The sequence below is a fragment of the Lactuca sativa genome, chromosome 5 (assembly GCF_002870075.4).
Source record: "Lactuca sativa cultivar Salinas chromosome 5, Lsat_Salinas_v11, whole genome shotgun sequence".
NCBI lineage: Eukaryota > Viridiplantae > Streptophyta > Magnoliopsida > Asterales > Asteraceae > Lactuca > Lactuca sativa.
In genome coordinates, this window is record NC_056627.2 from 167,429,938 (window position 1) to 167,502,026 (window position 72,089).

At 38.3% G+C, this 72,089-nt stretch overlaps 1 protein-coding gene and 1 pseudogene across 1 annotated transcript; both read right to left on the reverse strand.

The window, feature by feature from the left end:
• Positions 1-19,901: 19,901 nt before the first annotated feature.
• On the reverse strand, positions 19,902-21,003 carry LOC111919434 (polyubiquitin-like). Its single transcript, XM_023914994.3, has one exon. The coding sequence runs from the start codon at positions 20,869-20,871 to the stop codon at positions 20,053-20,055; it is 819 nt and encodes a 272-aa protein (XP_023770762.1). The 5' UTR covers positions 20,872-21,003; the 3' UTR covers positions 19,902-20,052.
• An 18,687-nt stretch (positions 21,004-39,690) lies between these two features.
• On the reverse strand, positions 39,691-41,207 carry LOC122194443 (uncharacterized; annotated as a pseudogene).
• Between the last annotated feature and the right edge of the window lie 30,882 nt (positions 41,208-72,089).

Below are 72,089 nucleotides of genomic sequence, written 5' to 3' on the forward strand. Positions count from 1 at the left end.
ACAATGTCAGAGTATAAATCCCAAGAATCTCATATGCGAAAATCGCGTGTGTGTGATGTGCTGCTACCGTATCGGCTCCTTTCCCTTCGGAGAAGAAGGACTTGAAACAAAAACTGAAACTGTAAGCACAAAGCTTACCGAGTTACCCCCATCATACCACATACCATACAATAAACATATTGTCAGGCATATTTGGGTGCCCGGCCTACCCTGCTGAGAATATATGGGTGCTCAACCTAATCTTGTGAGACATATCGGGGTGCCCGACCTACCCATTGACAATCATATATGGGTGCTCGACCTACCCTGCCAAGCATATCTAGGTACCCGAACTACCCTCTGGTTTATTTCAACCGGCTACAAGGACTATATCACCCCTACCACTACCACATAATAACATAGAATATCATACTATCAGACATATCTGGGTGCCCGACCTACCCTGCCGGTATATCTCAATCGGGTCCAGGGAGTAGTCTCCTATCTACCACTATCACATAATCACATAGCATACTAGCACATAAAGCATAACAGATAGTGACAATCATCTCAACTATAATCACCTACTAGTGGCCCGCCTTGGTGCCTCATACCCACTTCTATTGGAAGGTAACTCACCTCAATGTCGTGAAGTAGCTGAACTGTCCTCGGCTCTGGGATCAACTCTCCTCAAACTCCTAGACATAACATATCTTGTAATTACTCTTTCATACTCATAACCCCTTTAAGGGTCAACTTTGGTCAATGGTCAAGTCAAAAGGTCAACACTCTGGTCAAAGTCAACTTTCGGGTCCAAGTCAAAATTCTGGTTGACTCAACTCGTCGAGTTGGTCCATCAACTCGTCCAGTTCCCAGGTCCATAAAACTTTGGAGTCTCGATCCTACTCGTCGTGTTCTTCCATGAACTCGTCGAGTTCCCCTTCATATAAGTCAGGGCATTTCAAACACAACTCGCCGATTTCATCCTTGAACTCGTCGAGTTCCTCTCCATATCAGTCGGGACATTTGCTCTAAACTCACCAAGTTCATCCTTGAACTCATTGAGTTCTTTGATCTTCAAGTCCATAGACACGTCCAACTCGCTGAGTCCTCTTCTAGACTCAACGAGTTTGCTCAAACCACGACCCAACTCGCCGAGTCGTATGAACAACTTGTCGCATCCCCTAAAGTCCAAATCTATCCAGTCATTTCCAGTCGGGCTTAATTCATTCAAAACATAGATCTGGCCTCATAGGGTCAATATAAAATGTAAAATTACAAACTTTACATTCATGCATGGGTTATTTAGCTCAAAAAGCCCTACAAATGGTTCATATGATGCATGGGACTCCCATGGCCATAAAGTTGGCACATTTATGCCATGAAGTCTCTCAAGGACTCTGGATCTGAAGTTATTACCCCAAAACATGCTTACATCCATGAATGGTTCCATAATATGCTCCAAAGGACCTAAACTATCCCATGAAGAGATCTAGTAAAAGAACAGTCAAGGTATAGACTTTATACCTCAAATGAGTCAGAAATGCATCACAAACTCTGGATCTACTTGCTTCCTCTAGAACCCCAAGCTTCCTCTTCCTTCTCGAGCTTCAAAATCACCAAGAACACACAACAATTGCTCAAGAAAACTCAAAATGGGCTAGGGTTTCGTGACTAAGGTTTGGAGGTGATGGAGGCTGAATTGAGGCCGGTTAAAGTTTTTAAATAGGGTGCAAGCCCTGAAAATTAGGGCTTCACTTTGGCAGCCCTACTTGTCGAGTTGAGGCTCTCGACTCATCAAGTAGGCTTCAATTCCCCCATCCAATCATTTGTTCCTACTCGACAAGTCTGGGGCCTCCGACTTGTCGAGTCCCTTTGCAAAATGAATGTTTTAATTAAAAAAATACATACCGGGATCCGGGAATTACATTTGATCTCATAAATTAAGCAACTTTATGAATCTCCATGTCTAAGTGACCTTGTAGAGTCTTGGATCTGGCCTATAGTCGAGTTCTGATGCAATGCATGGAGAGTAGGTCATAAATCCCCATTTTCGATCTATTTTGGGTTCAAGACATGCATTGGACATACATGTCTCTAATGCAATGACCTTTGGGATGGTTTTGGTGCTAGAATCTTGTATGGAAAGGACGGGTTTCTGATTTCAAGAATTTAGTGCTTCTTGGTTTAGCCTTTAAACCTTCAACCCTTGTGGTGGGGTTTTGGGACCCTTGGAGTAGTTCCAAAGGATAAAGTTGGAAAATTTCTCCCTTTTGATATCATTTGGGTCCAGATCTAAGCCTTGGAGTCCCTGGAATCGAATAAAACAGCTGAATGTATCAAGCTGTTGGAACTTAGGCAAACAAAAAGTGTTTGCAAAGCCAACATGGCGTGTTAGCTGGAGTTTTCTCGATCATCTGGATGCTATCGAAATACAGCGTGGTTGCTAGTAAACACGGCGTGTTGGGTCAACATGGACTGTTGATCTTGACCGTTGACTTTGACTTCGACCAAGTTTGAATTTGACGGTATTTTGGGTATTGCTGAGATTTTGATGGGATTGGTCATTTATTGGTTGTAGGCATTTGAGTTGAAAGCTGAGATTCGAAGTTGGACCTTATTAGTTCTATGTCGCTTGTGAGGTGAGTTTCCTTCACTATACTTTTGGGTCGAAGGCACTAAGGCCGACCCATTGGTTTGATAACTAGATATTGTTGATATACTCAGTATAGGATAGATATGCATGCTAGTTTTGATATGCTAGTATGGTAGTTATGTATGACTACATATGATTCTGTCCGCACGGTTATTTGTATATGTTTGTTATTTGTCGGTATATTGTGTTGGGTTAAGGTTGTACTGCTTCATGCTGTAGTCAAAAAAACCTAGAGCAATCTAGATATGGCTGAGGGATGGATAGGGCATAAGGGGTCTCATACTGAGGGATCAGTAGCATTCTAGATACGAGTTGAGGACCCAGTGATATGCCAGACTTGTATTGAGGGATTTTGAGGGTATTGGAGCAATCCAGATATGATATGAGGGTCGGGTAGGGCATGCCAGACTTATATTGAGGGCTCAGTAGCATTCTAGATACGAGTTGAGGACCAGTGGGTATGCCAGACTCATACTGACAGTTGAACATTATATACCAGTCTAATGACTGATTGGGCTAGGGAGCAAGCCAGACATAACTTGTGGGCCCCAGGGCAAGCCAGACTTATGATGTGGGCTAATGAGCAAGCCAGATATGAGTTATGGGCCTAATAAGCAAGGCAGACTCATACTATGGGCTCAGAGGTAACCCAATATTTTGGTTGTGGACCCAATACATGCTGTTATTTTGAATATGTTATTTATTCGTATGTTGATATTTTGGGGGACCTCACTAAGCTTCATGCTTACAGTTTTGGTTTATGATTTCAGGTACTTTAGTGGACCATGGCAAGGCGAAGGCGTGGCCGTACACATCCTTGGTTTACAACTAATTGGATCTTGGAAGACTCTATTTTACTTAATGTTTTGGAATTAATAGTTTGTAAACAATTTTATTAATAAATGGGTTGGTTTTAAAAGGTTTAAATTTGTGAAAATTTTGGGATGTTACACATTTGACCGTTGAGTTTTGACTTGATTTGACTTTGAGTCAAACTCCTAGTTTTGGAAGGAGGGCTAAGGATTTACCTTGTGTGACTATATAAGTGGTGTATAACATCTGTATTTATGGCAGTGAGAGTAGTAGCGGTTGATTATCATATGGGAGGTGAGTCGCTTCATTATACTCGTGGGTCGAAGGCACCAATGTTGGCCTACTGGATTATGTTTGTAGGATGATAGCTGTCTTGATGACACTTGTTGATATGCTTGTATGTGCTTGCTATCATTATGACTCTTGTTGATATGTCAGTATGTTTTATGTATGTGGGATGAAATAGACCCGGGGGTAAAATAGACCCATTCGGTTGAAAAATACTGACTGAGTTGAAATAGACTTGGGGTGAAATAGACCTGAGGGTGAAATAGACCCGTTCGGTTAAAAAACAATGATTGAGTTGAAATAGACTCATTATAGATTCAAGTTGATATATATATATATATATATATATATATATATATATATATATATATATATATGGTATGCGGTAGGGAACTCACTAAGCCTTGTGCTTACGGTTTCATGTTTATTGTTTCAGGTACTTCTAGTTCCAAAGGGAAGAGCTCAACATGATTGCATCATATCCATAATGTTCCACATTCTATGATTTGTTTTGTACTCTGATAAATATATGACATGTTTTAATACTTTGTTTGGGTTTCGGAATGAATGAATGGTTGTTTTGGGTTAACTTAAAGAAATATTTTCACTTAGTTTTTTTGAGACGTTGCATATAGGTTATGGTTACTTAGTCCTAAAGCAACTCCTAACCCATGTGGGATAAGCCTAGAGTTCATCCACTTCCACATCCTTTAGGGTTTCTAGAATATTCCAATCAAATAACTTTTAATTAGTTAATATTGAACCCCTTGCATGAATTAATTCTCTATTAACTCAAAAACAGTTTCTAATTAATTTATCAAGCCATGAAAAATTAATAACTAATTTTCTCCTAAGTTCCATTTTCTTTAAATTTCTCAAATGGGTCATAAGGGAACCTAAAAGGATCTTGTTATTATTAGAAATACTACTAATAGTTCATGACCTTTGACACTTCTTTCAACAATCTCCCACTTGGACAAGTCATTAACTATATAAGGTCTAATACTTCTCCAATAGTCAAAAAAGAGTATGTCATCCAATGCAACTACTCTTATTTAATCAAGATTAGATAAGTGATCAACTATTCCTTTGTTCTACAAGATATCTGTATGAACCTGATACATGAATAAAGGTTAGTATTAGTGTTCAAGAATATGTCTCACGATAAAGATTTCTGGTGACTATAAGACTACTAAGTTGATCATATCAATTGTAATAAGGGCTTCGCCAAGCACTTTAGATGTCAACACTAAATCATCGAGGGGCCTATAGATATCGCTTCTCATGTCAAGACAGAAAAGAACAAATAAACTTCGACTACATGTTTTTTGTCTACTCTTCATATCATACATGGACATACCCTTTATTATTGCCTATTGTGAACAACGTTGGAGAAGACCAATGCCTAATAAACTTGTAAAGAAAAACCCCTCATGTTTTAATTTGAAGAATAGAAGATGTTATCATCTTATAATTACTTGTGACTTAATCCATTAAGTAATCTCTAACTATGGGTTTTTCCAATACTTAAATCTCCATTAAGTACCCGTGAGTGTTAGTCGCAATCTATATGTTGTGTCCAATCACCATAGACAATCTACTAATACTCCCTTACAGTCTTAGATTACTACTTACTTCCAAGAGTATGACCGACTGTGGAGATTTGGGTAACTTAATAATCGAGAAGTGGGTTCCAAACATGAAAATGAGAACATACTGATAAACAAATTAAAATGATTGATCTCCATCATTTATTAAGATTTCCACTTAATAATTTCCAAATCAAATTAAGACGTATACTGCTTAAGTTCTCATATTTAAAAGAAACTAAACTAAATAGACTCAAGCAATTTCATTTGCAAATATAATGCCTATGGACCATGTTTGACTATCAAACTTCATCACTGACATTAGCTCAGATAATGGAACTCAAAAATTTTCTTCCGATATGACTATATGGAAAATGAGTTCTTCAAATTCAACTCACTATTGAATGTGATGGTACTTACTAAGTATACGTCATCTGATCTTGTGTGACTTGGAATCCTTACACAAGGTAAGTTCACCCTTATAGTCGCAAGAAAAATTAGAAGGACCATCAATGATTGAATTTCAGCACTGATATCACTAATGAATCTCTTTTTGACACATAGTTTTCCTTTGCAGTCTAAATAGTTGCAATATACTTTAAGTTCGTTGTTAAATCCAATATGGTGTATTACTTAGTACTCTTCCAAGCTAATACTACACCACTACACACACACACACACACACATATATATATATATATATATATATATATATATCTGTGTGTGTGTGTTTTGGTTGAAAAGTGAACAAAGGAATATAAACAAAATTGTATGAGAGGCTGTGGTGTTGCAATCAACATTAATGTGAAAACGAAATGAAAGTGACATAAGTGATCTTACAAGGAAAGCCCTTGATCCTTGTTAGGATCTTCGACATAAAATCTTGGGAGGTGATAATGATCACCTGCCAAGTTTAATCTTATTAATCACAATGTAAATTAAAGAAACGTGTTTGAAAGTACATGTACAAATGATTTGGTAGCTCTAAGTGTCTGTTGTGTGTTTCATACATGTGTATTTATAGCCTAGTTTAATTAACTGGATGTCCAATATTCTCGGGATCCTGTTCAACAAGACCTTGCATGTTCCTTTGACTTGGTGAATCTGAATTTTAAGCTTTGATGGGAGAGATTCTTCAGTGTATATGCGATTTGTGTTGACTATTTCTACCCATGTCACTAACAAACAAGAAAATATATTCGTTAATCTCGTTAGGAAATAATATTGGTGATGGTAAGTATCCAGCCTCGTTAATATATACTTTTAGGATCTTGACTTTACTTTAAGATTCGAGATCCTAGATATGTTAAGGATCTTGATCCCTAACAATTGCCCTAAAATTATACCTGTAGAATATTAAAATTAATTTCGAATATTTAAAAAGTATAATTTTAATTAAATTAAGATAAAAAAAATTGAAATTTAAACTCTAACAGATAGAATTCTATCCATTTACCTAGGCATGTTTATCTGTCAAATAACTTCTCTCTCTTTTGTGACCCCGAATAAATAGGGCAAGGGGTTCCTTGTAACGCCCGTAGATCCGGGCTAGTCAATTTACAGATAATAAGGGTCAAAAACGACTTTTCGACAAAAGATTAGTTAGAATAAATAATCTTAACCAAGTTGTAGTACATGTTACAAGGTTTCCGTACATATAAAGAACGCCGAAATCCGAGTTATAACGAAGAAGTTATGACCCGTCGAAGTTTCACGATGGAACCTGCACGATACTGGGAAGCATAAATAGTGAATTTACGATGGAGCGATATTCAGCCATAGAGATCTAAATGAAAGTCGTATAATATGTTAAACCGAGAGCTTCCATGAAAAGAACGCCCAAATCTGATCTTGTATGAGGAAGTTATATTTCTTCGAAGTTTCGGCTTAGCAGTGTACAGCCCGAAATTCGAATATTAGATCAAGCGGTTTTTAGCCGACACAACCTAAATGAGAATCGAAGATCTCGTTATTTTTAGCGTAACAATAAAAATACAGATGAAAACGGACGTCGGATGAAGAAGTTATGAATTTTTAACGGACCAATCCTGTCCCGGCCTGTAAATAATATAACTTTTCAAATAAATTCAAAATTAGCCGACGGAGTCTAAATGAAAGTTGTAGAGTACGTTCCCGCCTTCGTGTGGATAAAAAGAACGTTGAAAATGGAGCTTGAATGCGAGAGTTATGATTTTTAGAAGTCGGAAAGGGAATTTGCGAAATCTGATGCGAGATCGATGACGTGGCTGAATTCCAGCTGTTCAATGATGATCAGGACTCGCTTCGGATGATGACACGTCGTCCTTCGCATATGCCCAGCGTCCACAGCTCGGTACGCCCAGCGTTCCGGTCATTTGCACGGTTCCGAGACAAGCCACGCTCCACCACCGAAACCTCACCACGTGCAGTACGATGCGAACTACGCCATGCGTCCGAGGACCTGTACGCCCAGCATACGTCCGAGGACCAGGCTATAAAAGGAGGCCAAGGGCTGCCCGCATTTTCACATCAAAATCACTTCTCTCTCTAGTTTCTTTCTCTTTCTAGGATCCCAAACCCCCCCCCCCTAAACCCTCTAGCACCTGAGGGAAGCCCCAAAGCTCCCGGAGTCCTGATAAAAAGGGTCTTTCGGTTTCGAAATGCTGCTCCAAGCGAAGCCCGGTTTTCGATAAAACCCGTTGTTTTGTCGAGGGAAAATGTTTTAAGATTAACGAAGTGTTGTCCGAGTACCGAGTCACCACCGTATCAATTGACTGCATAGTTACTTTCATCTTACACATAAATATGATGTATTTTATATAAATTACGTGCTATGTATGCTTATTATCTGAATACTTGCTGTCTATGTTGGATGAACCATGTTATACATGTTTTAAATGATTTAAACTGTATATTTTATATCTACGATAATGTTTGGGTAAAACATGGGTAGACGTAATAGATGGAGTATGAGTTGGATGATGAGTTGAGAGGTGAAATAGACCGTGAGGTGAGGTGAGAGGTGGACGATGTGAGAAGCCTTTTTCCCAAATGATGGCCCCGTTATTCAGCAGAGTATGGATGACAACCACAGACTATTCTAGACAGTCTAGTGGAACACTAGCAGGCTCGCAACCTGTGGTGTTGTGAACGATGTGTTCACCTGGTGTACTCTAAACCTTGGTGACCATGCAGACTTGGTGCCTAAACCCTGGTGATCATGCACACTTGATGCCTAAACCTTGGTGATCATGCAAACTTGATGCCTAAGCCCTGGCGACTATGCAGACTTAGTGCCCGTTGTGTAAACTGTGGCAACGATGGACCTCGTGCGAATTCCTTAGGATGATCCTTAGGAATGAATGAACGATGAATAGCTGATTCTTAGGATAGATCCTTAAGAGTAAAGAAGATAATGGGGATTGGTAATTAGGTTGATTGTTTGATGTTTAAACATAATAATTATATTATTGTGGGTTGAAAACCCTATGTACTCACCAAGTTTCCCAACCTGACCCACTCAGTTTATTTATATCATAGGTGTTGATATGAGGTCACATTACACTAAGAGATTAAGGAGATATAAATCACTAGTGATAATGAATGTAAGTTCTATTTGTGTTTATGTTTCTGTATTGACAATGACATTCCAAATGTTTTAAATAAATAAAAATACTTCTCTTCGTAAATGCTTTGAAAACGTATTTATCATGTTTCACTGGGAACAAATTTTGCAACCTTTTTATTAAAAGAGATACTCTGATTTTTATAAAGCATAAAAAAAATCGGTCTTTTCTGGCCATGAAAATGGGGATGTCACAGTTGGTATTAGAGCATTAGTTTAAGCGAACTAGGAATATGAATTTATTTGTAGACTTAAACTTAGAATGCTAAGAAATGATTGTGAGGAGTGTGTCTAATAGATTTAGGTAATACACCTGAATAGACCCAAGCACTAGCTTATTTTAGGAATTATGCCTAAAATGCTTTTATATGCTAAATGCTTTGTGCCTTATATGTTGTTGTTTATTCGGATCTATGGTCTGTTGCCGACCGGATCTGGAAACCTTATGTGTTTAGGATTTTGAACGTACGACTACTATATTAGAACTATCATGTATAGGTTTCGGAGTGATAAGGATGATTTAAATGTCTATCCTAAATAAAGATCTAGATTCACCTTATTCGGTGTATAAATCAAGATGGAAAGGACCCGTAGCGGAAACGTAAACGCAAATGGAAATAGGAACCAACCCCCTCAACCTCCAGTGATACAACAGATACCTGTTGTCGAAGAGGTGGCACCTGAGCCAATAACGATGGACGGAGTGCAAGCGGTGATCCAGATGATGTTCGATCACCAAATGGAGGAAACATGGTGTTTACTTCAACAGAACCGAGAAGAACTTACGATACCAATTGAACAGCCCGAGCTGAATGATGGGCAGTCAGAAGGAGGAAACTACAGTGGGACTGTTAGTGAAGCCAACCCACCGATAGTTAGGTGAAAGCACCAAGATGGAGGAAATGATCGACGTGGATGCAAATACAAGGATTTCATGGCATTCAATCCACCGAGTCTATCTGGAAGCCCGACGCCAGCGGTAGTCATGAACTAGATCTCCGAGATGGAGACGATGTTTGAGAGTTGTGAGTGTAGCAACACGCAAAAGACCGCTCTCGCGGTTCCTCTATTGAAATCTGGAGTACTAAGCTGGTGGAAGCTACTAGCTGATTCGATGTTCAAACGAGAAGCAAGCAAGATGTCATGGGAAGATTTTCTGGTACAATTAAAGATGCAGTACTGCTCTGAGCAAGTTCTTCTGGAGATCAACAATGAGTTCCAGAATCTAAAGTAGGGAAGGATGAGTGTCATCGAATATGCTGCAAGTTTTACCGAGAAAATGAAGCTTGTTCCTTACCTAGTCCCAACCGAACTCTCCAAGGTTAACAAGTTTGCCCATGGATTACTAGCAGACTTTGGTCCAATGGTCAAGCAAGCAACCACTTTGAAAGCTGCCATCTGGGCAGCCAGGAATTTTGAGACCCAGATTAGGGAAAAGGGTCTGGAGAGAGATGAAGTTGGCGAGAAAAGGAAGCATGAAGGATTTTCAAAATCCAACAAAAAAAGGAAATTCTCAAAGACTGAAGAAGGAGGAGGAGGTGAAGCCAAGTGGTGCGAGAAGTGTAAAAAGAAGCACTTCGGGAAATGTAGCGAGGAGGTGACTTGCTACAAATGTGGAAAGACAGGGCATTACGCCAGCCAGTGTGCGTCCAACAAGAAGGTGTGCTATGGATGTAACAAAGAAGGGCATATTTCTAAGGAGTTCCCAAAGAAAAACGAGGCAGCACTGCCAAACACGCCAACAAGGCCAAGGGCATTTCACATGATCCTTGACGAAGCATAAAACCACGTGAGGAATCAAGGATGAGGAATTCATACCCAAAGATCAAATTATGAAGTAACCAAGGGGATAGAATCGTATGATATAGCCTATTTGAGGCATAGTCTAGGGTGAACTTGAACACCTATGTAATAGTTTCAAGAAATAATGAAGCCTACGTTTTGTTATCTGGTGTGTCAAACTGTTATGTGGTTTTCTTGTATGGTGACTTGGGGACTGCGAGACAATACTTGGGACGAGTATGAGTAGGTGTGAAAGGTAGTAGATGCATATACTACCAGAAGCACAAGATGACGCTTGGATCAGGGAAAGTCACAAGGTTACCAAGAAGCCAATAATTGATTTCGTTTTATTCAAATATGTTGTTACTATCATTTCAGTGATGTCTAAGAAGATTGTTGTTATTCCGACCCTAGTGGTCATAACGAATTGAGTCCGACTACGATGAGTATGTTACGTGGTTCAAAGAACCAAGTTCGACGTAGCATCTAACCTAAGCCAGAAGATTGAAGTAAAAGATAATTGAAGCGATCAATAGAAGTATTGTGCTCGTTTTTAAAGGAATTGAAAGCTAAAAGTGATACATGTTGAGATGTGCTTATAACACATTAGAACATGAAGGAAGGTATATTCCATTCTGGAATTTGACTCTAAGAGACTTGAGTCTAAACGTGCATCACATGATGATAGGTCATAATTTGGAGTCTAACCTGAGATAAAGAGCAGGCGCACGATTAAGTACTGCTTACAGTCAAGAAGTCTAAGAAATAGACTCGAAGGAATATAGAAGTTATAATTATTACATAGGATGAAGATATGACGTATGGAGTCATTATACGATCCCTGTTTCGTTGATGATTCTGGGACATAATCATCCTAAGGGGGGAATAATTGTAACGCCCGTAGATCCGGGCTAGTCAATTTAGAGATAATAAGGGTTGAAAATGACTTTTTGACAAAAGATTATTTAGAATAAATAATCTTAACCAAGTTGTAGTACATGTTACAAGGTTTCCGTACATATAAAGAACGCCGAAATCCAAGTTATAACGAAGAAGTTATGATCCGTCGAAGTTTCACGACGGAACCGGCACGACATTGGGAAGCATGAATAGTGAATTTACGATGGAGTGATATTCAGCCATAGCGATCTAAACAAAATTCATAGAATACGTTAAACCGAGAGCGTCCATGAAAAGAACGCCCAAATCTGACTTCGTATGAGGAAGTTATGATTTTTTCGAAGTTTCGGCTTAGTAGTGTACAGCCCGAAATCCGAATATTAGATCGAGCGATTTTTAGCCGACACAGCCTAAATGAGAATCGAAGATCTCGTTATTTGTAGCATAACGATAAAAATACAGACAAAAACGGACGTCGGAGGAAGAAGTTATGAATTTTTAACGGACCAATCCTGTCCCGCCCTATAAATAATATAACTTTTAAAATAAAGTCAAAATTAGCCGACGGAGTCTAGATAAAAGTTGTAGAGTACGTTCCCGACTTCACGTGGATATAAAGAACGTCGAAAACAGAGCTCGTATGCGAGAGTTGTGATTTTTAGGAGACGGAAAGGGAATTTGCAAAATTTGATGCGAGATCGATGACGTGGCTGAATTCCATCCGTTTGATGATGATCAGGACTCGCTTCGGATGATGACACGTTGTCCTTCGCATACGCCAAGTGTCCACAGCTCAGTACGCCCAGCGTTCTGGTCATTTGCGTGGTTCCGAGACAAGCCACGCTCCACCACCGAAACCTCGCCACGTGCTGTACGATGCGAACTATGCCCCGCGTCCGAGGACCTGTACGCCCAGCGTACGTCCGAGGACCAAGCTATAAAAGGAGGCCGAGGGCTGCCCGCATTTTCACACCAAAATCAGTTCTCTCTCTATTTTCTTTCCTTCTCTAGGATCCCAACCCCCCCCCCCTAAACCCCCTAAACCCTAGCTAAATCCCTAGCACACGAGCGAAGCTCGGTTTTCGATAAAACCCGCTGTTTTGTCGAGGCAAAATGTTTTAAGAGTAACGAAATGATGTCCGAGTACTGAGTCACCACCGTATCAAGTGACCGCATAGTTACTTTCATCTTGAACATAAATATGAAGTATTTTATATAAATTACATGCTATGTGTGCTTATTATCTGAATACTTGCTGTCTATGTTGGATGAACGATTTTATACATGTTTTAAATGATTTAAACTTTATACGTATTTTATATCTACGATAATGTTAGGGTAAAACATGGGTAGATGTAATAGATGGAGTATGAGTTGGATGATGAGTTGAGAGGTGAAATAGACCGTGAGGTGAGGGTGAGAGGTGGACGATGTGAGAAGCCTTTTTCCCAAACGATGGCCCCGTTATTCAGCAGTGTATGGATGACAACCATAGACTATTCTAGACAGTCTACTGGAACACTAGTAGGCTCGCAACCCGTAGGTGTTGTGAACGATGTGTTCACCCGGTGTACTCTAAACCTGGTGAGTATGCAGACTTCGTGCCTAAACCCTGGTGATCGTGCAGACTTGATGCCTAAACCTTGGTGATCATGCAAACTTGATGCCTAAGCCCTGGCGACTATGCAGACTTAGTGCACGTTGTGTAAACTGTGGCAATGATGGACCTCGTGCCGATTCCTTAGGATGATCCTTAGGAATGAATGAACGATGAATAGCTAATTCTTAGGGTAGATCCTTAAGAGTAAAGAAGATAATGGGGATGGGTAATTAGGTTGATTGTTTGATGTTTAAACATAATAATTATATTATTGTGGGTTGAAAACCCTATGTACTCACCAGGTTTCCCAACCTGACCCACTCAGTTTATTTATATCACATGTGTTGATATGAAGTCACATTACACTAAGAGATTAAGGAGATATAAATCACTAGTGATAATGAATGTAAGTTCTGTTTGTGCTTATGTTTCTGTATTGACAATGACATCCCAAATGTTTTAAAATAAATAAAAATACTTTTCTTCAGAAATGCTTTGAAAACGTATTTATCATGTTTCACTGGGAACAAATTCTGCAACCTTTTTATTAAAAGAGATACTCTGATTTTTATAAAGCATAAACAAAATCGGTTTTTTCTGACCGTGAAAATGGGGATGTCACATTCCTCATCATTCTTTATTTATTCTAGCTATCTCTCAAGTGTTATCATGCATCTCCGTGGTAAATCTTCTTCCTCATTCTCTTTTATTTTTCTTGTTTCCTTTCACTGATCATGAGTAGGAAGATACTCAGCTCTCCCGCAAGTATCCTCGCTCCCTCTGAGGAGGAGTTTATCGATCAAAAAATCTTGGCTTACAAGGGAACTTGTTCCTTTAATGATGATGACATCGAATCCTTGAAAGCTATCAACATTATCAAATATCATCTAGGTAATAGAATCCAATCAAATTTCATCATAAATTGCAATATCCATAATTTGGGTTTTATAGGGTTCATGAGAGTTTTCACCAAAATCCTCAAATCCACTATGGAATGGTTGGTTTGAGGATGGGATCATCAAAACCACTCCATGGATATTAGAAACCATTACCCCAATCATTGTATCCCATCAAATTCGACATTGGAGTTTTACCCACTTCACCAAAATGATTTCTAGGCAAAATGGTGAGGAGATTTTTACCTTGCAAGATTTCATTCATGTCCTTTGCTTGGTACCTTAATTCATCACTTGAAACAAACCATATATGGAATGGAGGAGTAAAATCGCCATTAAGGAGTCACTAGGACTAAGAATACATCTGGAAGAGAGAATAAAGAGAGTTTGCATTTTATTTCCTCTCTTTTTTATATTTGGTCCCTATATTTTAAGCATTTATTCCAATTTCTACGTTTTCTTATTTATTTTCATATTTTCTGAAAATATTTACATAATAAATACTCCACTATCCATTGTACAACTTTGGTAGTCCCTTCCACTAACTGAGTCAACCCTTTAGTAAATTCATTTTGCCAATTTGATACTTTTGGCCATTTAACTTTTAAAATGTTATTATTTTTACTTTTAAATTTCAAAACTTCATATCAGCTTATGATATGATTATTCCATAATGAGTTATTTCATATAAATCATCCTTTATTTTTTACATTATTAATTTAATAACATAGTCTTAAGTTTAGGATGTTACATGTAGTGCCATAATTAGTTTGTATTTCAAACTCCGACATCCTTGATGCTAACGTGGGATGCCCAAAATTTAGTTGATGAAATTAATTCATTGCATTATGAAACATTTTTGAAGTGTCTATCCATTAAACTCTACTTAACTTAATGTATAGTAGATACCCTAAACTTAGTGGACGAAATGAAAGATTATATGGAAAGAAGTATTGTTTTGAGCTATGGATTTCGTAACAAGTCGAATATTAAGACAAGAAGTTATATGGACCACCATTTGAGCCTACAAAATCTAGGCAGTAGTTGTTATCATAAATTTGTAAGCAATGAATAATTAGAACTTTTTATTTTAAAAAGAATATGATTAGCAAACCCTAATAGCTGATGAACAACAAACTAGAAAAAAACCATTCATATATACAAGTGGTGGATGGAGAAAATCACTCCAACATTCTTACATAATGATGGAATTTTGAAATAAAACACCATCACCAAATAGAACCATTTTAACATATTAAACGTCGTAGCAATGTCAATATGACCTATCTTTAACTTGAAGGTCAAACTCCAACAAATAAGGGAAATGAAAAATAAAAATCGGTGAAGCTCGTGATTAGTTACATTGTCATGCTCCGTGATTGGGGAAATATAACTATGCTTGACAATTACACCGAAAACATAGATGAAATCAGGTAAATAGAGTATTTATGAATTTCATGCGAGATTAAATTGTTGTGGTAAGTTAAAATCAATAATTTGTCAAAGAAAGTCCAAGAGATGGAAATTGGAATGCAAAGTAATAATAATGAGATTATGAAACTGAATATATAGACGTTAATTTCTATATGTTGTCTTGCTCCAAAAGCTTGTCTACAAAGGGCCTCTAACCCTCCACCAAATTGTGATTATTATGTTAAAATAAGGGAAATATATATAAAAGACACTAAGTTTTTTTAAAAAACTCGATTTAATTCACATTGTGTTTTCTTCAGTTAAGTCACTATTTTTATTTTATTTTCCTATTTTGACACCCGGAAAGTGATGTCACCAAAAAGTATCACGTCATCATGTTATGTCCGCACCAGATCAATAAAGACTAACATGTCATCATATCACGTCAATTGGCAACTAGGTTAACCAATCAAATCGTAAACATTGAAACAAATTGAAAATTTTAGTATCATAAATTACTCTTTTGAAAACTTAATGCCTTATATATATATATATATATATATATATATATATATATATATATATATATATATATATATATATGTGTGTGTGTGTGTGTGTGTGTGTGTGTGAGTGTGTGTTCAAATGTAGATTGACATCTACTGTGTGGACGTATGGACAATGCCATTCTGTGAAATGACAAAGAAAATATGTTGTTTAATAATATAAACATGTTCAATCTTACATAACTATTGTCATTCTTACTAATTAAATCGTCTATAAGGTTATTATAGATTTTTTATTATTATTCTCATTCTGTCAGAATGTTATGAGTATGTATATTAAGTCGTATTCTGTAAGAATGGATGTAACACCCCGAGATTCAGGTGCATATCTTTCATCCTTGTTCTTTATTGAATTTTCATGTTTAGTCCTTGAGTGGAGGATGTGTAGCAAGTGAGTAAGTTGGGCGTACCAGAGGGGTACGCTGCGCGTACTCACGCGCTTAATTTGGACGCGGAGTCATCAACTTTATGGATTAAGAGGCTTAGAAGGGGTCAGATCTAAAATATGGACGTAGGTCTTAACTGTTTAAGACCTCAAGAGCAAAAAGGACTGAAGCAGGGGAGTACGCTGAGCGTAATTCCTAGTACGCGCCGCGTACTGGGAGGCGCTCCCCGATTCTGAGGTGCAGCCAGGTACGCTCAGCGTACACATCTGGTACGCGCAGCATAACCCGGAGAGTTGACTTTTGGTTGACTTTTAGGGTATGGTCTATTGTGGGGCCTTTGAGCTATGAGAGGGGTAAAATGGTCTTTTACCTTTCTGAGAGTGTCATAAGAGAGCATAGTCTAGCCTTTGAGAGTTATATTAAATAGAGTGTTATTTTTATATGATTAGGCGGAGGCTAGGCCAGCATTTACCGAGTCAGAGATTTACCGAGATACCCGAGGTGAGTCTTCTCATTATACTTTACCTAGTGTGGTAACAGAGTTAAGAGACAGAGTATTATAGAGTTATATGCCAGTGTGATTGCATGTTATTATGTGTTGTGATTTATTGTGATATGTGATGTGCATGATTCAGAATTACAGAGTTGGGACTTTCGGGTCCCTAGAGTTAGAGCCAGAGGGCCGACAGAGAGTTGGGGCTGGAGGGCCCCACTGAGACACATTGACCAGAGAGTCAACAGAGTTACAGCCTCGAGTGGCTATTATGTGATTATTGTGGTATTTTGGGAAACTCACTAAGCTTATGCTTACAATGTTTAGTGTTATGTGTTTCAGGTACCAGCGATGACCGCGGGAAGGCGCCGGCTTGATTCGTACACACATATGGGATTGGATGTATTTTGATCTTGGGAGACATTTGTGAAACAAAAATATGATGCTATGACATTTTATGAATGAATGGTTTTAATTAAAATGTGTTTTTCAAATGTGAAAAATTGTTTCAATTCTTAAGGTGTTACAATGGAAATGAGAGAAAACGAATAAAAATTACTGAGAATGCATGAAAATAACGATAGTTGTATAAGATTGAACGTAGTCAAATTAGTAAACAACCTAATCTCTTAGTAGTTCTCATAGAATAACATTGTCCATACGTACACACAATAGTTGTCTATCTACATTATAACCTATATATATATATATATATATATATATATATATATATATATATATATATATATATGGGAAAAGTGAATATGTGACTGTTATGTACCTAACCTTATATATATATATATATATATATATATATATATATATATATATATATATATATATATATATATATATATATATATATATATAGAACCTTTTAATGGACATAGTTTTAAACAAAACAAATCTAATTTCATTTTCTCTTAGTTTTGTTTTAATATATATTTTTGTTGCAAATAAGTATTGAAGTTTATAAAGAAAATAAAAAATCAATATTTTTTAACGAATATAACTCAAACATTTTGTCTTTCAATTGCAAAATTATATCCATTGATTTTGTTAAAAATTTGATTGAGTTATGATATGTTTTTTTATCTTTTATTTTATTACTTTTCATTTAGAATTTAGAAGGGTTGATTAAATGGTCACGACCTTTAATGCTTTAAGTTCGACACAATGTAAAAAAAAGAACATAAATTTGATGTTGTAGTAAGTTACATGCTTAAGGAATAATAGTAAAAGAGATATCATAATTAATTTGGATATAAATTGATCAAAACTACATTGTTTGGAGAGTTCTATATATAAACTTATGTACATGACAACCACATATTCCCTAAGCTATATATATATATATATATATATATATATATATATATATATATATATATATATATATATATATATATATATATATATATATATATATATATATATATATATATATATATATATAAAAGATCGTGTCTTTATGGTTTGTAAAAATTACAATTTTGATCACTAGTCCATAAAATGATTAGTTTACCTTTTATAGTGTTTTTTAAATTAATTTTTAACTTTTAATAATATAAAAATCAAAAGGAAAAAATCGTCTTTACTATTCTGAGATAATTTTCCTAAACGGCCCATTGTTAATTCTTGCCATTCCAAAGAGAATACTAAACCCGTATTACAAGACTTCCGTGTTAGCACTAATAATCACACAAAATAATTCTAAACGATGAGGGATAAGTTTAACAGGTACAACGATGGACAGGAAAAGGAAAAAAGGATAGTTGGTAATGGAGTGCTTTGTTAGTGCTTATGTCATAGTTAGAGGAGATATATGGATTAAATTGAAAGAGAATACATCATAGCTTTTTGTATAGTTGGAAGAGCAACTTCTCAGTTTAAGATTGTGTATTTAACTCATTATAGTAGAAAACAACAGCAGCCATGGCATGGATATGAAAGAAGTTTGGGATACCAGTTGCTCCATTTTCAGGCTAATATTTCATCCTCGAGATTTGGTACTATATTTGAATTCGTGGGAAACAAATAAGCATAGTTTTTTATTTATCTAAGAATTCGATGGCAATGCAAGTGCATGGTTTTCCCATCTTTGGGCTATGTCAATGAATTCTCAAAATCTCAGGTCCACATGAAATATAAATAAGGATAGCCAATATTTAAAAGTTAGGGTTCAAATCTTGTTGGAGACTAAACTAGTAGTATAAGAGTAGTGTAGAGATTGTGTGTGTTTGCCATTTTAAAAACAATGATGTTAGAAAGTAAAATTTGTGCAACTGTTGAATGATGAAGTATCAACATAAAGAAAAACAGAAGAACCAAAACTGTGGAGGTGTATGATTAACTAAACATATATATTAATTATTGTCCTTCTAATCCCATATGGCCATATGAAGTTATGAACACAATAATGAGGCTAAATTAGAGATATTTATAGACATACAAATGGCGAGTTAATACGTTACAATTACAAATGTAAGATTGCCCACATGTTCTTTACAAAATTAGGAAAGATGCACACTTCACGTCAAAAATTCAATTAGAACAAAAAGTCTTTGGGGACGACAAATCCTACTTCAAAAAAAAAAAAAAAAAAAAAAAAAAAAAAAAAAAAAAAAAAAAAACACCAACGACTTATTTGTGCAACAAAAAGTCTTTCACTCTTTTTTATCATCTAGAGATGTCATATTCAGTCCATTTTCGAGGTCAAAACTGAAGCAACTCTTTCGTAACAAAGAACAAATTCCTCTTGTTAATCATTTACACAATTAGGCAAACACATTTACATGTCCTTAATCAAAAAGTTAATAAAGTCAAACTTATCCCCATATTAAAATAGTTCATGTTAGCAGTAAAATTTTAATAAAAGAACGTTAACTTCCTTGCTTAAGTTACTCGTGATAGTTGACATTTCTACTTGCAAAAAATTTGTCTGGATAAACTAAGAATTACTTAATATGAGATAAACCCAAAACACAACCATCATTTTTCACTTAGAACGATATTTTCAGCTGCTATCCATAACTAGATTACGCAACAGCAGCAACCAGATTACAAAAATACTAAAAAGTTTCCAGTTTACCTACGCAAGCGGCAGACAAGGTGCACAGTAGACCCCTCCTGAATATTATAATCATCCAAAGTCCACTCATCTTCTAATTGCTTCCCAGCAAATAAAAACCTTTGTTTATCAACCGGAATACCTTCTTTGTCACGAATCATTGACTTCATATCATTAATGGTGTCCGAGCTTTTCATATCCAGCGTAATGGTCTTCCCTGTAACACATTTAACAAAAAACCGGATGACCCCTCCAGACTTTAGAACCAGATCCAGCGTAGATTCTTGTTCGATGTTATAACTGCCCACAGTTCTATCATCCTCAAGCTGCTTGTCGTTAAAGGTCAAAATCTGCTGATTCAGTGGAATGCTTTTGTCCTGAACCCTAGCCTTCACTTTATCAACCGTATCGGAGCCTTCAACTTCCAAAGGGATTGTCGTACCGGTTAACGTTTTGACAAAGATCTGCATCCCGCCGTGACGACGGAGGACGATATTCAGCGTCGATTCCTTATGGTCTATCTTAGCCATGACATTGTGAATCCCATCAGAGCTTTCAACCTCCAGAGTGAAAGTTTTTCCAGTTAAGGTCTTGACGGAAATCTGCATCCCACCTCGGAGACGAAGGACGAGGTGAACAGTGGATTCCTTTTGAATATTGTAGTCCGACAGGGTTTTGCCTTCTTCCAACTGCTTTCCGGCGAAAATAAGCCTTTGCTGATCAGGAGGAATACCTTCCTTGTCGTGAATCTTGGCCTTGACTTTGTCGATGGTATCTGGACTCTGGACCTCCAACGTAATGGTCTTGCCGGTGAGGGTTTTGATGAAGATCTGCATACCGCCGCGATGTACGTTTGGGGCTGAATAATGACAGTTTTGGTCGATGAGTTTCGGTTTTCATCTATGGAACAAAAATGAGGAAACAAAGTCACTGATCTATAGTGGCCCCTATTATTAAGCTAGGGGCTACGCTGTGGAAGATGGAAGTTAATTGGTTGGATATATAGAGGATATCTAAAACAAAATACTCTTATACTTTATTTATCGTGTTTTGATATTTTTTTATTTTGTTTAAATAATCGATTGTGTCTCTGTGTTCAAAGTATAAAAAAATGTTGTTTCCCATAAAAAAAAATTCCTTGTAAATAGCGATAAATTCACCAAATAATTGAAATTTTCATTTTGATATTTTACTTTTTATTTCTTTTCAATTAAGTCATTATATTTATAATTTAGTTACAATATCATCCAAATGAACGGTGAACGGTTTTTTTCCTTTTGTATTCTTTCGATAATCATTTTTTCCAAATTGCAATAAAGTCATTAAGTTTATCAGACTTTCGATTTTGGTATTGTGTTTTGTTTTTTTTTTAACTGCCATTATATTTATAATTTTGTTGTAATGTCAAACATTGATAGGTGACCATTGATCTAATGCGAACGTACGTGTGCACAATCAATCCTTGCTATTCTTATCATCCAATGGGGTACCTGAAAACATTTAATATCAATTGGTTAACCATGAATTTTAGTGACCACTCTTTAGCTTAAAGTTGGCCCGGCCTCTCTTTGCCTTCAGCATATAGTCGGTCTGTTTCTTGGCCTTTAGCATAATGTTAGTCCGCCCAAGCCTATTAGTCTTCGAGGCTAGTCCGCCCTCAACTCCCCACATAATATATATCAACAATATAATGGATAACATTCCAACATAACAGGCAACTAACTAAGCTAGTCTAATTGTATAATTGGATACTACATGACAACTATATCCTAACATACAGATGACACATACTGGAACACATAATATAGTAAGAAACCTGGATAGTTACTCAAACGATTGATAGTTATTTGGGTGATCCTATTGGTGATCCAACTAGTTGGTAAAGCGCCTAACAAGTATTAACCTATAATGTTATAACTTATTAATTATTATGGCAATATGGTAATGAAAGCTACATCTTTCACTAATCCTAGTGAATATTAAGAGTTTTATTAGATAAGAATCAGTAACGCGGGAAAGTTGGGAGGCAGGCCCACTTCAACATATAGCTTTTCTGAAATCCAATAACTAAGTCAACGTGACCATTCTAGGCATCTCTCCCGTAAGTAGAACAATCAGTATTATGATTGGAATTACTGATAAATATTATTTACATATTTATAACAAATACTATAAATATAAATATGAGTTACACTTAAAGCGTAGAAAGTGTAGCCGAACATACAAAGAGTTTCTAGAGAAAACCCAAAAGTCACGGACAGGACCCCATAACACTTCTTTCTTCCCGACTATCTGCTATTTCAGAGCTTCGCTAAAATGAGATTTTGTCGAACCCCAAAAACCCCTAAAAATCGGGTCTAGAAAGAGGGAATGGTGAGAGATGATTGTGTAAGAAATAAAAGGGGTTAAACACCAATTTATAGGCATGGGAAAGAGGTATGTAACGCAGGCTATCTGGGCGTGCCTCACGCTTGGTCGATAGGGTTGACGTGGCTCTAGCAGGTGTGTGACACGTAGCGGGATTTTGGTGGAGTGCCGGTCCGCACCGTGCGCTTTGTCGACGCGAGCGGATTTTCAATTTCTTCAAAAATTCATATCTTCTTCATAGGAGCTCCGTTTTCGACGTTCTTTATATCTGTGCGTAGCTATCGACAAGATCTATGACTTTCATTTAGACTTCATCGGCTAATTCTCACTTTACTTTTAAAGCTATATTTTTAACAGTCTTAGGGGCTGTTTGGCAGGATCTGAAGTTTTAAGATTTGAATTATTAAGAGGTCTGAATTTCTAAGAGGGTCTGAATTTTTAAGATCTCAATTTTTAACATGTTGTTTGGTTGGAACCTCTGAATTTCTGTACTGTATTATAAAAATGACTATTTTACCCTCTATATTATTTTTTACCAAATTCAATGTTTATTTTTATAAAATAACTGAATCAATTCCTTCGATAATTAAAAAATATATAAACATCGTACAAGTTCAAAATTAAACATACAAAATTAAACAAAAATCTAAATAGAAACATTTTGGATGACATTGTTAAAACTATATAGATTTTTTAAATACAATGCTCTAATTGGAAGAGATAAAAATATGATGCTATAGAGAAATCAATAAAAGTACATTTCTGTTTTCTCATTTACACATCATGACAAGTACAATACCATTATCTAATGATCATGTGTGTTCCAAATCACTAATATATGGAAGCTCATCGAATACATCCCTACAAAATTAAACAATACCCTTGTCACACCCCAAAACCGAGGACGGCGGAAACGTTCCGGGGTGGAGGACTTCATATAATGTATCACAACAATGTAAAGTAGTAAACAAGCGACAACAACATCCATTGCATTAATAGTATAATTTTTTTATTACAAGTGTGTTCTTTCATAACATAAACAACATAATGAATACTCAAAATAAAAGACAAGTCTTGACTGCTCCGTCTTCTCTAAACCTTGCATCGGTAACTGTCTAATTGTGACATGAATACAAGTTATTTTGAAAGCGAGTATCGGCAATAAAGCTGGTGAATTCATAAGTATTTTTAGTGTCAATTCTCGTGAAAAGTTGTTATGAAAGATTCGTAAAATTTTGAGAAAAGCAGCTTTGTATAAGTGTGAAAACCCTAGAAAATCTCATATTGCCTACTAGTATAAAAAGTAGTCTTCTACCAAGACTCATGTGTTTTAAAAGTATGAACCTCTACGTAAGAGAAAGTTTTACCTTGTACGTTTATTTTTATTCCAATCTAATCTACCTCATCGATTATGCGAACGTGACGCAAAGTAAAGGTACTAAGGAAAATAATATAATAACAGATAGTGTATCCTTTTGCACTAGGATAATCACGGCGTGGAAACTCACCGAACAGTACAACCGTAGCCATCTGCCGATGCACATTTTCCCTACTGTGGTTGACAGCCTTGGGTGTGGAATGGTAAGTCCCGTAGTGTATACAATAGTGTTTACTCATACAATATGTAATAGTATCTAAGCATATTGTATCTATGTACAAGTATCCATGTAATAGTATCTCTACAAACAACATGTATTCGTATAGACTCATGAATGAACTAACTCTGGTGTGATTCCTTGTACTAGGAATGGCAAGTAGTATCTCTTAACTATACCTATTATAGTTACTAGTAATGTATGAGTATAATCGGAAGTATACCTTTGCTACCCAAAGGTACTGAATTGACTGATGGAACTTTTATGACTATATATGTATACATGATATATAACTGATATTTAGATGACCTTCGGACGGATAACCGATACCCATCAGACCACATCCCAACGAGGAAAAGGAAACAAGGCGAGCTAGCCATTCTAAGTCCTTTAAACATTACTTATATAACTATACATATGTAGGCATGTATTTAACAAAATAAAAGTATAAAAGAAGTTTTGTAAAACCTTTGAGAAGTTTAATAACAAAGAAAAGATGATTTGATGTCAGTTTATAAAACGATTTTGAAAACGGTTTGATAAGACAGTTTTAGTGAAGAAAACCTTTTGTAATGTAAATGATACATAAACTATACTTATTATAGTTTATTATATGTGATCGAAGTAAATGAAAAATTTTATCATGAATGACTAAATGTCAGTTTATGTGATAAACTAACAAAAATTTACATTCAATATTTAGAACTTATCGTTATACACTTTGCTCAACATAATACAAAGTGTTATGAAAGTTATAAGTTGTTAAGTAGTTTTTAAGCTTTCTAAGTTGTTTTAGAAAAATCATACGAAGTCGAAAACTATATTCGTAATTTCTGAGAGTTCATAAAATGTGTCTAGTTTATTCACAATTTTTATTATGATTTTTAAAAGTCTTTAACTTGTGTTAAAATGTTCATATTCACAGACTGGTCCGGATTTGTTTCTAAAATGATAGACAGTTTTGTAAAAATCACCATAAATTGTAGAAAAATCGTATGATGATGTGCAAGTAGTCATTTTATAGGTATGAATCTGAACTATTTTCACCTAATACAGTTTTGAAAACATAAATGTTTAAGTTGACCAAAACAGTCCGTGAATGTAGTTGAACTTTTCTGATGAAGGCTGTTAAATGAGTTTAGTTGTGTTCTTGGTGTTTTACTTGTATTCCCCCCCCCCCCCCCTTAAAACTTAAGAAAAACATGAAAATATAGTGTTATGAACTCACCTTGAGTGATTTCAATAGTTGGATGATGGAGAAAAGAAGTGTTCAACTCAAGAACACTTAGAAGATGCTTGGTGATTCGAAGATCTAACAACAAATATGACGATATTTGTGTAAGGAACTCATGATTTGAGTGGAGAAGTGTAAGGAAATCAAGTGGGGGAAGAGATTTAATTACCAAGAGCGGAAGAAAGCTTGATGATTAGCCTTGGAAGTCTCGAAATTGAGAGAGAAGAGTTGAGAGAAAAGTGTTTGATCTTTTGGTGGAAATGAGAGAAAATGAGTGAAGTGAGGAGAGAGGGTGTGCTTTCCAGCACTTAGAACGTGGGGAAGGCTGGAAAACGATGGAAAAGTACATTGACATGACTTAGGTATGGTGGAAGGAGTGTGGCTGGTCATGGAGTGGGTATGGGTGGTTGCTTGTGTCATAAACTAAAGAAAAGTCAACACTCCACCTCTTGTACTTCACCCACTCTTCTTGGATAAGATTTATCCCCAAAAACATGATTAATTAATAAATATGGGGCCTTATATGTTAAAATAAAGTTTTGGGTGAAAATCCCGCGTTAAAATAATTAAAAACAGGCCTAAAATGCAAAAGATATTGAAAACCAGGTGAAAACTGTCAAGATCCGAAGTTCTGGCTGAAGGTTCGGTTGCTGGAGAGGAATCCGGGAGAAGGGGAAGAGGAACCAAAGCTGCAAAGGGGGAGCAGAAGGCGAAGCTTGGTCATGGTGGTCATCTGCGAGGTTCGGTCTTGGCTGCGCAGGCTCACTCCTCGGACAGAAGATCAAGTCCTCTCGGACCGAACACGGAGTCTCCTCGGACCGAAGGTGAGAAGGGGAGCCGAAAGTCAGTTTCGGTTTAGCAAGGTCAGGTCTCAGTTCAGCATGATCAGGGGACCGAAATAGACAGAGCACTCGGTCCATTTCGGTTGAAAGGGTCTCCGCTCCTAAGAGGTTTCGGTTCCTAAGAGGAGTTTCGGCTCCTTAAGACCGTTTTTCGCGTAGACTTCCGTTTTTGGGTTGTTTTCGCCAAATTCGAGGGTCGGGATGTGACAACCCGTAATTTATTCCGTCACTTTAACTCGGTTCCGTTAATAAAGCCATTACGTCCTAATTTTTCCATTAGCTTTGCTTTAAATTAATTTAATCGCGACTTTTATTTCAGTTCCATAAGTGTCGGGATGTGTTATAAACATTAAAATGTTTTCCATATTTATTTGGAAAATTATTAGTTACATCCAAGTTGATTGACGGCAAAATTTATCGGGTACGACCAAAAGCCGCGTCTAACGTCAGTATCGGGTAGAATTCCTCCAGGCCACAAACTCAACCCCTATATAAGGGATTGAGTGACATCATTTTGAGGCTTTTACTCTCTCTCTAAAAACTTTCTCTCACTACATTCTCTCTCTAGAACTCAAAATTGGCCCAAAAACCTCATTTCAAGCATCATTTGGTAAGGAATCCATCCTAAACTTGTTGTTTAACTTGTATAGTATGCAAATTCATGTTGGAATCACCCAAAACACATATGAACATGTGTTTACGGTTTGGGGACCCTCCCAAAACCGTGAACACCTCTTATGAGGGTTTTGGAGCCCAAAAACCCCTCCAAACCACTTATAGTGCATAGATTCGACTTAGAAACTTGCATGCATGAGCTTAGGACCCCAAAATCGTATCATTTGATGTATGGACATAAGTTTACGGACCAAGCATGTTCTTGGACCGTAAACCCTCATTCATGGACCATAAACTCATGTTAAAGTGTCAAAATGCCCTTAAACACCTCCAATGAAGTTCTATGAGTACATAGAACCTTGTAAACCTTCAAGAAATGCACCAAAACATGCACAAATGGAGCAAACTAGAGTTTACGGTCCAAGAACATTCTTAGACTGTAAACTCATCTCCTTAGACCGTAAACTCATTCTATGGGTGTTAAAGTGCCCTTAACACCTTATATGGCTTAGAAATGGGTCTAGAACTTAGTATGCTTGACTTTCAACCACCAAACCCATGAATCTTGGTCAAACATGAGTTTATGGTTGTAAACTCATGTATTTAAGGTAGTAAACTCCCAAGAACATCTTCATAGACCGTAAACTACTTTTCCAAGGTCAAAGCAAGTCCCAAACACTTCCTAAGCCATGGAATCAACCCTAGAACCTTCCTATGAGCATGGTAATGACCTAAAATCACCAAAAGCATCAAAGGATTGAGTATGGGGGAGTTTACGGCCATAAAATCCTAGTTTACTACCGTAAACTCCATTAAATGGTCCATATGTGAGTTTAATCCATTCCAATGCCCTAGATTTGATCCTAGCTAATTTTCCCAAGTGATATAAGGCCATTTAGCATAATAGAACACCCCACCATGAGTTTACGGTCGTAAACTCATGGGGAAAGGGTCATTAGGACCGTAAACCCTCTTGTGAGTTTACTCTTGAGGAGTAAACTCCATATCTAAGCCCTATATGTCCTTAGATGTCCCCCGGGTCACTCCAAACACTTGATTTGAAGTGTTTTCGCGTCTTGGAGTATATAATCATATCTAATTAGTGATTCAAAGTCTAATTAGATACATTTGTATATCATTTCATATTACATAGGAACCTCACACGTTATCAAGCCCCGAACCGACACTTAGCATCCAATCCGACACGTTCCTCAACTGGTGAGTTCATACCCCTACCTTTTTCAATGTTTTTCAATGTTTTCAGGGGGAATACAAGCAAAAGTACAAGAATATCTTGTACTTAAATTCATTATTTCATTTGAATGGTTTCATAATTCATACACTTTTAAGAATTGAAAACATATTAACAAACTGTTTAACTGTAGAGTTGTTCTTCAAACCGATTTCAATTCTTATTATATAGTGTTATACTTTATACTTCACAATTGATTGTTCACACTTTTACTTATAGAAATCATAGAACATTTGTATTGTCCTTAATAAAACACCCCTTAAATACGAGTGTGAAGGACAGGTATCATTAGAACTTAGTCAGTCATAGATAGTACTCCCCCTAGATACGAGAGTAAAGAGTAATCTTAAGATTGGAGACACGTCCTTTGTAACACTTCCCCTTGACACGAGAGTGGAGGACTATCCCTGTAACCATAATCTCCAGAAGGGAGAGCGTGACTTGAGTGTATAAATCTATACAGGACTGACTATCCCGCACCTGGCTGCTAGCTACAGCCGAACCGAAAGGTTCAAGGGTGACAAAAGTCATAAAAAGATATTGGCCCCGACCCGAGTCATATCTAGTCTGAAGTATGGTTAAGGAACTCGCAATCAAGATTATGAAAGCTTTACACTTAATTATTAGTTTTATATACATGTTAAAACTAATTTACATTTAAAGGTAACCAAACTTTCGAGAAACTTCTCACACACACTTTAAGTATGGTAGATACTTGTACACTTCACAAACATTTTAGGAAAATAAGGGTTTTTCCTGGGTTAACTAAACTTGTTTCTTAATCAGAGTGTGTAGAAATCAGATAACAAACTGTTCTTAATCAAACTGGGTAACAAACGGGTAACTAAACTTTACTTTTAGGAAAATATGAGATTTTCCTGGGATAACAGTTGTTCATAATCAGAATCATGTAACAAAACAAATGACTAAACTTTACATATAAGAAAATATGGGATATTCTTGGATACAAAAATTTTTCAGAAACCGAAAGGAAACTTGTACATTTTCAGAAAATCAAACATTTTATGAACTCACCAGCTTTATGCTGATTTTCAAACTGCTTGTATTCTCAGGTCCACATTAGACAGGTACCCAGCGATCCTTTTGACGAAGGCGAAGTATGTAGAAGACACATCTTTACTTTGGTTCATATGTTATGTATATGTATAACGCATGTAACCCTTTGTTTTCAGACAATGTAAATAAATCTATGTAATGTAAAGTTTTGTGTTTACTATGCTTACTATGTACATTGGTTGCGATATTCATTACGTCCTCCGCCCCGGATCGTTTCCGCCTTTGGTTTCGGGGTGTGACAGATTGGTATCAGAGCCCTTGTTTATAGTGAACTAGTATACCAAACCTGAAATGGTATAAGATTATAAACACTAAGGGGCCTAAGTGCTCTGAACTAAAAGTATACTGTAAAATATAAGTATTTTCAAAAGTATACAAGTATACCTAACCGTCGAAATCCGTAACTACAAGTAGAACAAAACATAAGTAAATGGGTGTTGTACGCCGCTGTTAAACCTGGGCAATTATGTAGTAGTGTCTAGGATCAATATAGTCTGGCCAACTATATTCATTCGAGACACGGCCAACATGTGCTTGGGAGTGACTGTGGTATGCGGCATGCCTAAAACTTACCCAATACCCAAACAACGAGCCGTTGCTGCAGCGAATCATGAAATACTATGGGAGTATTTCTCAAGCCAAATCCGTTATAGGAATTCTCATTTCAGCGTTGTTCCTCAATCATTCCCTTAGCGATAGTTTATCTGATTTGATAACTCTTTCCTGCTTTATCGCTTAATAGAATACCATATATCTGTTCTAATGAGATATCCCCTGTTCCATATCTCTTGATTCAATTCAGAGGACTTATGATCCTCTCTTTCCTGATCTTTTTAGATCAAGATGCCTCCAAGAGAGAGACCCAACTCAAAGAACAACAACAATCCTCCTCCGCCACCACCTCCTCCCCAATTTGATCCTTTAATGTTCCAGGTAGCTGTTGTTGCCGCGATGGCAGCTGCCATGTCTCAAAGGAACCCCGGTGGTTCAGAAGATGGTCCCCAACCCCAAAACCAAGAAGGCAGTCAGAGACACCGAAAAGAGGGTTCTTATAAAGATTTCATGAATGCAAAATCCACGTCCTTTGATGGCACTGGAGGTGTCATTTCCCTCTCCCAATGGTTCGAGAAAATCGAATCTGTCTTTGAAATTTGTGCCTGTTCAGAATCTGATAAGGTGAAGTTCGCTGCCTGCACCTTCATCAACAAAGCCCTGACTTGGTGGAATGGCCGAGTCAAATCCCTAACTTTACCTGTAGCCAACGCCATGGGTTGGGAAGCCATGAAGGAACTTCTGTTGGCTGAGTACTTCCCTCGGGGAGAAATGCAGAAATTAGAGCACGAACTCTGGAACCTAGAGATGAAGGGTTCTGATATTGTCGCTTACACATCCCGGTTCGATGACTTGGTGCTACTCTGCCCGGGAATGGTTACCCCGGAGAGTAAGAAGATAGAGAGATTCATCTGGGGGCTGACCCAGCCAACAAAAGGAAACGTCTTAGCTGCGAGGCCGGATATATACGACAGCGCCAAATACTTAGCACGAACCTTAATCGACCATAGTGATGACCTTGAGGAAACAGCTACCACTCCTGAGCCGATAGAGAGGAGTGGCGAGAAAAGAAAAATTGGGAAGAAGAAAAGTCAGACATCACAGGAGTCTTCGAAGAGGCAACAAACTGTGGCAGTTCACGCTGCTACTACCCCTGCAATTGTTTCTATTGTTGGATCCTCAGCTCGAAAACCTACCAGTAGGTATGCTGGAAACCTCCCTAGTTGTGACAAGTGCAAATATCATCACCTCACTTCCAGCCCATGTCTAGAGGTGTTTTGCAACAGTTGTGGCATAAAGGGTCGCACTGCGAAAAACTGCAAGACACCAACTCAATCAACTAACCAAGCTTCCGGAGCGGGCATTGGTCAGGCCTGCTATGGTTGCGGAGAAGTCAGGCATCTTAAGCGAAACTGCCCTAAGGCAGCAACAACTAGCAACACCGGAAGAGTTCTAGCAATAGGACGAGAGGAGACAGCCACTGATCCCACCGTCGCCCCAGGTATATTCCTCCTCAACAACTCTTACGCCTGCAATCCTTTTCGATCCTTATGATAAAAGAAAACTTTATTGATACATCCATAGGTTGTACCCTTACTCTGAACGACCATCCTTCATCCATTGATCTTATGTCAGTTTCCATAAATAGTTTTGATGTTATCTGTGACTTGGACTGGTTGAGTCCCAATCGTGCTGATACCCTTACATTGAAAAATCCATCCGTCCCAATCTTTTCTCTGATCAGACCCTAATGATCTACGACAATAAATCTGGTTCCAACCTTCGTATCAGTTCGTGCATCAAAACTCAAGAGTTTTCCCCGAAAGGAGTGTCATGCATTCCTAGCCTATGTAATCCGCAAGAAAAAGAAAGTTAGAGACCTCGAGAACGTCCCTGAAGTCTGTGACTTTCCTGATGTATTCCCTATATAGCTTTCGAGAATTCTTTCCGAACATCAAGTTGAATTTCGCATCGACCTAATTCCTGGAACTACCTCAGTAGCCAAATCTCCGTATCACTTAACTCTAGCAGAAATTCAGGAGTTATCTAGTCAGCTTGATGAGTTGACCATCAAAACCGATATCCTCTTTCCTCGAATAGATGACCTTTTCGATCCACTTCAAAGAGCCAGCCACTTCTCAAAGATAAACTTTAGGTCAAGGTACCATCAGCTACAAATCCACGAGAGTGATGTTCCGTAGACAGTATGCCAGACTCGATATGATCACTATAAGCTCGTAGTGATGCCCATCGGTCAAGCCATTTTCCTTGGTCATGTAGTAGTACATTATACTTTTCGAAATCCTCATTAGGATCGATCCCGTAGCCAACAAACTTCGACTACCCTCAGAACTTAGCAGCATCCATCCAGTATTTCACGTCTCTGTCCTTAAGAAGTGCCTACCCGATGAAACCATAGTAATCCCTTTAATAAGACCGAAATCAGTGAAAGTCTGAGCTTCATGGTAGAACCAATCGAAATCATAGATCAAAAGGTTAAACGTATGAAACAAGCCATATCCAGATAAGTGAAAGGTTCCCCGAAATGCCATGCGAGAATCCGAATTCACTTGGAAGCATGATGATCCAATAGAACAGATGTATCCGTATTCTCCTTCCAAATTCGCGAGTCTCATCTAAATTTTGAATTTCTGGACGAAATTCCTTCTAACGGGGGGATAATGTGACAACCCGTAATTTATTCTGTCACTTTAACTCGGTTCAGTTAATAAAGCCGTTACGTCCCAATTTTTCCGTTAGCTTTGCTTTAAATTAATTTAATCGCGACTTTTAATTCAGTTCCATAAGTGTCGGGATGTGTTATAAACATTAAAATGTTTTCCATATTTATTTGGAAAATTATTAGTTACATCCAAGTTGAGTGACGGCAAAATTTATCGGGTACGACCAAAAGCCACGTCTAACGTCAGTATCGGGTAGAATTCCTCCGGGCCACAAACTCAACCCCTATATAAGGGATTGAGTGACATCATTTTGAGGCTTTTACTCTCTCTCTAAAAACTTTCTCTCACTACATTCTCTCTCTAGAACTGGAAATTGGCCCAAAAACCTCATTTCAAGCATCATTTGGTAAGGAATCCATCCTAAACTTGTTGTTTAACTTGTATAGTATGCAAATTCATGTTGGAATCACCCAAAACACATATGAACATGTGTTTATGGTTTGGGGACCCTCCCAAAACCGTGAACACCTCTTATGAGGGTTTTGGAGCCCAAAAACCCCTCCAAACCACTTATAGTGCATAGATTCGACTTAGAAACTTGCATGCATGAGCTTAGGACCCCAAAATCGTATCATTTGATGTATGGACATAAGTTTACGGCCCAAGCATGTTCTTGGACCGTAAACCCTCATTCATGGACCATAAACTCATGTTAAAGTGTCAAAATGCCCTTAAACACCTCCAATGAAGTTCTATGAGTACATAGAACCTTGTAAACGTTCAAGAAATGCACCAAAACATGCACAAATGGAGCAAACTAGAGTTTACGGTCCAAGAACATTCTTAGACTGTAAACTCATCTCCTTAGACCGTAAACTCATTCTATGGGTGTTAAAGTGCCCTTAACACCTTATATGGCTTAGAAATGGGTCTAGAACTTAGTATGCTTGACTTTCAACCACTAAACCCATGAATCTTGGTCAAACATGAGTTTACGGTTGTAAACTCATGTATTTAAGGTAGTAAACTCCCAAGAACATCTTCATAGACCGTAAACTACTTTTCCAAGGTCAAAGCAAGTCCCAAACACTTCCTAAGCCATGGAATCAACCCTAGAACCTTCCTATGAGCATGGTAATGACCTAAAACCACCAAAAACATCAAAGGATTGAGTATGGAGGAGTTTACGGCCATAAACTCCTATTTTACTGCCGTAAACTCCATTAAATGGTCCATATGTGAGTTTAATCCATTCCAATGCCCTAGATTTGATCCTAGCTAATTTTCCCAAGTGATATAAGGCCATTTAGCATAATAGAACACCCCACCATGAGTTTACGACCGTAAACTCATGGGGAAAGGGTCATTAGGACCGTAAACCCTCTTGTGAGTTTACTCTTGAGGAGTAAACTCCATATCCAAGCCCTATACGTCCTTAGATGTCACGCGGGTCACTCCAAATACTTGATTTGAAGTGTTTTCGCGTCTTGGAGTATATAATCATATCTAATTAGTGATTCAAAGTCTAATTAGATACATTTGTATATTATTTCATATTACATAGGAACCTCACGCGTTATCAAGCCGTGAACCGACACTTAGCATCCAATCCGACACGTTCCTCGACTGGTGAGTTCATACCCCTACCCTTTTTCAATGTTTTTCAATGTTTTCAGAGGGGGAATACAAGCAAAAGTACAAGAATATCTTGTACTTAAATTCATTATTTCATTTGAATGGTTTCATAATTCATACACTTTTAAGAATTGAAAACATATTAACAAACTGTTTAACTGTAGAGTTGTTCTTCAAACCGATTTCAATTCTTATTATATAGTGTTATACTTTATACTTCACAATTGATTGTTCACACTTTTACTTATAGAAATCATAGAACATTTGTATTGTCCTTAATAAAACATCCCTTAGATACAAGTGTAAAGGACAGGTATCATTAGAACTTAGTTAGTCATAGATAGTACTCCCCTTAGATACGAGAGTAAAGAGTAATCTTAAGATTGGAGACACGTCCTTTGTAACACTTCCCCTTGACACGAGAGTGGAGGACTATCCGTGTAACCAAAATCTCCAGAAGGGAGAGCGTGACTTGAGTGTATACATCTATACGGGACTGACTATCTCGCACCTGGCTGTTAGCTACAACCGAACCGAAAGGTTCAAGGGTGACAAAAATCATAAAAAGATATTGGCCCCGACCCGAGTCATATCTAGTCTGAAGTATGGTTAATAAGGAACTCGCAATCAAGATTATGAAAGCTTTACACTTAATTATTAGTTTTATATACGTGTTAAAACTAATGTACATTTAAAGGTAACCAAACTTTCGAGAAACTTCTCACACACACTTTAAGTATGGTAGATACTTGTACACTTCACAAACATTTTAGAAAAATAAGGGTTTTTCCTGGGTTAACTAAACTTGTTTCTTAATCAGAGTGTGTAGAAATCAGATAACAAACTGTTCTTAATCAAACTGGGTAACAAACGGGTAACTAAACTTTACTTTTAGGAAAATATGGAATTTTCCTAGGATAACAGTTGTTCATAATCAGAATCGTGTAACAAAACAAATAACTAAACTTTACATATAAGAAAATATGGGATTTTCTTGGATACAAAACTTTTTCAGACACCGAAAGGAAACTTGTACATTTTCAGAAAAACAAACATCTTATGAACTCACCAGCTTTATGTTGATTTTCAAACTGCTTGTATTCTCAGGTCCACATTAGACAGGTACCCAGCGATCCTTTTGACGAAGGCGAAGTATGTAGAAGACACGTCTTTACTTTGGTTCATATGTTATGTATATGTATAACGCATGTAACCCTTTGTTTTCAGAAAATGTAAATAAATCTATGTAATGTAAAGTTTTGTGTTTACTATGCTTACTATGTACATTGGTTGCGATATTCATGACGTCCTCCGCCCCGGAACGTTTCCGCCTTTGGTTTCGGGGTGTGACACGAGATGCCCCGAGTGACTATAAGAAGTTGAGTGAGATTTGGGAGAGATTTTTCATACTTGGAAAGATTAGGCATTCTTAGAGAGATTTGGGAGAGATTTCACATACTTGGAGAGATTTCTCATTCAGGGAGATATTTAGGAGAGATTTCACATACTTGGAGAGATTTCTCATTCAGAGAGATATTTGGGAGATATTTCACATACTTGGAGATATTTTTCATTCAGAGAGATATTTAGGAGAGATTTTCACATACTTGGAGAGATTTGGGAGAGATTTAACATTCTTGGAGAGATTTCTCATACATAGAGAGATTTAGGAAAGATTTCACATAGTTGGAGAGATTTCTCATTCAGAGAGATATTTGGGAGAGATTTTCACATACTTGGAGAGATTTGGGAGAGATTTGACATTCTTGGAGAGATTTCTCATACAGAGAGAGATTTGGGAGATATTTCACATAGTTGGAGAGATTTGGGAGAGATTTTACATTCTTGGAGAGATTTCTCATACAAAGAGGGATTTGGGAGAGATTTTACATTCTTGGAGAGATTTATCTTACTTAGAGAGTTTTGGGAGAGTTAGAGTGAAAGAGATTTGGAGAGATTTCTTTTGTGACCTTTTTGAGTGTTTGGCTTCGCAACGTAAGGTTCTTACACTCTGTTAAGCCTTGTTATGAATGTTATATGCTCTTGAGGGGTATGGAATAATTTTTTATCGAGTAGAGTCATCACTTACTCTGATTAGGGTTTAGAATTTCCAAATACGTGAAAACGCTAAGTGATAATTTGTATGAGGATTGAGAGTTGTACAATAAGAAACATAATGGAAACCCTAATGTACAAGGGTTAGATAAGTTGACCGATTTGACTTGTTGACTTTAGTTGACTTTGACTTGGCCAAAAATTGACGGTTGTCACAACCCTTCACAAAGCTTCTTTCTTCCATGTAAAACAATGGGTAAAATATTCATTCACCAAGAACTAAAAACAAGGCACCAAACATCATTGACAATGGACTATTTATTCGGACTTATATCACCATAAACCAATTGTAACTTTTTCATAAGAAAATTTAACTTGTAGCTACAATGAAAACAGGCTTCTAAAAAGCATGTGCATAATAATAGAGTAGAACAAGCAAGCAATCAGAATGGTGATACGACTGTTAAGCAACATTGCTCTTGTTCATATTTTTCTGAAAGAAAATAATGGTAGTGATCAGTAGTTAGGTAAAGCTACTTCCGGTGGCAATAAACATCAACATGGAGATTTAGAGCATTTATAGTGGAATTGGTTAAAAGGGGAGCTTGTAATAGTTTGTAATGTTCTTGAAACTACTTGGGTTGAGTTGGGAACCCATTGTTATGGGGAAATCGATTTTCAATTCACAAAACCGATTGCAGAAAATTTGCGATTTCAGAAAATTCAATTTAAAAAACTAAATTTCAGAAAAGTTCAACAATATCAGCAAAAAAAAGAGAGTAACGACAGAAACAGATGCGAGAAAGAATAAATACAAACATGTGGTGGAAACGCCCGAAGATAGCGATGGGGAGGGTGGCGATGGCCGGAGATGGCGATGGGGATCTGTTCTCTAGCTATTGATGGTAAGGGTAAAGAGCTATAGAAACAGATGCAAGAAAGAACGGGGCTGGTGGGAGGTGCAGGCAGCGGCGATGGAGGAGGTGGAGGTTTTGGTGGAGGCGGTGACCGGTCGGTGGCTAGAGTGGTGGAGGGTTGCAGGTCGTCGAAGATGATTGGGAGGGGAAGTCGTGTCCTGATATAGAAAATATAGGAGGGTATATATCTTGGGCAAAAAAGGAACACGCCTTTACTTTTTTTTTTTTTTTTCAGATACAAGCTTATGTCTGAGAAATTAAGAGGCATTTTGAAATTAAGAGGCATTTTGAGATTAAGAGGCAAAAAAATAAGACACAACCAAACACTCTAAGGGCCCGTTTGTTTACCTCTTATTGCCTCTTAATAAGAGGCAGATCTGAATCTTTACAACTTAGAGCGTTTGTTTGGCTCTTATTTTCACATCTTAATCTTAAAAATACATCTGACCGAATAAGTGTTAGGAGGAAGTCTGAAAAGAAAAAATTACACGCTTGTCCTCTATTCTCCTAATACCCTTCCATCGCTTGCTCTCCTCCATCGACGCCTCCAGCATCGATGCCTCCCACAACCATCGATTCCTTCCACGATCATCGACCCCTCCACCATCGACACCTGTGACCTCCATAATCCTCCCTGCCTTCGACGATCTCCTCCCTGCCTCCGACGATTTCCACTATTGTCCTCTGCTACGCTCCTCCTTCCCCGCAACCGGTGTAGCCCTCCTCCTTCCACGCAACCAACAACGCTTCCCTAGAAACGAAATTACTCCCTTCAGCCACTCAAGAAGCTCAAGATTGAAGCCCTAGATTGATCACCTCACAATTCAGCAGAAACAAGTTAGGCTGATAGTCGTCTTTCTCATACGATTAGCTTCATGTGTATCTTTATGTATCTATATTTTGATTGAACGAAAATCTCATCATGTATCTTAATTGTGATATGTTTCTATAAACTTGATAATTATTTAAAAGCAATTTGAATCATGTTTTGATTATTCAAAAGCAACTTGTATTTATATTTTGATTGAATGAAAAGTTCATCAGGTAAAAGCCTTGTTGGGTCATTAAATTACCGTTAATAGTTAGATATCATAGGATGAATCCTTTGTTTGGTTGATATAGGTGTCTGATAATAACCGAGGTCTACAAAGGGAAGATGATAATGGACAGGAATAGTACCAGGTCTACAAAGGGGTCTACAAAGGGAGGGTGTCGGAGAGTTATGGACAATGATTGTTTTTTTCAGCTTCATGATCATGATATTAAAGGTAAAGAATGTTTAGTTCATGTCTCACAAATGGATACAACTACAAGAAGAATCCTGACTGCAAAAGATGTTGTCAAAAGAGATCAAGAGGTTTTTGTGAAACTAATTTCAATATCAGGTAAAAATGGAACACATATGTAATAGTTTGATAGCAAAAATGGAACACATTTATTAGTTTTGATGTTGTTTTGGTTAATATTGGTGTTGTTCTTATGAATCTTGATGTTTTTATAAGTTTTGATGCTATTTTGGTGAGATTGATGGTGTTGAAAAAAATAGTTAAAAAGTAAAATAGTCATTTTTGTTTTTATAGCATTGTACTTCCTATTTCTACCCAATTAGAATGATAGAATTGGTTATAATTTTTAAAATACAATGTTTTAATAGGGAATGCTTGGAAGTACTATTTTATAATTGAAAGAAATGATAGCGAAGGGTAAAATGGTCATTTTTATTATTCAGCACAACAATTCAGAGGTTCCAACCAAACAACATGTTAAAATTCAGATCTTAAAGATTCAGATTCTCTTAGAAATTCAGACCTCTTAAAAATTCAGATCCTGCCAAACAGCCCCTAAATCTAAACTTTTAAGAGGTTACCTCTTAAATTTTCAATTAAGAGGCTACCAAACAGCCCCTTAGACTGTTAAAGTTCATATAAAAAACATAATTTTCTCCTACGATATCCATTCTCGGCTCTCTTTATATCGACGGATAGATATTGACAATATCTTCAACTTTCGTTTAGATTGTTATTCCTAACAATCAACCATTCTAAATTTTGATTTCTATGTCGCATACTGCGCTGAAATTTGAAAAATCATAACTTCATTTTACGAAGTCAGATTTGGATATTCTTTATATGCGCGATCTCACTTTTATGATTTTCTATGACTTTCGTCAAAGATTATTTATCGTGAATAGTCTTTTATCAAGAACATCTATTTAACTGTTTTACGAAAATATGTTTGTTATATAAAATTAAAACTTGAATTTAATGCATTCATGTACACATTGTTTATTTTTTTTTTCTTGTGGATCCGACCAGATCATCAGCTTTCTTTTTGGGCCAAAAGTTGCAATGAAATATAATGCAACAATTCGTTAGACAAATAAAGCCAACCTGAAAAACTAGTTTTGCACAATATAAAACACATCAATTTCTACAATTCGCCATTGCTTCAAATTCTTTACTATCAAATAAAATCTCATTGGTTAAAAAAATAAGGTTAACGTTTCAGATATTTTTTAATAGAGAAAAATTACACCTCAATTTTTGTTTCCTTGGAAAAAGCAAAAATTTATAACATTGTAAAGTTCATCAACAATAAATTTCTATTTATCACACCGCGCTTTCAAAAACGATGATTGTTTACGATTCGGAAAAAGTTCTTAGGATAAACTAGGATATATTTGGTTTTTGATTTCAGTTATAAACCCTATAAACAGAAAATCAGTTCAAACTATCACCAATCTACATGATTATAAAGAAGAATGCGTAATCACCCAATTGCAAGTAGCAAACAGAATGAGATTGTCTAATGTAATCCAAATTCTAGCCCATACCAAATCCCATTTCTTACACATTTTCATACCAAATTTGATATTACACCATCTCTTTACACCCAAACTTCTATAATTCCATCATTCTAGGCTGAGTTTAATAATTGTATAGTTATGTTTTGAATGTATTGAACAAAGTGTTAGCACCGAAATCAAAAACAGTATTGAAAAAGGTCTCTCCGATCTCCACGACGATGTTTTCTAAAAGGCCAATTGTTGATTCTCTTCTCACCTATCCAAAGAAAATACTAAACCCATATCACAAAACTTCCAAGTTAGCAGCAGTAATGAACGAAAACTCACTCTGAGAGTTCAAAATGAGGATGTGAAGTGAAGAGCGTTACAGATACGATGATGGATAGGAAAAGGGGAAAAAAAAAGTTGTCATAAAAGAGTACTAACCAAAATGATATAGATACAGGAGCTATAGATAAGTTTGAGAGAGGAAACACCGTAGTTTTTCATACAGTTAGAAGAGCCAATAAGTTTCAATTAATACTTAGGTTATGTAAACCATTAAGCCAGAACACTGAAACAAAGAAGTTTTGGATACCACCTGCTCCTTTAACCTCGAAAACGCAGGATAAGGTGCAGAGTGGAGTCCTTTTGAATATTGTAATCAGCCAAAGTCCGCCCATCTGCAAGCTCCTTCCCAGCATATATAAGCTTCTGCTGATGAGGCGGGTTCCCCTCTTTGTCCTGAATCTTTGCCTTCACATTACCAATAGTGTCGTTTCTCTTGACATTCAGAGTGAATGAGGGTCTTCCCCGTCAAATTCCTGACAAAGATCTGCATATTCCCATCCAACTTCACAACCAGATTCAATGTAGATTCTTGTTGGATGTTATAATCCGCTAGAGTTCTACCATCCTCAAGCTGCCTGCCATTAAAGATCAAACACTGCTCATCCAGTGGAATGCTTTTGTCCTGAACCCTAGCCATCAAGTTATCAACCGTATCCGAGCCATCAACTTCCAAAGCGACGGTGTTGCCGATTGGCGTGTTGACAGAGATTTGGATCCTTTCTAGAAGACGGAGGCCGATATTTAGCGTGGATTCATTATCCTCTATCTTAGCCATGACATTGTCAATCCCATCAGAGCTTTCAACCTCCAGAGTGAAAGTTTTCCCAGTTAAGGTCTTGATGGAAATCTGCATTCCACCACGGAGACGGAGGACGAGATGAAGGGTGGATTCCTTCTGGATATTGTAGTCCGCCAGGGTTCTTCCATCCTCCAATTGCTTGCCAGAGAAAATGAGCCTCTGCTGATCAGGGGGAATACCTTATTTTTCCTGAATCTTCGTTTTCACGTTGTCGATTGTGTCAGAAGTCTCGACCTCCAACGTAATGGTCTTGCCGGTGAGGGTTTTCACAAAGATCTGCATACCGCCGCGAAGATTGGGGCTGAAACGAGGTTTTTGAGTTCCAAATTTTGAATCAAGTCTAGTTTTATCAATGCAGAGGATTTTTTTTTTTTTAAACCCACTCAACCCGTTGTAGCTCCACAGATAACTTTTTCCTTTTTCTCTTTCTCAGCTTGCTCATTATTTTTTATTAATTTAAATTAAAAGATATAAAATAAAATAAAGATATCATTTTGGAAAAAAAAAAATAAACTTTTGTTAATTTAAAACAAAAGAAATTTTAAAATAATATTAAAAATAATATTTAATTAAAATAAATATTATTTAATCAAGTATTAAACAAACATAAATTATTAAAAATATTTGAAGTGTATAGATATTTAAAGTATTTGCTTTAAACAAAAATAAGATAGAAAATAAATAAACGTGTTTTAATAACATTTATAAACTATAGGGATTAAAATGGAATTTTCACATAAACTATAATTTATATAATCTTTTGAAGGTTATAACTTAAATCTACATCTTTCATTTTTTTCACCGCCTTCTTCTGACCATTCGACTATAACTTTCCATTAAAGCAAGTTTTGGATTTTCAAATGCAACTCCAATTACATGCATGCATTCAATAAAAGTTCACGCATTCACCAATATGTTGCAAACAAATTTCGCTTAAACCCGTTGATTCAACTCATCGACGGTACCGCCGATAACGCTCAAAACTGATCTTCCCACAGCCGACTCCGTCCTCCCTTATAACCATGTCCGTATATGAAATGTTATTTTGGGATGTTGTTATAGGCACCCGATTTTAGATATCAAATATGACGCTCGTTTTTGTTTAATGATTTCTACATAAAGTTAATAAACAACAACAACAATCAAGACTTCATGCGCCTGAATCTGAGGCTAAGCCACTGATAGTTAATAATATGTGTGTTGAATGCTCTGCTCATCAATCTCCCTATCCTCCTCCAAACTTTGGATCCTTCTAGATATGTAACATCCATAAAATTCATGAAAATTTTAAACTTTTATAACAACTCAAAAATCATCATTGTTTACAAATAGTTTTCCAAAAACATGTCAATATCAGAGTAATCCCAAAATCATGAAACAAAAACATGAGGAGGTGCACGATCACGTCTTCGGCTTCCCGCGATCATCTGAGGTAACTGAAACATAATCCAAAACTATAAGTCCACAGCTTAGTGAGTTCCCACAAATATAATACCAACATGCACTGGGTCCATAGCTAACAGACTGGATTACCCCTGAGCCCACAATATAAGTCTGGCTTGCCCCCTGGTCCCATAGCTTATGTCTGGCTTGCTCCCCGATCTGATTAATCCTCGTACTGAATACCACTAAGCCCTCAGTATGATTCTGACATGCCCTTCCCTGCCCCCAGCTCGTATCTTGAATGCTCATGAGCCCTCAATATAAGTCTGACATGCCCTCCATGGCCCTTAGCTCATAACTGGTATGCTTCGGGGTTTGTTGGCTACAACACATAGCAGTACAACCTCAACCCAACCCACACAATATGTCGACATATAACATATAATATTATATACAAATAAATAGACAGTATCACAGGTAGTCCTATAGATCTACCATACTAGCATAGCAAAACTAGCATGCATATCTATCCCATACTCAACCTATCAACAATATTATGTTATCAAACCAATAGGCCGGCCTTGGTGCCTTCGGCCCGAAAGTATAGTGAGGAAAACTCACCTCACAAACAACACATAACTGATAAGGCCCAACTATGAAATCTCAGCTCTCAACTCAAATGCTAACAACCACCAAGTGACTAATTCCATTAAAACACAATAATACCCAAAATACCCTTAAAAGTCAAACTTTGTCAAACTCAAAGTCAACTGGTCATAATTTGTAAACCTACTGAGTCAACCCAACCGAGTTAACTCGAAAATGCTTGAACCATGCGAGTATGTGGGGTGTACTCCGGAGGTACGCTCAGTGTACGCAAGCCTCACATTGACTGCCTTACGAGGACGTTGACTGAGTACGCTAGGCGTACTCTCATCTACGCAGGGCGTACCCTCGTAGAGCCCAAAACTTCAATAAGTGCTTAATGGCTTAAGCACAAACTTTAGATCCATAGTCCAAATGCACCTTAGAGTCATAAGGTCTCCAACTTTATGACTTTAGACGTCCAAAAAGTCCTTAATACATGGTCTTAATCCATTAAGACCTTCTACAATAAGCATGGAGCCAAACTAGCTAAAGGGACCTCATTTTTATGGCGTAGAACCCTTCCTAGGGTCTGAAAGGACAACCTAAAATGTCCAAAACTAAACATGCATAACAATGGGACTTTTGGGACAAGAAGAACATCATAAATCAACCAAAATGGATCCAAGCAAACAAAGCATAAAGGTAGCTACTTTTTACCTTCTGGAGCTTCCCAAGAAGGTGATGATCCAAGATCCACAAGCTTGTTTCAACTTCTAATCTCCTTGATGCAACTCCTTCCTTCTTAAGCACACAAAGAACACACTTTTAGCTCAACACATTCTCTTATGGGGTTAGGATTTGCCAAAAACGACTCAAGGGCTTGGAGGCTGAAGGGATGATGCTAAATGATCCATAAAGGTGTTTAAATACCCCTTAAACTCTAAAAATTAGGGTTTCACTTGGACATAAGTACGCCCAGCGTACTAGGGCACGCCTTAGTATGCAACGTACTCACATATACGCTCAGCTTACAACCCTAGCTCCCGAAATTACCATTTTGCCACAAGGGCTTCTTAGGGGTACTTTTTTACAATCCAAGGACCAAAATGACATAACTTTAAAACCAAAGGAAGGATTTGAAAATACCTGAAACTCGGGATGTTACAACTCTCCCCCACTTGAACTAAACTCCATCCTCAAAGTCTGTTGCATCAAACAACTCTGGGTAATGCTCCTGCATCTCAACCTCCAGCTCCCAGGTCCACTTGGAGCCCCTCTGATGCTGCCATCGTACCTTTGCCAAAGGTACTTCCTTGCTACGCAAAACCTTTACTTTCCTCTCCAGAATATCCACTGGTCTCTCAACATAGTTCGAGGGCTCATCAACCTGAATATCATCTAAAGACACTACTACATCCTCATCCAATACACACTTTTGCAGGTGTGAAATATGGAAAGTGCTATGAATATGACATAGCTCCTTAAGAAGATCCAATATGTTGGTGGTGAGGAGATTCACTACTCATCTCCGACGATGGTTAGCGAATGGAAGAAGGAAAAAACAAGGGTTTTGATGAGAAGCACGATGTCACAGGTGGTTTGGTGGTGATTGCTTCGACGGGAGAAGAAGAGATGTACGAGAGGTGAGGCACTGTTTTGATGGCTCACCGAAGCACCATCACAGTCGGTGGTTCATGACAGAGGACGAAGAAAATGTGATGTTGCCCCGATTGTTTCTTTACTCCTTTTTTTCCAATCCGAAATGTTGAAGAAAAAGGGGACGTTTTTGGTTTGATGTTTGAAAGAAAAAAGGGAGAAGGAAGAATGAAGGGGGTGTTTTTGATCTTCCAGTTTACTGGAAAACACAAACACAAGTGGTCTTAGTTGGAAACAAAGAATAAGAGGGAAGAAGAACTCTGAAGTGGTTTTCCATTTCTTTAGCGTGTAGTTTTGTAGAAAAATGATTTTCTACACATGTAGTTACATCAAGATATGGGAGGCATGGGTATGATTTTGGGAAGATTTTGGGGTTTTTTAATATTTGTTCTTCAAGATTTGAGCTGATAACATAAATGATTTTAGGTTAACTTGTATAAATCATTTTGGTTAAACTTGTAGATATCATTTTGGCCAAGTATACACTCCTTGAATTGTACTAGTTATACGCACATGTATGGGTATTTTTTTATAATAAGTTGCATATCATACATGTGTTCGTGTATGTATTAGGTTAATTATTTATGTATTTGTTAGATTTGGTTTGTATTATTGGTTGTTTTCCTCTTGTATACACATGTATGTAGACTTAAGATTTTTACAAACCATTTCTTAATAATTATAATCTATTTTCTTTTGTCATGAGTTTGTTACATAATTTGGGTAATGCATATATATCATTTAAACTCATACGTTAGGAAATGTTAAATTGTGAATTTGTTAAAACTTGGTTTATTAAATTTAAAATTGACAATTATATATTGTATATTTATGAAAATTTAACCAACCACATGTAATTAATCATGACACATGTCACATACCCGTGTGTGTGTGTGTGTATATATATATATATATATATATATATATATATATATATATATATATATATATAGTCGTTCATGAATTTATGAGTGTCGGGCTATTTCCATCGTTAAAATCCACATCGACCAGCTTGGATTCTTATATTTTTCCGGAATACATTACCAATAATATAAATCTTGTCGAAATCATTAGTTTAATGTTTCGTGATTAATAAATTTGAAAACATTTGATTTTTCAACTTTTATAAATATTTTTACTAAAAATATTTGAAGTATGAAATTAAATATTAGACTATGAGTTGAGTTCAAAAGTGTTCTCGGAAATTCCATATGAGGTGTGCAAGTCCGTCAACGGGTAGAAATGTGACATCCGGGTTCCCAGGTATATTATTTATTCTTTATTTTTGGAGTTTGTGAGGGGACTCGGCGAGTTGGTGCTTAGACTCGCCGAGTAGGATCGCGGATTCTTATCCGGGTTCATGGCTGGACTCGGCGAGTCCACACTGTTTAATGAAACCCTAATTTCTCGGGTTTGCGCCATATTTAAAGGCCCTTATAGCCGTCATTTGTGGCCACCATTCCATTGAGAGAAACCCTAGAGTGCTGGAGCATTTTGAGGGAGAAAGGAAGCCATTCTTGACCTTTGTGGTGTTGTTTAGCAAGAAGAAGGAGGTTCTAGCCAAGGGAAAGCAAAGGAGGTTGCTAATCTGAGGATTTGAAGCTAAGGACCATTTCATTTGAGGTATTACTTCGACTCTTCTTCTGTTTTGGGAAAGATTTATAGTTTTAGGGTTTCTTGTGCTTTTGTCTAAGTCGATTGGAGGCCCATATAGTCCCTTCTAGTGATGAGACTTTAGATCTGGATCCATAGAGGTCCAGAGAGCCTTATTCTTCAAGCTTTATGAAGAACAATGGAGGTCATGACCTTGGGATAAGGAATTTGGGGCTTAATCATCATATATGGACATATGGTTATTGCATGTGCATCAAGATTGAGACTTTACGTGATTATAGTGCTTGGGAGGGCCAGATCTATGGATTAGAGGAACATATCTGACCTCAGAAAGTCGTTTGAGCGAGTGCATGGCATGTACTCGCCGAGTCCATGGGTGGACTCGACGAGTTGAGTCGGGTTGCCCCTCGACTCGCAATCTGTGCCGACTCGTGGAATGTAGGGTTGACTCAGTGAGTCAAGGGAGAACCAGGGGCGAAGAGGACAGGTGTGTAGTCGTCGAGTCACCTTAGTCCACTCGGCGAGTAAGGTCAGCTGAGATTGTTGACTTTCGTTGACTTTTAGGATTTCGGTCAAGTGTTGGACTTTTGAGTTAAGGAGGGGTAAAATGGTCTTTTACCCTTCTGAAGGATCATAGAAGGGGGTTTAATCTAGCCTTTGAGAGCCATTACTTATTGAGGATATTTTGTATGTGATTAGGCGGGGGCTAGACCAGTAGATTCGTGTGCGAGATCATCCGAGATACCCGAGGTGAGTCTTCTCACTATACTGTACCTAGAGGGGTACCTATGTGTGACCAGAAGGTCTGGTATGCTATAAGATATATGCATTGTATGTTATAAGTTGCCTATTGTATGCGATATGTATGTTATGCTTGATTTGGGCCGGAAGGCATTATGTTATGGGCCGGAAGGCATTATGATGTAGACCAGAAGGTCAGGGAGTTACGGACCGGAAGGTTTACCGGGTCGGGACGGAAGTCCCCTGAGACACATGGATTGGAAGGTCGTGGCCTGGAAGGGCGTATGTGTGTAAGGGGTATATTGGGGGAAGTCACTAAGCATTTATGCTTACAATTATTGTGTTATGTGTTTCAGGTACTAGTGAGGACCGAGGGAAGGCGTCGACATTACTCGTACACACACACATGCAGTCGGATTTGAATTTATTTGATCTTCAGATTTGACATGTTTTGTATTATGATTATGATACATGGGATTTTATGGTTGGATTTGAATGAAAATATGTTTTAAAGAAATGAAAAATTGTTTTGAAAAAAATTACGTTGTTACAAGTTGGTATCAGAGCCTTGGTTTGAGGGACTCGGATGCACCTTTGGGCGTATCTGAACTCAAACCGAGGATTTGAGAAATTTTCAACAATAAAAACTAAATTTTCTAAAAGAGCAAAGAGTTTTGAAACAAATGGAACAGAGAAGTGTGTACGGTCAGCCAATGCCCGCACGGTGAATCCCCACAATACCTTTACAATATTTGTTATGAGATATGCTATGTTATGTTATGCATGCTAGGGTAGGCTAGGTATTCATATTAGGACTAGAGTGGCCTGATTTTTGATGCCTTAGCCTAGGAGAATCCTGCTGCTATGTGATGCTTGAGAGCGAGTAGGTAGCAGTGAGGGGCTGATAAGAGGTCTACCGAAGGGTAGCCTACGCCGGTGAGATGTAGAGTACTTGTGATCTGGGATCCAAGGAGGAGGACTTAGGGTGAATACTGGTGCGGTGTAGGCGGTAGTATAAGGGCCCGTACTACCGAAGACACCGGAGCAGTGCTCACTCTAAGTAAGAATCCTTTGGGTACTAAGGAACAAGTAGGGTCGAGTTATCGAGTGTGAGCATGATCAAATGAGTCTTTGATATTATTATGTTATATTTCAGGGACATCATGGTTGGGACACGCCATAGACCTGAGGCGAGCGGTGTGAGTGATGAGGAGCTTCGTCAGATGATCCACAATGAGGTGGCTGCGGCGATCAGGGCCGTGATTCTGGAGATGTTTGGGTCTATCAAGACCACTCTGATTGAGACTTTCGATGAGCGGTACGCTGCGGTGACTGAGGCTGCAGCCGCTGCAGCTACAACAGCTGTGGCTGCTGCCAGGCCTCAGGGAGGTAACTCGTTGTTGTTCCGGGAGTGCAACAACACGAAGCCACCCGAGTTTGATGGGACACAGGATCCGATCGCTGCGATGAGATGGATTGCTGATATTGAGGGATGCTTCTACACGTTTTCGTGTCCGGAGCATCTGAGGGTATGGTTCGCTTTGAACCAGCTTCGCTTGGGAGCGAAGGATTGGTGGAAGTTTGTGACGGCGAGCTTCACTCTTGCAGAGATTTCAGAGGTGACCTGGGAGAGGTTCACCGCCATGTTCAGAGACGAGTATGTTTCCCCGGTGGAGAGGGAACGTTTGGTTCAAGAGTTTTTGACCCTCGAGCAGGGTAATGATTCAGTTACTGTGGTGACCCGAAAGTTTCATGAGAGGGCGATGTTTTGCCCTGAGCAGGTGTCTACAGAGCAGGCATGGATGAGTCGGTATATGAGCATTCTGAGGAGGGACATTCGGGAGTTCGTGTCGAACTCGATGTACCGGACATTTGATGAGCTCCAGGAAAATGCCCGGAAGAGGGAGATTGAGTTGGAGACTCAGGCCAGGGAGGAGGCCGAGTCTCAGAGGATGGATCGGCGACCGACTCAGTCTTAGCCGGCAGAAGGGCCGCACTTGCGGGAAGTGCGGCAAGGGACATGGGGGGGGGGGCTGTCGATCGGGTGCTTGCTACAAATGTGGCAAGGAGGGGCATATTGCCAAGGATTGCCCCAAGGGATTTATGGTTTGCTTTCATTTGCAACCAGACTGGCCATCGGAAGGCCGAGTGTCCTCAATTGCATCAGGGGTCAGCACAGGGATCTGCACCTGCTGCTAGGGTTATCGAGGTTTGACCGGTGAAGGCCGAGGCTTCGAAGGCTCGTGGGAGAGCTTTCCAGTTGACTACGGAGGAGGTCCATACAGTGCCTGATGTCGTGGCTGGTATGTATTCTGTATTATCATTTTTTGAGATATTGTACTTATATTATGTTATGCGTAGGTACTTTTCTTGTGAATTTTGTGCCTGCCTTAGTGTTATTTGACTCGGGAGCAAGTCGGTCTTTTGTGTCGTTAGCCTTCAGTCGCCATATCAATATTTGTCGAGAGGCCATGAGTCGACCTCTGTGAGTTTCTATAGCTAATGAGCGAGCAGTATATGCCACGTATGTGATTCGAGGATATATCCTTGAGATCTTCGGTGTGGAGTTCCCGATAGATCTGGTCCCGATTGCAATGGGGGACGTGTGTGTTATAGTGGGCATGGATTGGTTGAGCCGATTTGGAGCTGTTATAGATTGCGAGCGTCAGTTGGTGACGATACGAGACCCTAGTGGGGGAGTACTTACAGTGTACGGTGAGGGTACCCGTCCCGAGTCAACATTTTGTTCGGCTGCTAGGGCGAGGCAGGGTTTACAGCAGGGCTGTATGGGATTTGTGGCTTACGTGATGGACACACGATCGGCCGCTGGGAGGCCATGTTCGACTGATGAGGTCCCGATTGTGCGGGAATTCCCTGACGTTTTCCCCGAGGATTTGCCGGGTGTGCCTCCCGAGAGGCAGGTGGAGTTTCGTATCTACTTGGTGCCTGGGGTGGCACCTATTGCCAAGGCACCCTATCGCCTTGCGCCATCCGAGATGCAGGAGTTATCCTCGCAGCTTCAGGAGCTGTTGAGAAAGGGGTTTATTAGATCGAGTAGCTCACCTTGGGGAGCGCCGATCCTTTTTTTCAAGAAGAAGGATGGTTCACACCGGATGTGTATTGATTACCGGGAGTTGAACAAGCTAACGGTCAAGAACCGTTATTCGTTACCGAGGATCGACGATTTGTTCGATTAGTTGCAGGGAGCGTCTTCGTTCTCCAAGATTGAGTTGAGGTCGGGTTATCATCAGATGAAGGTTCGGGATGAAGATATCCAGAAGACAGCGTTCAGAACTCGTTATGGGCATTACGAGTTCGTGGTGATGCCTTTTGGGCTCACCAATGCACCAACCGCGTTCATGGATCTCATGAACAGAGTGTGCAGACCGATGTTGGATCGATCAGTGATTGTTTTCATCGATGATATATTGGTATATTCAAAATCCAGAGAGCAGCATGAGGAGCATTTGAGGGAAATCCTCGGAGTTCTGAGACCGGAGAGGCTTTACGCCAAATTCTCCAAGTGTGATTTTTGGTTACGGGAGGTCCAGTTCCTAGGGCATCTCGTTAACCAGCAGGGGATATTGGTCAATCCGGCCAAGATTGAGGCGGTGATGAGTAGGGAAGTGCCGAGGTCACCTTCTAAGATCATGAATTTCTTAGGGTTGGCAGGCTATTATCGGAGATTTATTAGGGATTTCTCCAAGATCGCCGTGCCACTCACCAAGTTGACCCGGAAGGGTGTTGCATTTTCTTAGGGTCCGGAGCAGCAGACCTCGTTCGAGACACTTCGCCAGAAATTATGCGAAGCCCCGGTGTTGGCCCTTCCGGAAGGGATGGAGGATTTCGTGGTATATTGTGATGCATCGATATCCGGATTGGGAGCGGTGCTGATGCATAGGGGGCATGTGATAGCATATGCATCGAGGCAGCTTAAGCCTCATGAGTCGAGGTATCCCACTCATGATTTGGAATTGGGAGCGGTGGTGTTCGCCCTCAAGATCTGGCGTCACTATTTGTATGGGGTTCGGTGTACGATATACACGAACCATAAGATCTTGAAGTATTTGATGGATCATCCCAACCTGAATATGCGCCAGAGGAGATGGTTGGATGTAGTAAAGGATTATGATTGTGAGATCCTGTACCACCCGAGCAAGGCTAATGTGGTAGCCGATGCCCTAAGCCGTAGGGCGGAGGGCGCCCCGATTCGAGATATTTGCATGAGATTAACAGTGATGACTCCGGTATGGGACGCCATCCGAGGGGCCCAGGTGGAGGCCGTAAGACCGGAGAACTGCAATAGAGAGCGAGTGATCGGGCAGGTATTGGAGTTTGTTACTGATAGTCGAGGACTTATGACCTTCCAGGGTCGGGTTTGGGTACCGTTTGTGGGCGGATCACGTACCGTCTTGATGGAGGAGGCGCATAAATCGAAGTTCTCGATCCACCCCGGGGCCACTAAGATGTATTTGGACCTGAAGAAGGAGTATTCGTGGCCCTGTATGAAGACGGATGTTGCATGGTTCGTGAAGAGGTGCTTGACCTGTCGCAAGGTTAAGGCCGAGCACCAACGTCCGCATGGTAAGTTGTAGTTGTTAGAGATTCCCGAGTGGATGTGGGAATAGATCACCATGGATTTTATCACCAAATTTCCGAGGGCTGCTAGGGGTGTCAATGCGATTTGGGTGATCGTGGACCGGTTGATGAAGAGCGCTCACTTTCTTGCTATCAGTGAGAGCTCCTCTACTGAAAAGTTAGCAGAGTTATACGTGAGGGAGGTGGTATCGCGGCATGGAGTTCCGATCTTGATTGTTTCAGACCGAGATGTGCGTTTTACTTCTAGATTTTGGAAGAAGTTCCACGAGGAGTTGGGTACGAGGCTACATTTCAGTACCGCATACCACCCACAGACCGACGGGCAGAGCGAGCGGACGATTCAGACGCTCAAGGACATGCTTCGGGCATGTGTGTTGGATTTCGTCAGAAGTTGGGACAAGTATTTGCCGTTGGCGAAGTTTTCCTATAACAACAGCCATCACTCGAGCATTGGTATGCCACCTTTTGAGCTGTTGTATGGAAGGAGGTGTCGTACCCCCATTTGCTGGGGCGAGGTAGGGCAGCGTGTGATGGGTAGTATAGATATCGCGCTTCAGACGACAGAGCAAATACAATAGGTCAGACAGAGGTTGTTGACCGCTCAGAGTCATCAGAAGAGTTATGCGGACAGGCGCCGGTCCGAGCTCGAATTTCAGGTCGGCGACTTCGTGCTCCTGAAGGTCTCTCCTTGGAAAGGAGTGATCCGATTCAGGAAGAGGGGCAAGTTGGGGCCCCGATATATTGGTCCTTTCAGGGTGATCGCGAGAGTAGGATGGGTAGCCTACCGGTTGGAACTACCTGCAGAGCTGGGTCGGATTCATGATACCTTCCACATGTCGCAGTTGAGGAAGTGTATCGTCGATGAGTCGGCAGTGGTGCCATTAGAGGATATTCAGGTGGATGCGAACCTGAACTATGTTGAGAGACCGGTGGCGATCAGGGATCGGAAGATCAAGGTTCTGAGGAACAAGGAGGTGCCTCTGGTGCAGGTCCAGTGGCAGCATCGGAAAGGGTCAGAGTTGACTTGGGAGTCGGAGCGAGAGATGCGGGAGCAGCATCCCGAGTTATTTGTAGAGTAATACTTCGAGGGCGAAGTCTGATTCTAGTGGGGAAGAATTGTAACATCCGGATTCCCAGGTATATTATTTATTCTTTATTTTTGGAGGTTGTGAGGGGACTCGGCGAGTTGGTGCTTAGACTCGCCGAGTAGGATCGCGGATTCTTATCCGGGTTCATGGCTGGACTCGGCGAGTTCATGAGGTGGACTCAGCGAGTCCACGCTGTTTAATGAAAACCTAATTTCTCGGGTTTGCACCCTATTTAAAGGCCCTTATGTTCGTCATTTGTGGCCACCAGTCCATTGAGAGAAACCCTAGAGTGCTGGAGCGTTTTGAGGGAGAAAGGAAGCCATTGTTGACCTTTGTGGTGTTGTTTAGCAAGAAGAAGGAGGTTCTAGCCAAGGGAAAGCAAAGGAGGTTGCTAATCTAAGGAATTGAAGCTAATACCATTTCATTTGAGGTATTACTTCGACTCTTCTTCTGTTTTGGGAAGGATTTATGGTTTTAGGGTTTCTTGTGCTTTTGTCAAAGTCGATTGGAGGCCCAAATAGTCCCTTCTGGTGATAAGACTTTAGATTTGGATCCATAGAGGTCCAAAGAGCCTTATTCTTCAAGCTTTATGTAGAACAATGGAGGTCATGACCTTGGGTTAAGGAATTTGGGGGCTAAATCATCATATATGGACATATGGTTGTTGCATGTGCATCAAGATTAAGACTTTATGTGATTATAGTGCTTGGAAGGGCTAGAACTATGGATTAGAGGAAAAGATCTGACCTTAGAAGGTCGTTTGAGCGAGTGCATGGCATGTACTCGCCGAGTCCATGGGAGGACTTGACGAGTTAAGTCGGGTTGCCCCGCAACTCGCAATCTGTGCCGACTCGTGGAATGTAGGGTTGACTCAGTGAGTCACGGGAGAACCAGGGGCGAAGAGGACATGCATGTACTCGCCGAGTCACCTTAGTCCACTTGGCGAGTAGGGTCAGCTGAGATCGTTGACTTTTAGGATTTCGGTCAACAGTTGGACTTTTGAGTCAAGGAGGGGTAAAATGGTCTTTTACCCTTCTGAAGGATCATAAAAGGGGGTTTAATCTAGCCTTTGAGAGCCATTACTTATTGAGGATATTTTGTATGTGATTAGGCAGGGGCTAGACCAGTAGATTCGTGTGCGAGATCATTCGAGATACCCGAGGTGAGTCTTCTCACTATACTGTACCTGGAAGGGTACCTATGTGTGACCGGAAGGTCTGGTATGCTATAAGAGATATGCGTTGTATGTTATAAGTTGCCTGTTTGTATGTGATATGTATGTTATGCTTGATTTGGGCCGGAAGGCATTATGATGTAGACCGGAAGGTCAGGGAGTTATGGACCGGAAGGGCAACAAGGGTGGGACCGGAAGGTTTACCGGGTTGGGACGAAAGTCCCCTGAGACACATGGACCGGAAGGTCATGGCCTGGAAGGGCGTATGTGTGTAAGTGGTATATTGGGGAACTCACTAAGCATTTATGCTTACAGTTGTTGTGTTATGTGTTTCAGGTACTAGTGAGGACCGTGGGAAGGTGCCGACATGACTCGTACACACACATGCAGTCGGATTTGGATTTATTTGATCTTGGGATTTGACATGTTTTGTATTGTGATTATGATACATGGGATTTTATGTTTGGATTTGAATGAAAATATGTTTTAAAGAAATGAAAAATTGTTTTGAAAAAAATTACGTTGTTACAAGAAACAATTTTGACAGTTTAAAAAAACAATATTATATTGGTTTTGGATTCTTAAAATGATCATATATTTTTTTATACAAACTCCGTTTTGTGCGTTCTTTATATTTTCGGAAACATGGAAACATGAACTACGAGACTAAAATGTTTGTATTGTTCACAACTGCTTAATATGGAATTTCAGTTTTTCAGACGCGATCCTAAGGTTGCAGTTTGAGCCGTTTGATTTGTTTTCCAAATTACATATTTGGAAGTAAGATACCATCTGGTATCTTATAATAGTTGAAATGAATTCATTTATTTTACAAAAGATGCACTAAAACTCAATGAGTCAAATTTCCAAGAGATTTAATGTGAAATTGACCTTTCATAGTCTTTGACCTTAATTTTGGGATGTCACAAAGAACATTAGTTTTGAGATCATCAGATAAGGGGGATTGTAAGGTCACACCTTATGATCTGATGAGTCAAACACACTATACGCTAACTGTCAAGGACAACATCAATGCCAACACCTAAAGTCTTGTCAGCATCAACGTGAAGATAAGCGTCAGTGTGTAGTTATATAATCTAATGTAATCTTTGCATATTAGATAATGATATAGATATGTATAGAATAGATAGCAGATCCGATATCTTTGTGATAAAATCGGTTTTTAGTATAGATTCAATATAATCGCTTCAATAAAGGGATATACTTGTATAGATTAGTATATATTCAACATTAAGGTGAAACCCTAATGTTAACATCTTGGTGACCATCTTTGTGACAACTGGTTTTCTTGGTGAAAACAAACCCTTTCTTGGTGAAATACAATTTGGTGAATCCCTTGTGTTCTTTACTTTTTCTATTCTTTATTTGCTTAGTTTGTCTGTTCTTGTTTATTATACTTGAAGTGTATCTGATCTATACAAAAATTTAGTTACCATCTACACCTATCACTAGCATATTTAGCCCCTAACCATTCCACTAGTGGGGAATCAATATTGTAGGATCGTTCCCAGAGGCTCCAGGAAGAATAAAGTTCTTAATAGTGGCCATTGGTTATTTCACGAAATGGATAGAAGCAGAGCCAATAGCAAGTATTATAGGGAGATCTATGATCAATTTCATGTGGAAGAACATTCTGAATCGCTTCAGAACACCAAAAAACCCTTATAAGTGACAACGGGTTGTAGTTTGCTGAGAACCCATTTAGGGGATAGTGCCAGGAAAGACATATTGAGCAACGTTTCACATCGGTAGCTCTTCCACTAGAAAACATGCATAGAGAGGTATCCAATAAACATTGGTAAACGGAATAAAGAAAAGACTAGGCAAAGCTAAGGGAAATTGGGTTAAGGAGCTGCCGAACATATTGTGGTCCAACCGAATGACCCCACAAACCAACACAAAAGAAACTGCTTTTAGCTTTACGTTCGGCACAGAGGCAGTTTTGCCGCCGGAGTTACTCAAAGGATTGGTGCGTACAACATGATTTAGAGAAAAAGTATCAGACAAGGATCTTCGACACAACCTTGATTTGAAAATGGAAAGAGCTCAGTTGTGACATGATGTATACAAATCCTAAAGTGAAAATTACTACAAAAAATGAATGTAAGGACGAGAAGTGAAAGTTGGAGATTTATTCCTAAGGGGAAATGAGGTCAGTCACAGTGAACCAAGGAGAAAATTGGGTCCAACCTGGGAAGGACCATACAGAGTGGTCACAACACATTGCAACGACTCTTATAAATTAGAGACCATGGAAGGACGTGCAATTCCCCACACTTGGCACATTCAACACCTTAAGAAGTTTTTCATATACAAAGAAAAGAAGAGAGGGTAGAAAAAAGGAAAGATAATAGATAGAACGAGAAGCTTGAAGTGTTATTTTCCTTTGTAATAAACCTTTTAAAAAAGAGAATGCTATTTATGACAAACGAACACAGGATTGATCACCCTGGGTCGATATATTTGTGTTTACCTTACAATGCATTTGTCTCACCATCATTATGGCTCAAAGGATTATAACCTTTTCCAAAAAGAGTTAAATGGTTTAATTACCCAAGTATATAACATAACAGGCAGTTTAGTCATGTCTCGTTCTAGCTCAAATGATTATAAACTTTGCCAAGAAGACTTACGTAGTATCATTACCTAACTCTACATCATAACAGGAAGTTTAGTCCTGCCTCATTTCGGCTCAAAGGATTATAACCTTTGCCACGAAGATTTGCATGGTGTCATTGTTGGATTAGGAGTCTAAGCCCATAACTATAATTGGTATGTACTTGACCCGATAGTAGGATGGTCCTTTTGGGTTGCCTTCACCGAAGCAATTTGATAGGATGGATATTTGAGAAAGAGGTTATTTGTGATTTATTAATATATTATATGAATAATATATATTATTTGAGAAATCATATTATTTAATTGGTATTGATCAAGAATTAACTTGGAATTAATTTAGTGATCAAAAGAGGCTCATTAAATTTACAGGGACTGATTAGGTAAATCAGTAATATTTATAGTTTGGGCTAATGATTCATGTTGATTAGGGATGGCTAAACCTATATGAGAGTCCATGAAGGTTTAATCCAAAAGGCCTATGATATGTGAATTAGTGAATTAGGGTTTGCATAGGAGAAACCCTAGGAATTCCACACTATAAATGTATCCCCTAGCTTACCAAATCGGCCTATCTCTTCCAAGGTGGAACCCTAGCCAATTTTGTGCTTCATAACCTCTCTCTCACAAGCCTCCTTTTTCTCTTGGTGTTTGTAACACATTAGAGGTATCACACTTGAGGTCCTAAGCTCTTGAAAGGCCAAGAAGTACAAGCTACAACAAATAGGTATTCATCTAACTAGTTTTTATATTGTATATATCAAATTGCATGCTAGCTAGGGTGTATGCTTTGGAAAAATGATATTGCATGTGTAACTTGAGAAAACTTAGATCCAAAGCATCTAGGGTTGTATATGCACAATAGGATTGTTATAGTGCTCAAAACCCATCAGTGGCATCAGCGCCTAGGGTGTTTTCTGTTATATTGATGCATTGGTAATTGTTCAAAGCAAGGAAATCATTTTTTTAATTTGCCTGATGACCACAACGTGGTCAAAGTTACCACGACGTGGTGACTGTTCAGTGGGCAAATTTTCAGTTTTTTGGCCAAGTTTTGGATTAGAATCATTACCACAAACTGTTTTGACTAATAAAAAATCATGAAGCTGGTCTATATGTCACACCCCAAAACCGGAACGGCGAAAACGTTCGGGGGTGGAGGACGTCATGTTAAGTATCACGAGATATGTATATGGTAAGCAAGTAATGAACAACCATTTCATTTCGAAAGAAAGTGTTTACAAAGTGTGTGTTCACAAAACATAGAATTCATACACAAATAACAAAACAAGACTTGAAGCTATAATGCTTCATCTTCTGAATCCCCAGCACGAGCACCTGTCTAATAGTCTCCATAGAATACAAGTTATTTGAAAGAGTTGATCAACAATTAAGCTGGTGAGTTCATAAGATTTTAGTGATGTGAGTAAGCTGTAAAATGTTGTTGAAAATGTATATGTAAAAGTGGTGTAAGCTGTAAGTTCTATTTTGAAAAGTTTGCCTGTTCCTCTAGAAAATCATATATTTCCTACTTGAATGAAAGTTAAGTAAAATGACACTACAAGTCTTTCTATGGGTACTAAGTGGGTACAAGTTATATAAAACTCAGAGTAAACAAACAATCAATTGTGCGCATCTGCCCTAAGCTCACAACCCAACAAAGAACAGAAAGTAAGGCAGATAGCACACATCCCATTGGTTGTTAGATCGTTGTCATATAGAACTCTGGTGTATTCACTTATTACTCATGGAGTTAAATGTAATGGTTCCTTTATATCTAATGAAAATTTCTTTAAGAAAACCTATATTTCTTTTAGTAAAATAGTGACCACAGTGACTACTTTTATAATAGTTTAGTTTATATTGCTATATATAATCTGATATCGGATAGAAAGTTAATTAAGTGAATCTTCCCTAAGTCCACAACCCAACGAGGAACAGGAAGTAAGGCGGAAAACACACATTTAACAGCCTATTAGGTATTAGTTTTATATATAAACATGGTGTATAAACTAAGGTGTTGTAGAGTTACTCACCTAAAGTCTTTAAAATTGTACCGGTTTAATAAAATGGATTAAACCCTTTACTGGGAAGTTCCTAGTTTTGTATACCAAAAGTAATGACTTTGGAAAGTAGGCTTTGTACTAGAAAAACTGTGCTTCGACTCTGTGCCCTATAACCTGACCCATACCTGGTACCCTTATGATGACTTAACGTATACTAAGCATACATGTATATAGAATCGGGTAGATAATAGATTGGGTGAATCCGTTCCAAGCCCACAACCCAACGAGGAATAGGAAATGAAGCGGAGAGCACTCATCCTATTAGCTATCGGAACCTATTGGTATATATGTATCCTGTGGTGTATACATTAAGGAATCATAAGACTAGCATTATGGTCCTAACTTTTAATCGTAGCCTTCTACCAAGACTCGACTGTTTACAAGTAGCCTTCTACCAAGACTCGACTGTACACCTATTGATATTATTTTCTACCTCATCGATTATGTGAATGTGGCACACGGTAAAGGTATTAATAATATATTACCTGGATTTTTAATCCGTTTGCAATTGTCGTATGCAAAGTGTAAGTACTGTAGTATTTGTAATAAGTGACTACTTTGTACTAATTTGCCTTAATTGAGGGTTAATATATAATGTGATGGCTAGAACCCGTACTATACACTCTCTATCAGGAGATTCTGGGAACCAAACACGAACCTGCATTTCTACAAGTCGTGAACATCCACATTACTATGATCATGTATACCCAATATAACTATCACAAAGTATTAGTGATTCATTGGTATAGTTAGATCCTGAACTTGTTCCATGATATAGCACCTTGTTATGTCTGTTCTGATATCGTGTATTGTAAGTGTAATCGTGTAAGCGTATCTATGTAAACGTATTCATACAACATGTAATGTATTAGTATAGACTCATGAATGAACTGACTCTTGTGTGCTTCATTGTACTAGAAGTAATGAATAGTATTCTCCTAAACTATACCTATTATAGTTTACTAATGTTCTATTGGGACTGTTATTGAAAAGGCTCATTTATCTACTAAGTTATGCTTGTACCTTAAAAAACAAAAGAGTTTTGTATAACTATAAAGTAACATAACCTTTAAACGAGTTTTGAAATGTTTTGACAACTTATAAATAACATAAGCAACATTTTGAAAGATGTTTGTAACAAAAAATTACACACTTATCATTGTATCCAACTTGTATTCCCCCCTTAAATTAGTTAAAACATTTAAAATATTCATTACGGGGTATGAACTCACCTGATGTGGGTGATTTAATTGGGTATGCGTGTAAGGATGAAAAGTTCCACGAATGATGTCCTGAGACACAATAAGTTGTAAATGACATATAAGGACACATATTGACATGAATATAGTGTTTATAAACAACTATATGAATGGAAACGCCTTCCGGGACTAGGAAACACCATGATTAAGTGTTGGAATCACATGTGATTCATCAAAGGGAAGTGAAATGGCATCTAAAGGTGTATATGGTCATGAGACCAACTCCATTGGAGTTTATGGTCATAAACCCATGAGTTTATGGATATAAACTCATGGTACTCCCACCATTTTGTGGATTGAAGTCCTAAAAGTCATAATGAAGCATCCTAACTTCAAGTCTAAGCCTTAGGAAGTGTTTGTGGCATCAATACACTCTTAAATGGAGTTTACGGCCCATGGACCACTTATCCATGTGTTTACGGCCATAAACCCATATGGACTATGGTATTTTGATGTTTTCAAGTACTTAGCACATCAAGGTAAAGGTCTAGGCTAGTTCCCAAGCATAAGGAAGGAATTTAGGGCAACTTTGGCACCATTTTTAGGGTTTACGGTCCAAGAACATCTTCGACCGTAAACACCTTTGATATTGACTTTTTTGGGTGTTTTCTTGATGTTTAGAAGTATAACAAGTCTTATAATACTCTAGGATAGAAGTACTTACTAGGTAGAAGCTTGAAAAGGTGCTAAAAGTCCAAGAACACTAGTGTGTGTTCTTGGTGAAACTTGAAGATCTACACTTTTGGAATGATTTCATGGATGGAATCATGTTAGATCACTAGATTAAGGTAGATATCAACTTATTACGGCTAGAAACACTTACAAGTTGAAGATCAAGAAGGAAAATTTGGATGCTACTTGAGAGGATTTGAGTTTGGATCTTGAATTTGTGAAAAAGTGTAAAAATAACTAAGTCTCACTTATATAGTCTTTAGGCTTTACGGTCCAAATACCATTTGGGTCGTAAACTCCAACTTTTGAAGTTTTTTGGAACCTTAATGATGCTCAATAAACCCTAGGGCATCCTCTCTCCTATTAACTTCTAAAGCACTAACTTTAAAACATTCAAACTTATTCCAAAAAGCTTGAAAGTTAGCAGAAACTGTTCTGACATCTATTGAAGTGAGTGGTTGTACAGAATAAAATTTCCAGGTTGTCACACTATAAGGGGGGTATAAGGAAATTGCCTATAAAATGGCGATTAAATGGGTGTCCACTCTCACCCACCGCTTTCTTGACTAGTGGAGGGTCATTAGCCGAACGGGTAGGATAGGAAATTAATTCTCACTAAAAGTATAATGATAATTATAAAAGTAACTAAATGTTTTCATAAATTCCCAATGTTCGTTACTTTAGGAAAAATGTGAAAATTGTGCTATTCCATGAAATTGCACTTTGCACCTTGTCAAGTCGTTTGTGGAGTGTGAGTGGTTAACCGACATACTAACATTGACTAACAAGGGTGGCAAAGGGTAGCTCGAGAATTGTCATAGATCAATGGAGCTTATGTGGCTAACCAGCACATTGATTAGGTGGTAAATGACTCGAGAGCACCAAGCTAATTTGCATGGTTATTCACACCTTGTTTGTGATCCTCGGTATCCTAGTCACAAACTTGAAGGGCATAATCGAGATTTAAACATACCATTGAAAAAGTTCAATGAATCTCAAAGAACTAGGAATTTCATAAAACTTAATTCTTTTAAAAAAATTCAGTTTTGGGTGGTGAAATTGGTAAATCGTCATTTACTTACCTTTAAATATTTTGCAATTGGATTACGGCGTCCCTCTTCCGAATTGTGAAATATTGTGTTGTGTCCTAGCCTTAATATTTCATTTGGGTGTTATATTAAGGAATCTGTATCTAATAAAACTTGTCTTTCTTTTCATATGTCTACTTCAAACAACGCTTCAAATGCTTCTGTTTTTTTCTCCCTCATGAACTTATGTGGGAGGGTCATCTTTAATGGATCGAATTTCAATGACTGGATTCGAAACATCCGCATGGTCATTCGCTACAAGGAAAAGAAATATGTCCTCGACAAAGAGCTAAATGGGATTCATGAAGAAACTGCTACTCCTGAACAACTGGCTGAATATAGGGCTCATGAGAAGGACACGGCAAAGGTGTCGTGCATCATGCTAGCCACTATGACTTCTGAGCTTCGGAAGTCCTATGAGGACTTCTGGTCTCTCGAGATGCACCAAGACTTGATGGAAAGGTACCATCAGAGTGCACGACAAGAAATGTATGAAATCATTGCCTCCATGATAACAACAAAAATGAAGGATGGAGAGTCCATCACGACTCTCTTGCAAAAGATGCAAAGATATGTGAACCACTTGCTGAAGTTGAATGTCAACTTTGATGAAGAGTTAGCTATTGATATTATCCTACACTCTTTGCCTAGTTTGTTATGATCAGTTCCGAATGACTTATCATATGAACAAGGAGGAAGTCACTCTAATCAAGCTTCAAGGCCTTCTCGGAACTGCTGAAAGTAGTTTGAAAGGAAAATCTGTTGTACCTACTCCTACTACTGCTGCCCTAGTCCTGGAAATTGGACATGGTAAAGGGAAGAAAAGTAAAGCTCCTACAAAGAATCACAAGGGAAGTTCTTGTGATGGAGCCTCTTTTAGTAGTGGGTCCAAAGGTGGTTCTGCTGCTCCCTCATCCAATCCAAAGGAAGCAGAGTGCTTCCATTGTCATGAAAAAGGGTATTGGAAACAAAGTTGCCCTAAATACTTGCAGGACATTAAGGATGGGAAGATAAAGCCCACCTTCACAAGTATTTACATTATTCAATCTAACAAATCATCACATGCTAATTCTTGGGTCCTTGATATAGGATGTGGTTTTCACATTTTTTCTGATTTGCAGGGTCTAAAAAGAATTAGGGATGTGGAGCACGGGAAGATGAACTTGATCACGGGGAATAGGAAAGCGTCGCCTGTCACCAAGATAGGAGTTTATTATTTATTGCTTAGTAATGTGTTAGGTTTAGAGTTGAATAATTGTTGGATATGGCGATAAAAATTATTTGTTTTCATGGTTTGTATAAACAAGGTTTTAGATTTTCATTTAACAGTGAAATTGGTTCTATTAATGCTTTTTGTGATGGAAAATTTTATTTTGAAGCATTGCCTTGTAATGGTATTTATGTAACTGTGTTGGTTGTAGAAAACTTAAGAAATAATGTATTGCATATTCATTCGTCCAATGGTTTGGACAAGGCATGCTTGTGGCATTGTCACCTTGAACATGTCAACAAGAAGTGCATAGCCCAAATCCAAAAGGATGGAGTGTTGGAGTCATTTGACTTAAAGTCGGATGACACGTGCGAATCTTACTTGCTTGGAAAGATGACCAAGTCACCTTTCATTGGTACTTGTGAAAGAGGTGAGGGTTTATTGGATCTCATACACACGGATGTGTGTGGACCCTTTAGATCCGCCACAAGGGATGCTAACCGCTTCTATATAACCTTTACCGGCGACTATAGTAGATATAAATATATTTACTTAATAAAGAACAAGTCGGAAACATTTGAAAAGTTAAAAGAGTTTAAGCAAGAAGTAGAAAATCAATTGGGTAGGAAATACTGCAGTTGGGTTGTAGCAATGAAAGTGACTACAAGACTATGGTTGGATAATAACATTCACATGGGTTGGACTAGACCTATTATTGTTTGCTTGTTTAGTCGTTCCTCTGCTTAGGGGTAAGGGCTATTAGAGTTGCATTGATGCATAGGCTAGGTTAGCCATGTTTGTTGGGATTTTGTTTGGAGTTTCGTTGTGCATCTATGTGTGACACTGTCAGTTTCAATGGTTGGTCAGGAATTTCATTCTTCAGTTTATTAGTAGGATGGAGCGAGGCTAAAAAAATCTTGGTTGAAGTATGTATGTGAGCATCTGGTCAATATGGTTGGCTTATCGAGTATTTTTGTCTGCTTAGAAAGCATGTAGGTTATTGGAATCTTCATATTTTGGGTAAAGAAGTAGCTTATCTCGTTGTCGGTTGATGGTGGTAGGGTTGGTGTTCTTTTCTCCGTCGATGCACGTACTTCTCGCTAATGATGGAATCGACTTTTGGGTTTGAAGTAAGTGTCTATATATAACATTTTTCTAGTGTTGCAACATACATGATTTTGACCTTTAGGAGTTTCCGCTCGGGTTTTGGCGTATGTGCCTGGTTTTGGAAATCCTTGTGTTTGTAGTTGCGGGTTCTTGCACTTTGAGTGGCATCGGCTTGTGCAATTGGGAAGTCGACTTAGAAAAACCTACATGGAGTTTTCATGGTGTTTTAAGAATAAATTGTAAGGACAGATTTTGAGGACAAAATCTAAATTAATAGGGGGAGAGTTATAACACGCGTTTTTCTGAATGGATCAGTTAGTCGCCTGAAGGAGTCTAAAGTATGGTTTTTTAGGAAAACCATTTGCCACAACGTGGTGTATGGAATGCCACGATGTGGCTTGGCTTGCTTTGTGCGCATGTTTTGATGGACACCATGACATGGCAAGTAGTGTGCCACAACGTGGCAGCTATTGCAGCACAACCCTGCAATTTTTAGGGTTTCTTCCTTATTTAAAGGCCTTACCTCTAGGGCTAGGTCATTTCCCCTCAGCCCCACTCTCTTATCTTGAAACCTTGGCCTATTCTTTTGTCTTTTGAGCTCTTTGTTGGCATTTTGGTCATTTGAAGTTTAAAGGAATGCTTTGTTGAGCAAAGGATCTGCTAGCATCTTGTCTCTATCTCTTGGTTGACCGTTGACTTTTGTTGATCATTAACTTTTGACTTGAGGTCAAACTTGGAGGATTTGGATTGTTGATTGAGGATTATCTCTTTTGGTGTTAGTCGGTTTGAGGATTTAAGTTGTGCAAGGTGTTAGAGTGTTGTTGTGCTTCTTTAGTTTTTCATTTAAGGTGATTTTCTCACTATGTCTCGTATCCCATATATCCTTTGCATGTCATGAAAGAGGTACTGTTAGAGTACAAGTATGCTAGATGACCATGATAACTTCTTGTTATATATGTGCAGTGTAGGACACTTAGTGCCATGATATGTTAGATTGTCTTTGGGACTTTTGGTATGAAGTATTGTGGTTGGATCACAACACATGTATGAAAGACTATGGTTGGATCACAACACTTGTAGAGTCATGAATAAATAGGGAAATAATAGTATTTGGTTCTAAGTAGTTTAGGTTAGATGTGTTGGATTAGGTGTCTAAGGTTATAACTATAATTGGTATATTCTTCAATTGATAATAACACAATCCTTTTGGGTTGCCATTAAAACCAGCAATTAGACAGATGATTTTGGAAAAAGAGGTTGAATTTATTATTTGATTAATAAATTGAAATAACTGATTTGTTAATATATTATGAGAATAATATATTAGTTTGAAATAGTAATATTTAATTAATATTTAATCAGAAATTATATTGGAATTAATTTCAGGAATAAAAGAATTAATTAGTAGTGTAGGGACTGAATTGTAACTGTTTAATAGTTGAGCAAGAGGCAATCTAGAACCATCCATATGGTGGGGATGATTTCTAGAATAATCTCTAGCAGATAAACAGGAAAGTGGATAACCACCCAATTTAAAATAATCTAGGATTTGGGCTTATCTAGGGTTTCCTAACTACATTATAAATAGTGTATAACCCTATGATTTTCGGCCAACCTTCTTTAGAATAGATCCAACCGAAAATATTATCCTCTCAACTCCTTATTAATCATTCTTAATTTCTAGTGTTGGGTGTGAACCATTAGAGGCGTGACATTTGTGACGCTTGCTCTATAGGCTTCAACAACACAAGGTTTTCATTGCTATTACTATATAGTGATCAAGGTATGATTATACTAACCCTAATCGTGTATTTTGATTATATACTAGTGTACTATGGTTTCTACTTTGTTGTTCAATTTTTATGTTCAATTAGAGAAAACGCGGATCAAATTATTTAGGGTTCCATGCAATGATTGTTTTTATGCTCCAAACCCATCATTGGTATCAGAGCCAAGTTTAGTTTTCTGTTGGATTGATAGAATGGTGAACTTGAACAAGGAGGAGAAAACAGAATCGTCGTTCTGTTCTTCAAACAAGTCATGGTATTCTTCCAACACATCATGTTGTCCTGCAACACAGCGTGGTGATCTTCAAACACGACTTGTTTAGCAGTCAGATCCGGAATTTTGTGCCTTATCTATCTAATCTAATTTTATATGATAATTACTTGCTTACTTATCCTCCAAATCCGATTTTGGTGTATCTATGATGATAAATTAAAAGCCTCGAAGTTAGAAGATAAATATTTGACTTAGTTAACTGTTTTTTATTGATTAATATGATTATTTTAAGTGTATAAACAAATCTAGATATTAATTGAATTAAATAATTAATGCCAAATAATAATTGGTTTAAAATACCTCCATATGAATCTTATCATTAATTTAATTAAGTAATTAATTAAAGGACCATTAATGAATCCATAAAATGGTTTAAATCAAGTTTAATTTATTAAAAGATTAAACCCTTGCAATTTTAAAATGTTTTAAAATTCACCTTATACTATATATATTATTAAAAAATTAATATATATTATATGTATGAGAAAAGGTCAGTCGAACTGCTAGTACGCCTCATTTACGAGGCCATACTATAAGGGGAGTTTAAGGAAACGACCTATAAAATGGCCGCCATTGGGTATCCATTCTTACCCACCGCTCTCTTGTATGGTGGAGGGTTGTTAGCCGAACAGGTTTGATAGGAAAAATCAATCTCTGTAAAAGTATAATGTTATAAAGTAGCTACACTATTTTAAATCCCACTCTTAGTTACTTTAGGAAAATGTGAATTTGTATGCTAATCCATGAAATTGCATATTACACTTTAGGAGTCGTTAGTAGAGCGTGTGTGGTTAACCAACACACTAATGGGGGGACTTATAAAAGGGTGGTAATGGGTGTCTCGAAAATTATCGTTGATTAATAGAGCGTGTGTGGTTAACCGACACATTAAAAGGAGATGATAAATGACATTGAGAGTACCAAGCTAATTCGCATGATTATTCACATCTCGTTAGTGATCCTCGGCATCCCAATCACAAAAGTGAGAGCATAATCGAGATTAAACATGTCATTGAATAGTTTAATGAATCTCAAAAGATCTAGGAGTTTCATGAGATTGAAATTGGTAAATACTTTACCTACCTAAAATAGATTCGAATTTGATTACAACATCCCTCTTCAAAGTTCAGATCGAAAATAGGGGACATGGCCTTAATTTAAATTTATGGGTTAATAATTAAGTATGAAAATCAACTAACTTGAAGTTTCTTTTCTCCTATTATAGATGACATGAAACATTCCAAAAATCATGACCAAAAATTTTCGTTTTAAATTATTACATAAGACCATAGTTATCAAGACTCTTGATCAAAACATAAGTTAAGCTATCTCAAAAACATTATTTTAGAGTTTCAAAAACAAAACATCAGGGTAATCATCCCAGACTAAACATAATGGTGTGTGCACTACAGTCATCCCGAGCTCTTCCCTTTGCTACCAAAAGTACCTGAAACCAAAACTGAAAACTGTAAGCACGAAGCTTAGTGAATCTCCCCAAACTACCACATACCATACACATAAGCACATAATTACATATAAACATATCGTAGGCCCTACCCCTTCATCTGGACTCGCCCGACATCAGACAATGTCCGACATCAGGCCACACCTGGCATCATATCAATATCCAGCGTCGGGCTGCGCTCGGCATTGAGCAAAGATCGGTATACATATTGTAACGCCCGTAGATCTGGGCTAGTCAATTTAGAGATAATAGGGGTCGAAAAATACTTTTTTACAAAAGATTATTTAGAATAAATAATCTTAACCAAGCTGTAGAATACATCTCAAGGGTTCTGTACATATAAAGAACGTTGAAATCCGAGTTATAACGAAGAAGTTATGGTCCGTCGAAGTTTTACGGCAAAACCGACACGACACCGGGAGACATAAATATTGAATTTACGATGGATGAATTTTTAGCCTTAGATATCGAAACAAAAGTTGTAGTATACGTTAAACCAAGAACATACAAAAACGAACGCCCAAATCTGACTTCGTATGAGGAAGTTATGAATTTTCTAAGATTTGGCTTAACAGGGCACAACCCGAAACTCGAATTTTAGATCGAGCGGTTTTTGGCCTACGCGACCTAAATGAGAATTGAAGATCTCATTAATAGGAACTCAACGGTAAAAAGACAGACGAAAACAGAGTCCGTATGTAGAAGTTATGAATTTTACGCGGACATTTAACAGTATAATCTCATCGTACTATTAAATTTAAGATCGGTTGAGAATTAGCAGACGGAGTCAAAATGAAAGTTGTAGATCTTATTTTTACCTACGCGTGGATATAAAGAACGTCAACAACGGAGGTCGTATGTGAAAGTTATGGATTTTAGAAGTCGGAAGTGTGTTGTGCGGAAATGGGTGATGTGGCACAATCTTGGCCATTGCTTTCTCCCCAAGTCTTGCCACTAGATGGTAACATGTGGCACCAAGTTCAGCCATTTTCACCGTATAAATAGAGCCTCTCCCACCCTCATTTTTTTCACACCTTTCCCATTCTTTCTTCTCTTTACTCTTTCTCTCTCTCTAGAACCTCTCTCCAGCCCCGAAACCCCCCGAAAAGCCTAGGGAACCTCCCTAGCACGAGGCTGAAGCCCTGGAGTGCTCGACGCCTCCGAGAAGAAGATATTTTCGGCTCGGGAACGATGCTCCAAGCAAAGCCCGGTTTTCTTTAAAACCCGCTGTAAGTGAGCTACACCAATGCTATTTTTAATATAGCTTTTATTTAATTATAGTAACATTATTAGTAACATATAATAAGTACTTGAGCTATTATTATGGGTTATATAAGTATTTTTTAACACTTATATAATAGTAATAATAGCTAGACTATTAATTAGTCTTGGAGAATAATATACTAAACTCTAGTGGTAATAATACTAGGTTTCGTTGAAGGAAATTATTTTTAAGAAGCGAAGCGCTGTCTAAGTTCGGAATCACCACCTTTTCAAGTGAGTGCATGGTCCCTTTCATCTTACACATAGATATGAAGTATTTAATTTAAATTACGTGCTATGTGTGCATAATGTCTGAATACTTGTTGTCTATGCTGGGTGAAATATTTTTATACACGTTTTAAATGATTTAAACTGTATATGTATTTTATATCTACAAAATGTGTTGGGTAAAACATGGGTAGATGTAATAGTTGATGTGTGACCAATTAAAATAATGAGAGGCCTCGATATAGATGTTATTGATGATCCAGTCATCTAGTGGAGTATAGATGACGACCACGGACTATTCTAGACAGTCCAGTGGAACGCTAGCAGGCTCGCAACTTGTAGGCATTTATTTGAACTGTGTGCTCACCAGCAGTACTCTATGTCCCACATGGTTGCCTTATTTGACATGAATTGTTATGGAACCCCCGCAGCATGTGTTGTCACCCCGATGAAAGTCCTTAGACTAGGTCCAATGATAGAGGGCGGGTGCCCAAGGAGCGGTTTATGTGATAGTTTATACTTGTTCTGTGTGATACTTGTATGTGCCTGGTAGGGAGGTGAGTGTGGACGAGGTCCCGTATCTCACCAATAGCAGAGTGTGGATGGTGTTCCACATCTCAGTAGCAGTAGAGCAGGGGCGAGGCCCAAGTTAGGAAAGGAGTGAGGGTGGGCTGGGCCCATATCTCACTATCAGCAGGTGTATGGATGAGGTTCCATGACTCATCAGTAGCAGGACACGGGCGCGGCCCAGAGATAGGCGAGGCCTTAGAGAAAGAGTTGTTAGTATATGTTTAGTTTATGTGATGTTATGTGATATGTTTATGTGCCATTATATGTTAGTGGGCGAGGCCCTATGACAGGCGAGGCCTAAGTGAAACAGATCTGTATCTGAGCGGGGCTCGAAGCCAGGCGGGGCCTGGAGCGGCTGGGCCGTTGTATCGGGCGAGGCCCGGGGTAGGGGGCGAGGCCCAGGATAGCGGGCGTGGCCCAATATGTGCAGTATGTGGTTTTGCATGGTATGTGGTAAGGTGGGGAACTCACTAAGCTTCGTGCTTACGGTTTTCAGTTTTGTTTTCAGGTACTTCCAGTAGCGGAGGGAGGAGCTCGGGGTGATCGCATGGCACACACCATAGATTAGTCAGCCTGGGAATGTTTACTCTGATAATAAACATGTGTTTTGAAAACTTATACTCAGATTATGTTTTGGAATGATGTCTGTGGTTAAAGTAATGTTTTATTAAAAAGAAAATTTTTGGTCTTGAATTTTGGGATGTTACACGGAGTTTACGGCCTAAGAGCCTCCTTAGGCCGTAAACCCCTTAAATAAGGCCAAAAAGACCCAAACTTGTCCCGTTGAGCCTAGGAACCAATTAAGGAATTTTTCTAGGAGTGTTTAATCATCAAAACACAAGATTTTAGGGCATAAAAGAGAGTTTACGGCCCAAGCACATGCTTAGGTCGTAAACACCTCTTAAACTTGTCAAAATGCCCCAAAAACACTCCCAAACCACCCTTAGGCTTAATACATAAATTAGGGGCATGCTATTTAGGGCTTGGAACATTTAAACACAAGGAAATGAGGGATAAAAAGGAGTTTACAGCCCAGGCATATGCCAAGGCCGTAAACACCTCCAAACCATGCCAAATGATGGTTTTAACCCCTCCAAATGGCCTTATACTTTATTACAAATTGCTAGAAGTGTAATAGGGACCTTAAACTTCAATAAAAGCTAGGTATAGGAGTTCACGGCCGTGAACTCCCATAGGGAGTGGTTCATGGGCCGTAAACTCCCCTATAGCCCCTTAAAACACTTTAAACCCCTTCATACAAATTAGATTTGGACCTAGAATAATTCCACAAACAAGATAAAGCCTTAAAACGCCCTAGAAACCCCTCACCATGATTTTACGGCCGTAAACTCATGGGGAGTTGTCCCTGGGACGTAAACACCATAAGGTGAGTTTACTCTTGGAGAGTAAACTCCATTCCTAAGCCATTCACACCTATAAATGTTACCCGGGACACCCCTAAACACTTAATCAAAGTGTTTTCCGCTCTATAGGGTGCGTATACTTGTTTGATTAGTATTAAATGTACTAATTATATGTGAACATATGTTATCATATGTTAAATAGGTCAATAAGTGTGTCGAAGTGCTTACTTGACACCGAGCACCCAACCGGCACCTTCGTCGGATCCACTTACACCAGGTAAGTTCATACCCCTGAATGAACCTTTTAAATGTTTTTACATGTTTATAGGGGGGAATACAAGTTAAACATGCCAGTTATCATATCAATCACATGTGATTGATAACCCGCATGCACAAGGATTTACCACACTGTAAACTGATTTACCAAGTAGGATACCATAAATGGTTTTCTAAAAGGTTTTCACTTGATTCAAAACTCCTACTTATACTGTTTTATCAAAGTTCATTTTAAACTGGTTTATGAAAGTTTTCCAAAGAATTCCTAAAGGTTTTCAAACTTATTTTAACAAAGAATACCAGATTGTGATTTTCTTAAGTGTAAAGGTTTTTCAAGGTTTTCAACAAAGTTCTCTTTCATGTCGTATGCTATTACTTATTAGATCCCGTTGTTTCATTTTCACTTAGTTTGAACTCCTACTTGATAATGTCTCCACTTCGTGATACACTTATATATGGTAACGCATATACATCACGGTCCAGTTATTCACACACTGTTTGTTTATCCATCTCGACTCAGTTATTCACACACTATTCATTTATACATCTCGACTCGGTTATTCATACACTATTTGTTTATACATCTTGACTCGGTTATTCACACACTGTTTGTTTATCCATCTCAACTCAGTTATTCACACACTGTTCATTTATACATCTCGACTCGGTTATTCATACACTGTTTGTTTATACATCTTGACTCGGTTATTCACACACTGTACGTTTACACACCACGATTCGGTTATACATCACGATACGTTTCCACTTGTTACACACTCAGTCGAAGTTAGATGTATGTATGTTCTTGTATAGGTGCATATAATTAATGATTGAAGGACTTAGGAAAGCTTGTCCGCCCTATTTCCTTTTCTTCGTTGAGATGTGGTCTGGTGGGATCGGATGGCCGTCCGAAGGTCGTTTGATTCATTAGTTATATATTATGTATACGAGCATAGACATATAGGTTTACTCTAGTCAGTCCAGTTAGGAGTCTCTACCTCTAATTCAGCACTTACCTATGAAACCCACTACCCACTATTAGGGATGCATCTTCGGGACACGGCCTTCTCCGTTGTCTAGTTGGTAACCAGAGTCTCCTGTAGGGAGAGCGGATATTGTGTGTATAGATCTATACGGGATTGACACCCCCGCACCCTGACTTCTAGCTACAGTCCACGGCCCATC

Bases quoted from the DNA above. Each gene is read 5' to 3' on its own strand.
- LOC111919434 (XM_023914994.3), bottom strand. From the start codon at position 20,871: ATGCAGATCTTCATCAAAACCCTCACCGGCAAGACCATTACGTTGGAG.